Source organism: Danio rerio, chromosome 8, assembly GCF_052040795.2.
Source record: "Danio rerio strain M-AB ecotype USA chromosome 8, GRCz13ab, whole genome shotgun sequence".
In the NCBI taxonomy this organism is placed as follows: Eukaryota; Metazoa; Chordata; class Actinopteri; order Cypriniformes; family Danionidae; genus Danio; species Danio rerio.
Window position 1 is genome coordinate 449,712 of NC_141028.1, and position 72,089 is coordinate 521,800.

The 72,089-nt window shown below is 40.3% G+C and overlaps 3 protein-coding genes and 2 long non-coding RNA genes across 21 annotated transcripts in view; 4 read left to right on the forward strand and 1 right to left on the reverse strand.

The window, feature by feature from the left end:
* Positions 1-7,960, forward strand: part of lox (lysyl oxidase) — a 172,454-nt gene extending 164,494 nt beyond the window's left edge. Inside the window, exons 2-8 of one of the 2 annotated variants that reach the window (XM_087262690.1) lie at positions 215-2,798; positions 3,287-3,395; positions 4,322-4,453; positions 5,809-5,965; positions 6,290-6,385; positions 6,769-6,884; positions 6,978-7,928. In XM_087262690.1, the coding sequence (XP_087118816.1) occupies positions 2,390-2,798; positions 3,287-3,395; positions 4,322-4,453; positions 5,809-5,965; positions 6,290-6,385; positions 6,769-6,884; positions 6,978-6,984 (1,026 nt within the window). In that variant the 5' untranslated portion in view covers positions 215-2,389 and the 3' untranslated portion in view covers positions 6,985-7,928. Of the gene's footprint in view, positions 1-214; positions 2,799-3,286; positions 3,396-4,321; positions 4,454-5,808; positions 5,966-6,289; positions 6,386-6,768; positions 6,885-6,977 lie in introns of those variants that run through there. The other variant, NM_001386417.3, reaches the window with a different exon arrangement.
* Positions 7,961-11,451: 3,491 nt separating this feature from the next.
* On the forward strand, positions 11,452-43,327 carry sncaip (synuclein, alpha interacting protein). Of its 16 annotated transcripts, XR_015497340.1 has the most exons (14): positions 11,452-11,574; positions 18,886-18,956; positions 19,592-19,655; positions 21,902-22,132; positions 23,410-23,798; positions 26,536-26,715; positions 28,597-28,710; positions 29,194-29,319; positions 32,980-33,149; positions 33,240-33,326; positions 34,875-36,996; positions 37,238-37,577; positions 37,895-38,125; positions 39,308-40,103. XR_015497340.1 is itself a non-coding variant. In XM_087263993.1 (12 exons), exons 2-11 carry the CDS (start codon positions 18,900-18,902, stop codon positions 35,671-35,673), a joined length of 2,217 nt encoding a protein of 738 aa, XP_087120119.1. In that variant the 5' UTR covers positions 11,452-11,574; positions 18,886-18,899; the 3' UTR covers positions 35,674-35,707; positions 42,422-43,174. The 16 variants fall into 16 exon arrangements, 3 of the variants coding, with proteins under 3 accessions (XP_087120119.1, XP_087120117.1, NP_001107108.1); XR_015497343.1 differs by lacking the exons at positions 37,238-37,577; positions 37,895-38,125; positions 39,308-40,103 and adding exons at positions 40,344-40,872; positions 42,422-43,327 and having other exon boundaries at positions 34,875-35,707; XR_015497342.1 differs by lacking the exons at positions 37,238-37,577; positions 37,895-38,125; positions 39,308-40,103 and adding exons at positions 40,344-41,415; positions 42,422-43,177 and having other exon boundaries at positions 34,875-35,707.
* Positions 43,328-55,811: 12,484 nt separating this feature from the next.
* Positions 55,812-63,401, forward strand: LOC147835472 (uncharacterized). The gene is made up of 3 exons (XR_015497431.1): positions 55,812-57,217; positions 57,322-57,435; positions 63,094-63,401. It is a non-coding gene; the product is annotated as an uncharacterized LOC147835472 (long non-coding RNA).
* LOC141375560 (uncharacterized) overlaps positions 63,265-72,089 on the reverse strand; it is a 137,787-nt gene continuing 128,962 nt past the window's right edge. Inside the window, exon 2 of the long non-coding RNA XR_015497539.1 lies at positions 63,265-64,033. This is a non-coding gene — a long non-coding RNA (uncharacterized LOC141375560). The remainder of the gene's footprint in view (positions 64,034-72,089) is intronic.
* Positions 68,893-72,089, forward strand: part of snx2 (sorting nexin 2) — a gene marked incomplete at its 5' end in the record, with an annotated part of 45,324 nt that continues 42,127 nt past the window's right edge. Inside the window, 1 exon segment of the mRNA NM_001037698.1 lies at positions 68,893-69,054. Coding sequence (NP_001032787.1) covers positions 68,956-69,054 — 99 coding nt within the window.

Consider the following 72,089-nt stretch of genomic DNA (forward strand, 5'->3'; position numbering starts at 1 on the left):
AAGATGACTTTAGCCGGCACGGTGGCGCAATGGTTAACACTGTAGCCTTACAATAAGAAGGTCTCTGGTTCGAGTCCTGGCTGGGTCAGTTGGTGTTTGTGTGGAGTTTGCATGTTCTCCCCGTGTTGGCGTGGGTTTCCTCCGGGTGCTCCGGTTTCCCCCACAGTCCAAACACATGCGCTATAGGGGGACTGATCAACTACACTGACCTTAGTGTATGAGTGCATATGCTGGAATAGTTGGCGGTTCATTCCACTGTGGTGACCCCTGATGAATAAAGGGACTAAGAAGAAGGAAAATTAATGAATGATAGAATTCATAATTGATTGGGATCATAAAACCACAGCCACATCACCCTGCAGACCCACACCGGTCCCTCACTGACGCTAAGCAGGGCTGAGGCTGGTCAGTGTCTGGATGGGAGAGCACATGGGAACACTAGGCTGCTGTTGGCAGTGGTGTCAGAGAGGCCAGCAGGGGGCGCTCAACCTGCTTTCAGTGTGAGTCCTTATGCCCCAGTATAGTGAATTGGACTCTATACTGTCAGTGAGCGCCGTCTTTCAGATGAGATGTTAAACCGAGCTCCTGCCTCTCTGTGCTCATTAATAACCCCATGGCACTTCTGGTAAAGAGTAGGGGTGTAACCCCATCATGCCCTCCCAGTCATCCCCATCCACTGATTGGCTCCATCACCGTCTCTCCACTCCACCTATAGCTGCTGTGTGGTGAAGCTCTGGCGCTGCTGTCCTGTGGCTACCGGAGCATCATCAGGTGGTGTGTGGAGAGACCCCCCTCATGATGGTGAAGCTGCGCTGTATAAATACACATCACAATACAATAACACATTTAAAATAATCTCGTGAATCAGACGTTTTAACCCACACAATGCACTTTAGGCTGAATCCCCTCCACAATACCAATAACACACTAATGACCGGCTGAAGCAGGTGTAGCGTGACGGGTGTTTTATAGGACTCCACTGCGCAGAGGTCAGTGCTTATAAACACGAGTGCTCTGGTTTCACTGCTGTTCTGAGGTCAGCACAATCTGGACAAAAACACTCCAAGCCCAAACCACCGTTCCACAAATTCAATAAAAACACACAGACATCACATTCTGCTCCGAAAATACTGCGAGCAGAGGCTCGACAACAGCAACACCATACACTCACGCTCATTTGCTGGAGCTCTCTGAGGAAAAACACTCAGAAGTGTCAGAGTTGTGTCAAAACTGTGCAGATAAACAACTATGATTTCCTTTTGTTGACTCCTTAAAGCAAAATAAACGAGAATAAGACTAGTTGAAATTAGCATTTCAGTTCAAATTGTTATAATGTTGGCTGACATGGTCAGTGGTTAGCACTATGGTCTTATAGTAAGAAGGTCACAGGTTCAAGTCCCAACTGGGTCAGTGTGGAGTTTGCATGTTCTCCCCGTGTTGGCATGGGTTTCCTTTGGGTGCTCCGGTTTGGCCGTAGTGTATGAGTGTGTGTGTGTGTGTATGGGTGGTTGCCAGTACTGGGTTGCAGCTGGAAGGGCATCTGCTGCTAAAACATATGCTGTAATAGTTGGCAGTTCATTCCGCTGTGGCGACCCCTGATTAATAAAGGGAGTAAGCTGCAGGAAAGTGAATGAGCGTTATAATGTTGCTGTGATTCTGTCATTTGTTATATAATTTAGTTTTTCAGGATCTGCTGCTCCACATCCAGAGAAGTCAGCTGAGGTGGCTCGGGCGTCTGTTCGGATGCCTCCTGGACACCTACCTAGGGAGGTGTTCCAGGCATGTCCCACCAGGAGGGGGCATCGGGGAAGACCCAGGACACTCTGGAGGGACTATGTCTCTAGGCTGGCCTGGGAACACCTCGGGATCCCCCTGGAGGAGCTGGAGGAAGTGTCTGGGGAAGGGGGAAGTCTGGAGTTCTCTCCTAAGACTGCTGCCCCCGCGACCCGGCCCTGGAAAGGCGTCAGCTTTTATATGTAGCCTAGTTATTTTTCCACATGAAGTTAGACAAAATTAAAATGAAAACTGTTTGGCTGTAAGGGTCATCATCACTGTGAAGTGCCTTTGAGACCCACATTTGAAACATGAGAAAGTGCGTGTGTGTGTGTGAGAGAAAGTGTGTACGTGTGTGAGAGAGAGAGTGTGTGTGTGTGTGTGTGTGTGTGTGGTCAGCAGCTCCTCCTCCTCATCAGGTTTCTGTTCTCCTGTTCCCAGTGTATGATGGAAGGTCTCTGCATTCTTCCTTTGAGTGTGTGTGTGTGTGTGTGTGTGTGTGTGTGTGTGTGTGTGTGTGTGTGTGTGTGTGTGTGTGTGTGTGTGTGTGTGTGTGTGAGTGTGAAAGAAAGCTAGAGAGGCAGTGTGTGTGAAGCTTCAGGTCTGTTCTCAGTGTATGATGGAGCGTCCCGGTGTCCTCCCTCTGCTGCTGCTCTGTGTGTGTGTTCTCCTCCAGCCGGCTGCGTCTCAATCCTCCGCGGGCTCCAGAGCAGCAGCAGCAGCACAGCGCTCCCGCACCCGCTGGGTCACCAACGGCCGGGTGTTCCAGCTGCGCAGCCGCGGGCCACAGTATCAGCCGGCGGGCAGAGCAGAGGCAGCCCGACCAGAAGCTCCCGCAGCGGAGCAGAGGAACTCCAGCAGCAGATCTGAGGATGGCATGGTGTCCGATGACCCCTATGACCCCTACAAATCCATCAGGAACAACCCCTACAACCCATACTACAACTACTACGACTCCTACTACCGGCCCAGGCACCGCAGCACGCAGAGGCATCACGGATACGGGACCCGCTACTTCCAGAACGGTGAGAATGAAGATGATGCGTGATGTTAAAGACTACGACTTCATGATCAGCCTATATATTTATTTACATCATCCCCTGTGTGCTGTCGGGTCGCTTTCATCCACTCTGGGCTGATTTTGAGTCTTAATTTGGCCTCATCTTTCTCCTGGTTTCAGCAGATGTGATCATTTCTGCTGACTAATCTTACTTTGACTCATATTTTGGGGAAATGTTTTGGAATTGTTCAATACTCTGTTCAGACTGACTCCCCTTTGGTGATGTTAGTAGCTGTTTTCCCCATTGACCTCCATTATAATCACATTTATTGATTGTAAAGCCACGGCAGCAGATAATCCTGTGTTCTTCAGTGTTGCTGGTTTCTCTGTTGGGATGAAGAGTGTGTTATTTTAGTGCTGGAGGATATAACTCTTGAAAAGGATCTACTGTGTTGCCCTGATGAAGATGATGAGGAAGCACACATCTGTCCTGTGTTTGTGTGTGTGTGTCAGGTCTGCCGGATCTGGTGGTGGACCCTTACCTGATCCAGGTGTCCACGTATGTGCAGAGAGTGCCGATGTATAACCTGCGGTGCGCGGCGGAGGAGAATTGCCTGGCCAGGTCAGTATAGCAGCGGCGCAGCTCCTAACTTACAGCCCTGTGAGAGAATATTAGGGGTTTGGCCCCCTGCTAACATACACTAATCTATCCATTAACTGCATTATGGGATGTTGATCTCTGCTCTGTCCACTTCTGATGATGTAAACTCAGCTCTACAGTTTAACAAAGAGACTTTTACTGACATTTTAGAGGTTTGAGATGATATCAGAGACAATCTGTAGAGGAATAAGAGTGTAGAGTAAGAGTAAACGTGCTGCAGTTCATGACATGGAGTCTGTAGTGTAATATACAACACCAACACACACACAATACAGCACTGCACACTATTACACATGTGCTGAACACACACTTTTACACACTGATCAAGGTTAAAAGCTGCTGGAGGAAGATCAAGATCCCATAATGCAACTCACCAGCAGAAATCAACAGGAGAGAATAAAAACATGAATCACAAAATATGTGAAACTGCTATTTTATGGATATTTTAGTGCAGTAATATAGCAGATCGGTCATCATTTACTCCCCCTTCACTTGTTTCAAACCTTTATGAGTTTCTTTTTGGTGCTGAACTCAAATGAAGATATTGTGAAGAAAGCTGGAAGCCTGTAACCATTGACTTACCTTTGTTTTTCCTAGTATGGAAGTCAATGGTTACCAGTTTTCGGTATTCCTCAAAATATCTTCTAGAAAGAATTTATCTTCAGAAAGTGAACCCTGATAAAGAATAAGACGAAGGAGAGTAAATAAGTAAATGACAAGATCAAAAATATTTTACAGCATATTTGTGTTTGCTGTTATAACACATAACACTGGTGTGAAGAACTGATCATTAGTCTGTGTGTGTGTGTGTGTGTGTGTGTGTGTGTGTGTGTGTGTGTGTGTGTGTGTGTGTGTGTGTGTGTGTGTGTGTGTGTGTGTGTTTTTAGCTCAGCATCAGGAGCTGCAGACTACGACACACGGGTTCTGCTGAGGTTCCCTCAGCGCGTCAAGAACCAGGGAACAGCAGACTTCCTGCCCAGCAAACCCAGATACGCCTGGGAGTGGCACAGCTGTCACAAGTGCGCAGATCACACACACACACACACACACACACACACACCCACACAGTGCAATACTACACAAAAACACTGCATTACTGCTCACACAACACTGCAATACTACACACTGCACACAAACACCACACCACTGCACACACAACACTGCACACAAACACTGCACTACTGCACACACAAACACTGCACTACTGCACACACAAACACTGCAATATGCACACACAAACACTGCAATATGCACACAAACACTGCACTACTGCACACACAAACACTGCAATATGCACACAAACACTGCACACAAACACTGCACTACTGCACACACAAACACTGCAATATGCACACACAAACACTGCAATATGCACACACAAACACTGCAATATGCACACAAACACTGCACTACTGCACACACAAACACTGCAATATGCACACAAACACTGCACACAAACACTGCACTACTGCACACACAAACACTGCAATATGCACACACAAACACTGCAATATGCACACAAACACTGCACACAAACACTGCACTACTGCACACACAAACACTGCACACAAACACTGCACTACTGCACACACAAACACTGCACTACTGCACACACAAACACTGCACACAAACACTGCACTACTGCACACACAAACACTGCACTACTGCACACACAAACACTGCAATATGCACACAAACACTGCACTACTGCACACACAAACACTGCACTACTGCACACACAAACACTGCAATATGCACACACAAACACTGCACTACTGCACACACAAACACTGCACACAAACACTGCACTACTGCACACACAAACACTGCACTACTGCACAAACAAACACTGCAATATGCACACAAACACTGCACACAAACACTGCACTACTGCACACACAAACACTGCACACAAACACTGCACTACTGCACACAAACACTGCACACAAACACTGCACTACTGCACACAAACACTGCACACAAACACTGCACTACTGCACACAAACACTGCACTACTGCACACAAACACTGCACACAAACACTGCACTACTGCACACACAAACACTGCACTACTGCACACACAAACACTGCAATATGCAGACAAACACTGCACTACTGCACACACAAACACTGCACTACTGCACACACAAACACTGCACACAAACACTGCACTAATACACACAATACTGAAAAACTACAGATTCATAGTTTAACAGTTTAAAAACTGTATGACTATGGAAATCATACGCAATCACTCTTGATATCACTTGATATCAGAATTATTTATTATTTTGGTCTAGTCAAAAGACTTTAAGAGAGTAAATCATCATTGCAGTGTGTAGAGTCGTGATCCACCGTCCTCTGTGTGTTTCAGCCACTATCACAGCATGAACGAGTTCTGCCATTACGATCTGCTGGACTCCAGAACTCAACAGAGAGTGGCTGAAGGCCATAAAGCCAGTTTCTGTCTGGAGGACACGTCCTGCGACCCGGGATACCACCGGCGCTACGCCTGCACGTCCCACACACAGGTCATTACTTCAGTTCAAGTCCACTTTCATCAATTCATCAAGTTTCTGTAGCGCTTTCACAGATTAGATTGTGTCAAAGCAGCTTAACAGATGAAGTTTTCACAGTTTTCAGAGTTCAGCTCAGTTCAGTGTCATGTAAATGTGACTGCTGAAAGCCCAAACACTGAAGAGCAAATCCAGCCATGCACAAAACTACAGCACAACAATGCAAACGGCAGCCCTAATCACAGAGGACACCGAGATGATGAGCTGTAATCTACTGTGTGTGTGTGTGTGTGTGTGTGTGTGTGTGTGTGTGTGTGTGTGTGTGTGTGTGTACCACAGGGTTTGAGTCCTGGTTGTTACGACACGTACAGCGCTGACATCGACTGTCAGTGGATCGACATCACGGACGTCCAGCCTGGAAGATACATACTGAAGGTTACAATAAACATTCTGCTTATAAATAACAGTCCATCTCTGAACACACATCACATGACGAGAACTGTAGCTATTAACAGGGAGCTGATATGCAAAAATAACGTTTATAAGGTGTTTAAACACAGTTGTGTGTCAGCAGTGTGTGAATACATCCAGCCTCTAATGGTAAACAATAATAAATACTAGCATTTTTTTATTATTATTAAAATCTGCCATAGTAAACAACAACAAAACTTTCTGAAGAGGAAAAAATATTAATATTAAATTAATAATATATTAATAATAAATAGGAATTACTGTTGAAATTTCTGCACTCTGTTAAACATCACTTGCTAATTATTGTAAATCTACATGTACTTCTTCTGCTCTTTATATGATTCCAGGTGACAGTGAATCCAGGTTTCCAGGTGTCGGAGTCAGACTTCAGTAATAATATTGTCCGCTGTGATGTTCATTATACTGGAAACTACGCGCATGTGTCCGGCTGCACCGTGAGTCCGTAAGTGCTGCGCTTCATTGATCCTACAGGACCTGAGAGAAACACTCTCATGTGTCAGAATATGCTGAGCGTGTCCAATGTTTCTCTTCACAGACACTAGCAGCAGAGACATCCTCGACATCCCTGATCATCTGTTCACCAGGAGAAATAACGTCCATTTCTGAATACCTGTGAAAACAATACTGCAGCGCTGTTATTATTATTATGACAGAGGTACGAGCTCTCGGGATTTACAAATAAACTGCAAAACACTCATTTTCCTTAAATAAATAACCTAAATATCTGTTTGCCGTTTACTTGAGCATCCAAATGGTCAACTTTACTGAATACTGAAATTGTTTAAAGGGAATTATGTTTAAAACAAGAGCAGATATCTGCCTGTAAGGTCAGAAAAGCAGCATGCTTTCCTTTTGAGTTAATTTTAATTAGTGTATAATTTACACTCCCCGGCCACTTTATTAGGTACACCTCACTAGTACCGGGTTGTTCCCCCTTTTGCCTTCAGAACTGTCTTAATCCTTCATGTCAGAGATTCAGCAAGCTGCTGGAAATATTCCTCAGAGATTTTGCTCCATATTGTCATGATAGCATCACACAGTTGCTGCAGATTTGTCGGCTGCACATCCATGATGCCAATCTCCCATTCCACCACATCCCAAAGCTGCTCTATTGGATTGAGCTCTGGTGACTGTGGAGGCCATTTGAGTACAGTGAACTCATCGTCATGTTCAAGACACCAGTCTAAGCATTATCTTAGTGTAAAATAATGCGTCAGGTGTAGTAATCCTTATTATTTTGTAAGAGTCATCATAATTATATCTATATTAATGATGTTGTTTTACGTTTAGTTAATTATTGATGTAAACATGAGGATCATGGTGCTTTAGTATGTGTGCATGAAGGTTGTGTTCAGGTTTTTCTTTGATAATATCTCTGTATTTTCAGACATTATTATATTTTCCGCCTCTTAAAGGTGCTATTGACATTAACGTCACTTTAGTTTAGGAGGGAAAACTTAACTTGAATAAAAGCAATGAGAATATGTTTTTTAATTCTCATCTGTGTTCTTATTACTTGAAGATGAATCTGAGTGTGTGTGTGTGTGTGTTCGGTAAAGCTGCTGTGGTCACATTAGACATGATCAAGCCAAATTTCAGCAAAATAAATGAGGATGACTGCATTTTTGTAAAGTTTATTTATAAACTAATTTGGAGAGGATCACGAGCTTATGATTGTTCACAGCTGTTCCAGCATTAGCTCATAACCAATTATCCAATCAGACGATCCTTAACTCACTACAAATAACCATAGCTTTCTCATCTCAATATCTTGGTCTTGAAGAAACCCCCCCACCCAACCCTACTTTCCCTCCTTTCAACCGGGCGGCACGGTGGTCAGTGATTAGCGCTGTTGCCTCACTGTAAGAATGCCCCTGCTTTAATTCCCTTCCAAACCAGGCGGCATTTCTCTGCGGAGTTTTTCTCGTTCTCCCCTTGCTGGAGTGGGTGTTCCCCAGGTCCTCCGGTTTCCTCCCACAGTTCAAAAACAAACACCCTAAACAATTAATCCAAAATATTTCAGCCAAACTCTGAGTACCTCTTCTCAGCATCCATAACTGACACTTAGCTACAACAAGCAGGAGGGGGAGCCATCGAGATCAACCTGAGCTCAAACTCCCCTCTCTCCCTGCAATGGGAGGGAGCCCAGGGCTCGAGGATCTTATGAGCTCAGGGCTCTCTCCCGAGACAGCATGATGAACACGCTTTATATTCAATCATCAGCTGAGGGTGAACTGTAGAAAGTGTGTGTGTGTGTGTGTGTGTGTGTGTGTGTGTGTGTGTGTGTGTGTGTGTGTGTTTGTGTGTGTGTGCGCGCCGGTTATGGTTAATATTGTTAATATTAATATGGTTCCATATTTCTCAACCATTTTATCTAAAAGTAAGCAAAATGTAACACCCTCCTTTGTGCAATCCTAATATTCTAATTTAAAAATGAGTATAAAATGTAGTAATTAATAATTTTAGCAATTCTAAAACTTAAAAAGATTTTCTGTTAACATCTATTAGCTTTATTATTTTTCAACAGAAATTTGCTAGGTGTAGCGTTTATGATGAGTGTAAGATATTCCCTGTGCAGATATCACTGTTGTTAGTTGGTAACATTACATGTCATTTCTTATTTATCGTGACGCTCCTGATGATGGAACATTTGTGAAATTATGCAAAATACCAGATTGCATGGATGTAAATTAAAAAGGTAATGATTTTCACCAACACAACATTTTGTGACAGAACTGAGCTGAACGTAACGCATCCTCTATTTGGCAATTGTACTTATTTGTAGAATAAATGTAGTGTTTGCAGCTGAGATTCACGGGTAAAAGTTTTCCACTCATGTTAGTCACGTGAGCACAGCGCGGGACTTTTCCATCATGAGTGACTCTGCTCACCTGTACTGTAGTTTACACACCTGCACAGGCCTGGGAAACCAGCCTTATGGTATTAGAGCTAATTCAGGTGTCCATCGTTTAAATACAACTAACGTAAGGTAACCAGCAAACACTGGCCTACTATTATTGAACAGCTAGATAAGGAACACTACAGGTCAGGTGAGTCTGCGGAGTGTTCTCATGACGTTGGCACATTCACACAATCACCTTAATCAACGTTTCAGAAAAGTATTTGCAAATTCTGAATAATGGAATTATAGTAGCAGCCAATGTGTACAAATTACAACATCGTTCAGTCAAAAATGGTGCTAGTGTTGTTCTTCAGCATTAACAGCATTTTAGAGACACATTCAGACACACAAATTGAGGAAAACCTGAAAAATAAACTATTGTAAAAGTACGTAGAGTTTGTTTTACATAACGTTAATACAACAGTAATGTATAGCAAATGCTGTCGTGTTTTTGAACCATACTATAGTAAAGTACTTGAGTCGATCTGTTGTGACGATTCCAGAGACGATACAACTATAGTAATTGATCTGTTGTGGTGATTCTACAGTTGCTATGGTAACACAACAATCATAGTTTTGATCTGTTGTGGTGATTCTAAAGTTGCTATGGTAACACAACAACTATAGCAATTGATATGTTGTGGCTATTCCACAGTTGCTATGGTAACACAACAACTACAGTAATTGATCTGTTGTGGTGATTCCACAGTTGCTATGGTAACACAACAACTACAGTTATTGATCTGTTGTGGTGATTCTACAGTTGCTATGGTAACACAACAACTACAGTAATTGATCTGTTGTGGTGATTCTACAGTTGCTATGGTAACACAACAACTACAGTAATTGATCTGTTGTGGTAATTCTACAGTTGCTATGGTAACACAACAACTACAGTAATTGATCTGTTGTGGTGATTCTACAGTTGCTATGGTAACACAACAACTACAGTAATTGATCTGTTGTGGTGATTCCACAGTTGCTATGGTAACACAACAACTACAGTAATTGATCTGTTGTGGTGATTCTACAGTTGCTATGGTAACACAACAACTACAGCAATTGATCTGTTGTGGTGATTCTACAGTTGCTATGGTAACAAAACAACTACAGTAATTGATCTGTTGTGGTGATTCTACAGTTGCTATGGTAACACAACAACTACAGTAATTGATCTGTTGTGGTGATTTTACAGTTGCTATGGTAACACAACAACTACAGCAATTGATCTGTTGTGGTGATTCTACAGTTGCTATGGTAACAAAGCAACTACAGTAATTGATCTGTTGTGGTGATTCTACAGTTGCTATGGTAACACAATAGCTATAGCAATTGATCTGTTGTGTTGATTCTACAGTTGCTATGGTAACACAACAGCTATAGCAATTGATCTGTTGTGGTGATTCTGCAGTTGCTATGGTAACAAAACAACTACAGTAATTGATCTGTTGTGGTGATTCTACTGTTGCTATGGTAACACAATAGCTATAGCAATTGATCTGTTGTGTTGATTCTACAGTTGCTATGGTAACACAACAGCTATAGCAATTGATCTGTTGTGGTGATTCTGCAGTTGCTATGGTAGCACAACAACTACAGTAATTGATCTGTTGTGGTGATTCTACTGTTGCTATGGTAACACAACAACTATAGTAATATAAACAAATAGCCCAATATTGTAGTTTGTTTTTTTTACAATTATTGTGTGTATTAGGCTATAATACAGTCCACCTCAGCTTACTGTAGTAAAACTAAAGCATACTGCAGTATTTATTGCAGTTATTAGTTCACTATAGGTATTACAGTATACTGGAACATTCATTGCCAAAGGGAGCTGTACAAACTATAATATACAGTGTATAATACATTTCACTACAGTATGTTCAAAACACTAGTATTTATCATAAATGACTAAAGTATATTTTGTTAGTTTTTGGTTATTAGAAAATTAGAAAAGAGTCTTTGTAATGTATTCTCCTCAGCTGTGTGGTCGTGTGTATGAGTGCGCGCGTTTTGTGTATGTATTTTGTGTGTGCTTGTCTCCCTCTGCTGGCATGTGTGTGTAAGTGCGCGCGGCCTTTTCTCTGCGTGTGCACGTGGCCCTTTTGGGGTCGCGCGCGCTGAGGAGGCTGAAGGAGGCGCGCGCTCGTGTCACATTCTTCAGATGATCCGCTAATCAGCAGAAACACACACACACACACAGTCGGCGACAGACAGCAGTGGACACAAGGTACGACACACACACATTCACATACATTTACATGCACTCTCACACACGCACACCCGAATCAGCCGAGAGAAACAACGAGAGGATGGAGATCATCTGAGGGATGCTAAGGCTAAAGCTAATGCTAGAAACAAAAGGCAGAAACAGAACACACACACACACTTAAACAGAGAGAGATGGGACACACACACACACAGATGAGCAAACAAGACAGCCCCACCATCTTCAACATCCTCATCATCATCATCATCATTATTCTGTCTTGAATATTCATCAGTGTGTTTAATCATCAGTTATATCTGTGTGTGTGTGTGTGTGTGTGTGTGTGTGTGTGTGTGTGAGAGAGAGAGAGAGAGAGAGAGAGAGAGAGAGAAAATATGTATACTTGTCATATTTCTGCTTTTATTGTATTGGATTGATCAGTTTTTCTGAAGAATAAAGTTTTCATCAGTTATAAATCACTCAACCAACTCACCCACCAACCGCTAGTTAATGTTAATCAGTGCTTAAAATCAAATTAAAGTGAAAATATTATGCCACAAACACAGTACAATATGCAGTAAAATGATTATACAACCGCCTCTGACCTTACAAAAACTAAAATATCAGTAATAATCTAAATTATGGAGTACAATAAGAAGTAAAAACATATTTTAATTGTAGAAATATAAGTTACAGCTATAGAAGATGCGTACAAATATAAAACATTTAAAGCTTTATTCCGTTCAATTAATCTTCATTTCTCGAGCGCTTCTAACCAGTTCTCTCAAACCAACGCTGTAGGTTTGCACTTGACATTGATATATATATATATATATATATATATATATATATATATATATATATATATATTAGGGATGTAACGGTATTGTAAATACCGTCATACCGCAATATTAATTTTTTTCGATATTACCGAAGTCGCATGACTCGGTAAAACTATAGGTCTTCTGAGAAAATTTGCTCAGGCGAATGAAGCGAACAGGAGGTAGCGAAAACTACAATTGCCATCAGCCCATGCTTGACCATCATCCTTTGCGGTCTGTTGTCGCTACAGATCCAGTAATGCGGAAATGGAGTGTGCTGCTAGAAGCGGGGATGAAAAAGAGCTGGAAAACCCTAAAGCGGGTGTTGTCGCGCGCGTACTGAATAGCGGTGTTGTCGCGCGCGTTCTAATCAGCTGTGTTGTCGCGCGCGTACTGAATAGCGGTGTTGTCGCACGAGTTCATATCAGCTGTGTTGTCGCGCGTGTACTGTAAAGCGGGGACGGGGGGTATGTCGCGTCGCGGGGGCACTTTTGATCATTTTGGAAGGGAACTTTCTATCCAAGACTAAAAAGGGCATGTGCACTGCACAGGTTGAGCCCTATGTGTGCACGTGCCTGCAAGTTGGGGAATACGACTAAAAATCAGTCATGGAGACTGCAGAAACACAGCACACTGTTCAGATTGATGCAGACATGAGATCTATCTCACTCATGGTTTATCCTCTCAAGTGGGGGAAAGACAATGCACAACGTTACCCACTGCTGTCAACCTGGGCCAAGTCATATCTCTCTTGTCCCAGAAACCTCAGTCCCAAATGAGAGGGGATTTTCTGTTGCAGGGGACATTGTAAATACCCAGAGATACCAGCTTTTACCAGATTATATTTATATGATAATTTTTCTTAAAACCCATCTCTATCTGAGTGAGTGTGTGATTAAATGTTGAATGTGATGAGTTTTCAACAATACTAAATTGAAACTTTATTTTTTTTACATGGTTTAATATTTTTTTGTTATTAAAATTGAAGTTAGTGTTTCAAAGCTTACAGATAGATGACTAATTTGTATGTCATTGACACTTTTGGCACTTTTTTGGAGTATTTTCATAAGTTTTGTTTTTTCCTGTAAATGATTCAACAAATACCGTACCGTGACATTCATACCGAGGTATTACCGTACCGTGAAATTCTGATACCGTTACATCCCTAATATATATATATACATGTGTATATATATATATATATATATATATATATATATATATATATATATATATATATATATATATATAAAATTTATATATATAAAATTTATATATATAATTTATACAACAGTTCTGTCTAGTTCCCGTACAGCCTCTTTACCCTTTGTGTATTACTCCGCCTACATACAGCCAGCAGAAAGCAGACACTACAGATCTACAGTGTAAAAGATGCACGCTCAACTGTGTAACTGTCAGCTTATGATTTGAATCCAACGCGGAAGAAAGTAGTTCCTCATACAAAAGGGTTTTTAAGACTCTCCATGTTTGATTTTGTTTTTATATACACGATTATGGCATCAAACGGTTGTATAAACGCAATATCACACGTAGCAGGACTCCCACCAGTGCCGATATACAGCCATATCGCACTGCTAAGAGTGTGTTATTGCTTATATATATATATATATATATATATATATATATATATATATATATATATATATATATATATATATATAAATATATATTTATATATATTTATTATTATTATTATTATTTCATTAATTTATTATATTATTATTTAATCCTCTCTTCATACAATTTATTAGGTTAAATTAACTAGTCAGGCCTGTAGCCAAGGGGGGTTCGGGTTGGATTATTATTATTTTGGTACCCTTTCTCCTGTTTGGTAGCCTTTCGAAAGGATGCAGAAATAGTGATACTGTACGGTTTGGTTCGGTCACTTTTTGACAGTAGAAACGGGCCATAACCGAACGTGTGTGTTGATTTAACTGTTAATGTTATAATAATTTAGGTGATTGACTGCTGGCATAACGATGTGCATGATGTAACGTTACCGTCAGTAGCTATAGGCAGTCAAAAACTTTTCATTGCGGTTAAAGACACTTTCACTGAGCCAGATTGCTCTCGTTTCCGCTTATACAAAACAACTTGTTGCGTTTGTTCCAACGGGCATTGTCGCTGTCCATGCAACCCGTTTGGTTCACTCCGCAAGCTTACGAGCTGTGTGAGGGCGCGTCTGTGTGACATGCTGGCCGGAAACACGAGCATTTCTCATGTGAGATTGCCAACTGTGCAGACGAGGTTGGTCAGTTAAATAATGCTACTGTAGGTAATGTTTATTCAGCAACAGTTCTCCAGTACCGATAGCAGAACCGGTAATGTCAGAGCTTATTGATACTTCGGTCTTTCATAATAAAAATCACTGAGACGGATAAAGTACATAGTTTCGGTACCCATGCCTAATGCTGAAGTCAGATATTCTGCTTTGAAAATGTGCATTACGTGCCGGAACGTCTCTTTAACCCGCCCAATGCCAGTTTAGCCAATTATATTTCAGCACCCGGGTTGCCAGATTGTGGAAAACAGCGTATTTCATTCATTCAGTCAGTCAGGAAGTCTCTTAAAGCATGCGTCAGTGACTGAAATGTGACCTCTGGTGGACAGTAGCAGACTCTGAAATGAGACGCAGATTCAGAGTTCCACATGAGGTTATTAATTACCAAATAATATAAATATTACAAGTGTAAACGTTAGGTGAGCAGGTCACATTGTAACCTCGTGTCTTATCAACACGCTACACGACGAGATGCACCGTGATGAGCAGTTTGCAGTCATTCATGAGCACAGAATAGAGCACTCACTGCACTCCAGCGCAATGGTCAGGTTTATAACCTAATGAACACATATTAACCCTCTTTAACATGATTAAATGTAGATGCTGAATCACTGATATGTGTTGGTTTGCACCGAGTCTCAGTTCTGAAGATCAGTTTCAGATACTTTATTCTATTCTCCAGATCTGAGCTGAACTATCTGCTGCGGGTTTCAGTATATGGCAATAAATGTCATGTCAAACTCACATTATTAGCATTTAACACTGAATAAAGCAGGTTTCAGAATAGCGGATCTGAGTTAGGTCAATCAACTTTGAGTAGACCAACTCCGAGTTAAGCGTGCACACTGCAACTATAAAAAGGCATTATCAATGGAGGGCAGATATTACGAGTGACCATGGCAACATCTTCAAAAAAGAGATCAGCATTTCTTTCTCCAGCTGAACTTGATGTGATCATGCAAAGTTATAGCAAATATGAGCGTATACAGTATATTTAAAAGAAACAACCATCAGTGAAACAGAGACAGTCTGGAGTTGCTCAAGTTAATGCGTAGTTTTACATTTAAAGTATTTAAACATTAAAGTAAATTAAAATAAGTAATGTAATGTGTGACGTTTATACATTTTTCTAAACTTTTATACACGTTTAGCAGTTTTAATAGATTTAACAGGGCACTTGTGTGTCTGCCTTTTTTATTGATCAAGTGATAGAGGTTTATTTAACATTTAGAAGGTAAGCAGTGCTAAAAATACTCTTTAGAAAGAATAATAATCCCATTAATCTACAACAGTACACGTCGAAGGTCAATGAATTCAAGCTAATTATTTATTAAAAAAGACAAGCCATTCTCGTACGTGACTGTGTTCTGTGTGTGACTAAAATGTAGGAAATATCTTTGTTTCCAGCCAAATAAATTACATTAATTTATGTGCAAAACTGGAATAAAAGATGAAAAATAAAGTTTAAAAAATAATAAAAATAAAGTTTCCATCCAACGAGTCAAAAAAAAAAACCTCACTTCCTGATTAAACGGGCACCAAATATCTAGAGTAAAAACAGAATTTACTGAGGAAGAAGAATCTGCGTCAATTATTTCTTTATTTAATAAATGTACTCGCGCCTCAGAAGACAATGCTGACATACAATGAACACGTGGGGGCGTTTAAAGCCATGAAACGCGGAGATCTTGACACGCTCCAGACGCTCGGAGGTAATTAATAATATACACTAATACGCAAACAGTTGAGGCATTTTAGAATGACTAAAACAACATTTCAGACGTGTTACAGTGTGCTCAGCCTGCTGGTTTGTCCATTCACACACATTTCCATCATCATTTGATGACCTTTTTTATGCACATACTGTAATTTGTTCAGTAAAAGTGTTTCCGTCGTAGTTTATGCGCATATTTTCTAGTGAATAAAAGTTTATCCTCTCAGTTATGCGCATGTTTTTAATGCATATTTTCAAAAGTTAAGTGCATCATGACGTTTCCATTAATCCTTTTTATGCACGTATCCAAAATGAGCATTAAAATAGGTGTCTGGAGACGTAAGGCTAAGGCCAGAAATACAGCTTCATCTTTAAAGGGCACCTGTGGTAAAAAAATCTACTTTTCAAGCTATTTGGACAAACATATGTGTATATATAGTGTATAGCCCATCATATTGGGGTGATATAAACACACTCAGTCCTTTTTTTTCAATTTAACAACATAAAAATGGTGGACCAATTAGAGCGGTTTTAAACCCACCGCAACTTTATGTAGGAGTGCGATCCCCCCGCCCACCGAAGTGATTGACAGCTGCGCGCATTAACATGTTCCGGTAGTCGCGTGTATATGTCAACAAGACCAGACAGACATACGCAAAGCAACCGGGAATAAAAGGTCTGTTCTGGCCGCTAGGATCAGCGATCATCATCAAATGTGATTAAGAGTAAGTTTCACATGTTTAAAGTGTTTTAAAACAGAGTATGTGTGTAATTAATTACAGCGTTTTACTTCAGCTTTACTGCATCAGCACAGCCGCGTGTCAGAACAATTATAAAAGAAGAAGCTTCAATCCCGGTTTGTGGAAGTTAAATCAGGTTTATTTTGTACATTAGCATAACAGATATCCACACAGTACTGGAGGTTAGCCTGTATCCTGACACACTTGAGTGCATAAACAGTGCTAAGAGCGCTCTATCTGCCTGCCTGCCTGCGTGTGTGTGTGTGTGTGTCAGCTGCGGTGTGCGTGTGTATCTCTGTGTGTGTGTGTGTGCGCGCATGAACTTTGTAATGATATTGTGTGTGACTCATCAATGCAACTTCACAACAAATTCTGATTAGTAAGGGTTAGTTCTTACTGTAGTATCTCACAAACGCTTCGTGAGACCTGCTTCCTTTAAGTCTGTCTGTTGTCTGACGCAGCCGAGGGAGGAGATTAAAGCATGTGGGAAGGCACGTAGAAACAGTAGGCGGGCAGAACTCGGCTTAAAGGCGCAGTACAACAAAACCACCCCCTGCTGGAAATGTGTATAAAACAGCATCTTGTAAAAGGTATAATGAAAAATCTGATGGGTATTTTGAGCTGAAACTTTATATACACATTCTAGAGACGCAAAAGACTTATATTAAATCTGAAAAAAGGGGAGGAGACCGACAGAAACTCTGAGTTTAGAGAATAAAACCTGCTCCTGACCAGGTTAGATTCACATTGTAAGTGACCACAGTAACTGACTCTGAGTTGAAGTTACCTTTCTTTCAGAAACAGGCTTGACTTACCCTGCATTCTCCAGTTTAACAAACCTGCCACTCTGAAACGGAAAACCCAGAGTTTCTCTCATTTCAGGGTTAAAATACTCGGAGTTTTCACTTAACCTCCTTTCTGAAACAGGCCCCTGGAATCCAGCTTAAGACCTTTGGTGTAGATTGTGTCAGCAGCTGAACACAGAAGATTATAGTAAACTCAAACAGTGTTCAGAGTTAAAGTTCAGTGTGGTTTAATCCTCACTGCTGAGAGTCCAAACTGAAGATCAAATCCATCCATGCACAGCTCCACAAGACCCAAACCAAGCAGGAGGAGTGGAGGAACACACTTCACCAACTGACCAAAGTGAAGGAGAGAAACTTTGAGAGAAACCAGGCTCAGTTGGGCACGACCATTTCTCCTCTGGCCAGACTTCTTGTGCAGAGCTGCAGTCTAGGCGCCGGAGGCTGGAGAGCGCTGGACATCCATCGTGGAGAAGCTGCAGGTGGGAGAGGTCACCGGCTAGTGTTCAGGCCGGCCCTTCAGGATCAATGCGGACACTCGTCTGTCACTGAGGTCTTTCAGGAATCAGTCTCATGCTCTCCACTCCTCCATGACCACCACAGCAGCAGCTCAGGATACGGCCTGGTCCAGGATTATGGAGACCTCTAGAAGTGCTCTGTGGTTGGCATCATCACTTGATGAAGATGAACTTTAAATCTGAAGCATTTAGCTGTAGCAAAACATACTAAATTTACTCTATACCAACATCATGTTTTTATTTCAATAAGTTTATATAGTCTTTTGTAACCACGCCCACTTTCACGTCCACTGTCCAATCCGATGTGGGTTGAGCTGAAGCCCCGCCGCATGGCTCAGAATGATGTCACACTGATGCAGCAGTTGCAGTTTGTGTAATGATAAAGTGTGGATCAGTTATTGATTGTCGATTGGTAATAATCTGGTGTTTTTCAGCATGCTGACTGAAGATGGACGTTCCTGAATATCTGGATCTGGATGAGATTGACTTCACTGATGATTTACCTGTGAGTACTTATGAAATATGCAGATTATATTTAAAAATGGCAGATGCACAGTTGAGTAGATTTGCATCCCATAATCCAAATCATGTTCATTATACTGTAACTGCTAATTATTATTATCAGGTTATTATTATTATTATTATAAAGCAGATTTCATGTACTCGTGGTTATTTACATGGTCAGCGATTATTTACTATTTTCCATCAGCAGCTGTTTTAAAAATCGAAAATACTTTAATGCTTTTAGTCACATCATTATATTTACATATTCATGATTATCTGTTAAAGCTCAACAAAAACATATATTTAATATTTGGGTTAGTGTTTTTGCTTTGATTTTGCTTATTTCATATTGGATTGAATACATATTAGGACGTTTTATTTATCGTAAATTTAGAGTTTTCATTTTTAGTATATATTTTATTTTGATTATTTCAAGCTATTATTGTTTACTATTATATAATTAAAGTTTTATCAATAAATTATTAGCTTTCCGTCAATCCCTGAAACCCTGATCTAGATAAACTGCTTTGTTTGACTTGTTAAAGTGTACTGTAAATGTTTACATGTGCAGTGCTGAAGTTAAACTGATAGCAGTGTTTCCTAATGTGTGTGTGTGTGTGTGTGTGTGTTGTACAGTACTCATCTAAGAGCATTCCTGAACTGTGCCGGAGACATGATGGACAGAACGACGAGAGACAAGGTACTGCGCTCATTCACACACTTGTTTATAGTTTCACCAGCAGATGGCGCTCTGCTTTACAGACAGCCCTATTAAAGGGCCATGAAACCCTCTTGTTTCAGCAGGGTGTTTTCACACCTCTACTTTGGAAAAAGTCAGAAAAGTGGGCGTGTCCAGCTCTGTTTAGGGGGGAGTGTCGGAGGAAGAAAAGAGGCTTGGTGTGGGAGTGTCTATTTGGGCACGCGCAAGTTTCAGAGTCAAAACACACACCCAACAGGGGAGAAAGGGACTGTTTACATGGACGTCTGTAGTCGAATTATTTGACAAATGATTAAATGGTGGACTTTAACTGCAGTTTGGCTCTTTCATTCAGGGAATTCATTCATGCCCCTCGCGACAAACGAGATATTTGATTCGAGGAGCTGCTCTAAGCGTGTATTTTCAGGCAATGTTTGATACCACACGGCGAATGACAGAAAAAAACCTTCAGCATTTCCCGGAAACTTAAATGCACTCGGCAGGTAGTGTCAGAAAGCCGCGTGTGTTATTCCGGTCACTAAATCCTACATGAGGTTATAGTTTGGTTGTAAAGCTAACTTGTTTACACTCGGTGCAATAGTTTGTTCGATATGAATAAAATACGAAATGAATAAACAAAGAGCACTGGTCGCTCACTTACCAAATCTGTAGAGACAGGACAATCACCAGCAACTAGAGCCGCGTCTTTATTAAGAGGAGACTACAAGCGAATCCGGATCTCAGCATTTGCAGATCAGAACAGCTCTCAGGTAAACAATAATCCTCCTTAGACACGTAAGTTATTGTTGTCGAGCGTCGCGTACACTGTTAATCCACACGTGACTCCAGCTGCGCTCTCACAGAGAGAAAATGAAAACAAAACTTCACTGCAGCAAACTATAAAAGCAACACTTCACGCTTGTTTTGCCAACACAACGTGGCGTCTCTGTCGTCTGTGACAGTAATGAATATTAATGAAGCTGCACAATAGAGCGCGCTGATTGGTTTGAACCAAGCTTTACTCATGCATTAATGCAGCACACTGTAAGACGTAATAAGACACACTCTGGCACAGACGTCCAGTCTGCACGCTGGAATACACGCTATTATGTCATGACCGTGATGCAGCTTCAAAAATTAGTTTCAAACAGGAAGTACGAATTTGCTTAAAATAACGCAAAAACATCCAATTTACACTTTTTAGTGAGATATAGGTGTCCTAATAGTGTTTTTAGCAGTGTGGGACACATATACCACTGTCAACAGCTTAAACACATGTGTTTTGGTGTTTCGTGACCCTTTAAAAACTAGCCTTGAGCGCTATCTGCTGTTTAAAACTAGCTTACAGCACTATTAAAAACTAGCCTTGCGCTTCATCTGCTGCCCCCTATCTTCTGAGGTGGTAATAAATATATAAATGTTGCGCACACGGCAATAGACCTATATAAATATGAGCGTAATGACAACACAAATAAGTGCAACACAGTCTAACAACCATATAATTTCAATGTCATTTATTAATTTGATTTATTATTAACTTCACCTAAGGAGACTAGTGGGTAGAGGTCTGCATTCTTCTCTACTAGTGACTAGAGGTACAGCAGCTGCAAGTCGGCAGCTGTCCCATATAAGACTCTGGACAGTGTTCGTGTTTCTGCTGTGCCACAGAGCACCATATGTTACATATTAGATAACGTGAATGTGCACACGGGAGCAGGACTGAAAAATCAGCCCCGTGCAGACCTCTGCTAGTGGGAACAATGTTTTCAGCACACGTCTGTTCTTGGTTTATTTTAAAGACCGCCACTCGATGATCATCCTCAATGTTCAGTTGTGGCCTGTATTTATTTGTATGTATTTGATTTGCCATCAAGCTGTCAGAAAGTTTAACCTGCTGCTATAAAATCAACATGCTGCAGCTGACGCTATTGCTGAGTTATTAATCTGACGTGTAAACACTAATCCTATGAAATGTACAGGCTGATGGCTTTTTATTTGCGTGTTGTTGTTTTTTTTATATGTAACTATTAACAACTGTTGTTATCTTCTGTTTGTTTTGGATAAAATATAGTCATTCGAATAGTTTCATAAAATTTATTTAACTTTTGGAAATCCCCAAGCAACCCCCTGTCGTTGTCTCGTGACCCTCACTTTGGTAATCACTGGCCTAGAGTGCCTTCTGATGTTAAAAACTAGCCAAGAAAACCCTCTAATCCATTCTTGATTTTCTCTGTTCTGTGTGTTTTCAGCTCTGGCCATTAACTGGCCTCGTAGTGCGGCGTCTCACAGCGGTGCAGGACTCAAACCCACCGGTATCGCAGACGTCTACAGTAAATTCCGTCCTGTTAAACGCGTCTCTCCACTCAAACACCAGCCGGAGGAGACGCAGACACAGACGGAGACTGAAGGGAAGAGCTCAGAGACGGACACACCAAGCGGGAAAGAGGAGCCCAGCAAGAGCAGAGGCCTCATCAACCAGGGTCAGCAGTCAGCTTTATTTCAATATTAGTATTATTATTATTTAGATAATAATCATATAAATAATAATGACAATATAATACTACTACTAATAATAATAATATAAATAATATTGAATTATGACAATATAATAATAATAATAATAAAATAAAATAATAATATTAAGTTATGACAATATAATAATAATAATATGATTAATATTATTTATGGCATGACAATATAATAATAATAATAATAATAATAAAATAATATTATTAATGGTATGACAATATAATAATAATATAATAATAATATTTATGTAATGACAATATAATAATAATAATAATATAAATAATATTGAGTTATGACAATATAATAATAATAATAATATTAAAATAATAATATTAAGTTTTGACAATATAATAATAATATTATTATTTATGTAATGACAATATAATAATAATAATATAAATAATATTAAGTTATGACAATATAATAATAATAATAAAAATAATAATATAAATAATATTATTTATGGTATGACAATATAATAATAATAATAATAATAATAATAATGGTATGACAATATAATAATAATATAATAATAATATTTTTGTAATGACAATATAATAATAATAATAATAATACAAATAATATTATTTGAGTTATGACAATATAATAATATAAATAATATTATTTATGGAATGACAATATAATAATAATATTATTTAACTTATGACAAAATAATAATAATTATACTAATAATAATAATATAATAATAATATTTATGTAATGACAATATAATAATAGTAATAATAATAATAATAAAATAATAATTTTAAGTTATGACAATGTAATAATAATAATATAAATAATATTATTTAAGTTATGACAATATAATAATTATAATAATAATAATAATATAAATAATATTATTCATGGAATGACAATATAATAATATAAATAATATTATTTAAGTTATGAAAATATAATAATAATAATATTATTATTATTTAAGTTATGACAATATAATAATAATATAAATAATAATATTATTTATGTTATGACAATATAATAATAATAATATAAATAATAAAATTATTTGTTATAACAATATATTAATAATATAATATTATTAACCATATTATTATTTTGTTATAATATAAATATTATTATAATTTATATTGTTATTGTAATAAATAATAATAAGTAACATATTATTTTTCTTCAGTTGATGATAAAGTTTGACCAATAGTCAGTTGTTTTTACGTCTTCTGAAATCTCCCTGTGGTGAACGCAGCCCTGTTTGGGGAACTAGAGCACTACGACCTGGACATGGACGAGATCCTGGACGTGCCCTACATCAAGTGCACTCAGCAGGCGGCGACGCTGCCTCGAGCGCCCTCTGCAGGGAACACACACACACTGGTGCACTCTGAGAGCCTGAGCAGCGGGACGCAGTTCTGTGTGCTGTCGCCCGTCATGAGGAAGTCGAAATCTGCAGATCTCCGAGCGCAGAGTCTCGGGTTCGAGAACACACACGAGCAGATCCCGGACAGCAAAACCGGAGCTGACGGCGGACACGCATCCAGAAAACAAGCCAGAGGAGTGTCTCGAGAAGTGGACGAGGAGGCCAAGAAGAGCCAAAACATCCTGAATATCGTGAGAGATGGACAGATCTCTCTGCTGGTGAGAGATTTCACTGATGAAAGGATTTGAGTTTGACTAATAATCATGTGGTTTTGTTTTCAGAACTAGTAAGTCTGCATTAAAGGGGAGATGTTATACGAATACTAGATAGTAAAGTTTGAGGACAATGTTTATGGTGGCTTGAGGAAGCAGTTTGTTCAGTTTGAAAAAGTTTCAAGTTGCCTAAAAGAATGTTTAAGATCCCTGCAGTCAACAATGCAACCACTTAAAGACTGAAGCAAGCCAGTGAAAAGATTTAAAGTTGATTACTGTGTCTGACGGTGGTAATAGCATGAGTCAGCATGATTCTAGCATGAATTGGCATGATTCTAAGTAATTAGCATGTTATTAGCATATTTCTAAAATAAATTAGCATGCTGCTAGCATGTTTCTAGCATGAATTAGCATGTTATTAGCATGATTTTAGCATGAATTGGCATGTTGTTAGCAAGATTTTAGCATGAATTAGCATGTTAACATGATTCCACCATAAATTAATGTGTTGTTAGCATGATTCCAACATGAATTAGCATGTTGTTAGCATGATTTTAGCATGTTGTTAACATGATTCCAACATGAATTAGTATGTTGTTAGCACGATTCGAGCACAAATTAGCATGTTCTTAACATGTTTCTAGCATGAATTTGCATGTTGTTAGCATGATTTTAGCATGAATTAGCATGTTGTTAACATAATTCCAACATGAATTAAAGTGTTGTTAGCATGATTCCAACATAAATTAGCATATTGTAAGCTTGATTTTAGCATGAATTGGCATGTTTCTAGCATGAATTAGCATATTGTTAGCATGTTTCTAGCATGAATTAGTGTAACGGAGGCCAGCTAGTGAGTGCTGTGCAGGTAAACCTCACTCCTCTGACCTCTAAAGGTGCTCTAGTGACAAACACTAGAGGCCATGGTCTTTAGCCTCCTTGGTAGAGCAACCAACTTCCATGCGGAAGGTCGCCGGTTCAAAACCAGCTCGGAGCGGGTTGGGTGGCATAGGACCGACGGGGTTACATTAGCATGTTGTCAGAATAATTCTAGCTTGAATTAGCATATTGTTGGCGTTATTCCAACATGAATTAGCATGTTTCTATCATGAATTAGCATGTTGTTAGGATGATTTTAGCATGAATTAGCATGATTTTAGAATGAATTAGCAAGTTGTTAACATGATTCCAACATGAATAAACGTGTTGCCAGCATGATTTAAACATGAATTAGCATGTTGTTAGGATGATTTTAGCATGAATTAGATTGTTGTTAACATGATTCCAACCTGAATTAGTATGTTGTTAGCACGATTCGAGCAAGAATTAGCATGTTGTTAACATGATTCTAGAATGAATTAGCATGTAACTAGCCTGATTCTAACTCGAACTTGCATGATTTTAACATGAATTAGCATATAACTAGCCTGATTCCAGCTTGAATTAGCATGTTGTTAACATGATTCCAACATGAATTAGCATGTGCTAGCATGACTAGCATGTCACTAGCATATTTCTAGCACGATTAGCATGTCAGTAGAATGTTAGAATTATTAGCATGCGTTAGAATAGCTAGTCACAGTCTATGAGACAGTTTCTAGGGTGCTGATATTGGTTGCTAGGGAGTGGCTAGTAAGTTCAAAGGTCGTCAGTTGGAGTTGAATGAGGCCAGAAGTCAATGGGACTCTTGGGAAATTTCTAGGTTGTTTTTCGGAAAACTTAAAGTCGGATCTGTTAGAAAAGACATAGCAACCCGAGTCAGACCAGTATGAAGGTTTGACGAAAGTTTGAAGGATATAGCTTGAAAGGTTTAGGAGGAGAAGCACTTTAAAATCAGCCTCAATATGATGCACAAGCTCTGCACACCTGTCTTTGGGAATTTCTGCCCATTCCTCTTTGCAGCACCTCTCAAGCTCTATCAGGTTGAATAGGAAGCGATAGTGTGCAGCCATTTTCAGATCTCTCCAGAGATGCTCAATAGGATTTAGGTCTGGGCTCTGGCTGGGCCACTCAAGGACATTCACAGAGTTGTTGTGCTACTCCATTGATATGTTGGCGGTGTGCTTTGGGTCACTGTCCTGCTGGAAGATGAATCGTATGGTATGTTAGTATGCCTATTGGGATGCAGCCACAGGTGTCTGTAGCTCCGCCCTCTTCAGAAAAGAGCTCAATCTCATTTGCATTTAAAGTGACAGTCACCAAAACGCCACAATCAGGATCAAAGGCTGAAAGGGTCAGTGTCAGAGAGCTGGAGAACATCATCTGTGTGCTGTTCTCAGCTCAAACTCAAACACACGCTCTCTAGAAACAGCAGAGACGCATGTACAGCTTGTCAGTACCTCTAGGATTATGCAAAAAAAAATCTGATCTGAATGCTTGATTATGTGGTGAGTTTTTGTGTCAAATTTTGCAGCATTTCTTTTATTGTTTTACTGTGAAAATAGACACAGATGTACACATCTGATCATGCTTTTAAATGTAAAACTATGCAGATGGTGCTCTGTGGCACAGCAGGAATTTAAACAGTGTCTCAACCATGCAAAATATGCAGGAAATTTACAAAAATGCAAACTTCACACAGTATTTTCCAACATTTGCTGGACTTTGCGGTAAATTAAGTGATGGCAGAAAAGTGAAATGCTGAAAACTCTGTAAAATGCGTCCATTTTGAATCAAATGATGTGCTTTGATGTGTTGTTTTCAATATTGCTCAGGAATGAGAATTGTCATGTGTGTTGCACAGCCTCACTTTGCGGCGGAGAATCTGGAGCTGATCAGAGACGAGGACGGGAATAATCTTCTGCACGTGTCTGCGGCTCAGGGACACACAGACTGTCTGCAGCACCTGACGTCTCTCATGGGTGAAGACTGCCTGAACGAACGCAATAAACAGCAGCTCACGCCTGCAGGACTCAGCGTACGGGTGTGTGTCACATCACACACACACACAGTCACAGTACAGCTGCACACTATAAATAAACAATAAACTAAATATATTTAATAAACTAAATGAATCGCATGCATTGGGTGTTTAGGCAAATCTGACCAATCAGAGGTGTTTACCAAGTTTAACCCCGCCTCTCCAGTAGCTGAAAATCAACACTTAGGGCTCGTTCACACCAAGCACGAAAACTATGAGGTAGTGCTGGACACACATTAATCACAGTAAATCACATCCACAATAAAAGTTTTTGACATTATAAAAGTGTGTGCGCTGTGCATATTTATTATTAATATATAGATATCGAATGCATGCATTTCTATGAACAAATGTTTATTTATGTTCATTATAATATAATATATATGATACAAATTATATTTAAATAACTATGTAGTCAAATTGTTTTGTATAGTTTTGTTTCTATGTATGTGTATAACATACACTCACTGGCCACTTTATTAGGCACACCTTTCTAGTACCGGGTTGGACCCCTTTTGCCTTCAGAGCTGTCTTAATCCTTGTCAGAGATTCAGCAAGCTGCTGGAAATATTCCTCAGAGATTTTGCTCCATATTGTCATGATAGCATCACACAGTTGCTGCAGATTTGTCGGCTGCACATCCATGATGCCAATCTCCCGTTCCATCACATCCCAAAGCTGCTCTATTGGATTGAGCTCTGGTGACTGTGGAGGCCATTTGAGTACAGTGAACTCATCGTCATGTTCAAGAAACCAGTCTGAGATGATTGAGCTTTATGACATGCTGCGTTATCCTGCTGGAAGTAGCATCAGAAGATGGAGACACTGTGCTCATAAAGGGATGGACATGGTCAGCAGCAATACTCAGGTAGGCTGTGGCGTTGATGCTCAATTGGTACTAATGGACCCAAAGAAAATCTCCCCCACACCATTACACCACCACCACCAGCCTGAACCGCTGATACAAGGCAGGATGATCCATGCTTTCATGTTGTCTGAGCCGAGCATCCGAATGTGTCAGCAGAAATGGAGACTCATCAGAGCAGCAACGTTTCTCCAATCTTCTATTGTCCAGTTTTGGTGAGTCTGTGTGAATTGTAGCCTCAGTTTCCTGTTCTTAGCTGACAGGAGCGGCACCCGGTGTGCTCTTCTGCTGCTGTAGCCCATCCGCCTCAAGGTTGGCCGTGTTGTGTGTTCAGAGATGCTCTTCTGCAGAGCTCGGTTGTAACGAGTGCTTATTTGAGTTACTGTTGCCTTTCTATCAGCTGGAACCAGTCTGGCCATTCTCCTCTGACCTCTGACCTCATCCACAAGGCATTTGCGTCCACAGAACTGCCGCTCACTGGATATTTCCTCTTTGTCGGAGCATTCTCTGTAAACCCTGCATGGTTGTGCGTGAAAATCCCAGTAGATCAGCAGTTTCTGAAATACTCAGAGCAGTCCGTCTGGCAGCAACAACCATGCCACGTTCAAAGTCTCTTAAATCCCCTTTCTTCCCCATTCTGATGCTCACTCTGACCTGCAGCAGATCCTCTTCACCATGTCTACATGCCTAAATGCAGTGAGCTGCTGCAATGTGATTGGCTGATTAGACATCTGCGTTAACTAACAGCTGGACAGGTGTGCCTAATAAAGTGGCCGGTGAGTGTATTATGTCAAAACAAACTTTAATTTGAATGTGTTTAATTTTAATTAATGTCCGCCCAGCTCTAACTTTAATGGAAGCTGTTTAGCTGATGTAGAAAACAGACCACACTCACTGATTACATCATCCTGCACTCATGGGCGTGTACTGACGTTTGTCCAATCAGATGATCTAGAGTGAGCACTAGATCAAGAGTGGCAGCTGTGATATCATGTCATGTGATGTGTTTGTGTGTATAGAACGGTCATCTGGAGTGTGTTCGCTGGATGGTGAGCGAGACGGAGGCCATCGCGGAGCTCAGCTGTACTAGAGAACACCCGAGCCTCATTCATTACGCTGCTCGATACGGTCAGGTGAGCGACTGGAGTAAACAAACACACACTCACTATGAAAAATATCCATGAATGAGCAGTTTTCAGTATTTAATGATTCATGTTTTATTTAGTTAATGTTGATTTCTGCAGGTGAGTTGCATTATGGGATCTTGATCTCTCTTCCAGCAGCTTTTAACCTTGATCAGTGTGTAAAAGTGTGTGTTCTGCACATGTGTAATAGTGTGCAGTGCTGTATTGTGTGTGTGTTGGTGTTGCATATTAGCTTGCAATAAACTGCAGCACATTTACTTTTACTCTGCACTCTTATTCCTCTACAGATCATCTCTGATATTATTTTAAACCACTAAAATGTCAATAAAGGCTCTTTGTTAAGCTGCAGAGTTGAATTATCAACATCAGCAGTCGACAGAGCAGAGATCAACATCCCATAAATAAACTCTCTCTCTTTCTATGTGTGTGTGTGTATGCGCATGCATGTACGTGTGTGTGTGTGTGTTGCAGGAGCGTGTGCTGCTGTGGCTGCTGCAGTTTATGCAGGAGCAGGCCATCTCTCTGGACGAGCAGGATCAGAACGGGAACTCTGCGGTTCACGTCGCCGCTCAGTTTGGTCATCTGGGCTGCCTTCAGGTGCGACACACTCAGACAGGAAGCGGCTCTCCCTCACGCTTCCTGCTGCACTTCCTGCAGACTGGAAGAAAAACACTGGCTCTCCCTCACACTGATCAATCTGCGAGCAGTTTCACGATCAAAACTGTTCAGAAAGAGTGAAGATGCTGGATGGCATTATACATTACGGTTCTGTTAGTGTTAGTAAATCTATTTCATCAATGAGCAGTACATTTATACACTGTACATCTGTAAAACATTAGCTAATGATTGTAGATTAGTCTTTGTTAGCTGGTTAACTCGCAGTGCGTGAACTATTCCTAACTAGCAAACTTCTGCTTTTAGTAATGCATTAGTGAATGTTGACTTAATCACGGTGTGATGAGACGCTTGCGCCATCTAAAGTGCTATTCCCTCGCCAGGGTTGCGCTAGTTACAGAAAAAAAGTACCTATATACTAGAGAGGGGGGACTCGAGTCACATGACTTGACTCGAGTCAGACTTAAGTCACAAAATGTAGGACTTGAGACTTGCTTGACAAATATCCAAAAAAGACTCGACTTGACTTGGACTTGACTGTCAGGACTTGAGGCTTGACTTGGACTTGAGTTAAATGACTTGAAAAAGGACTTGTCTTTGTTAAATACACAACGTTTGTTTTATATTCAGCATTTAAAAACAAAACCAGAAGTTACGCATGCGCAGTATTAGCAGCTCATCGCTTCTCAGATCGGTCTGAAAGAATCGGTTGAATTTGCTGGACTGGATCATTCGGTTCATTAAGAAGAACCGCTTTAAATGATTCATTAGATTCATTTGAACAATTCATTTGCTATTCGGCCATCAGATAATGCTGTGATGAAAAATGTAAGGCGCTCCGCCAAAGATAGCCTATTGTACGGGTTTAAAGTTTACAAACAAGACAGCTAATCAAAACTTATACTTTTATATATGACTCAGTGCTTGTGTATATTTAGTGACAGTCATTATCATTCTTCTACACTGTTTTGTATCCGCCTAATTTAACCAAACTTGATGATGTCATCAGGCTAATACACAGGCTATTTTATATACACTTCTATAATGCTTTGGCATTTAGGTTTGCTTTGAACTTGAAAGAGGGATGCAGTTTTGACCTGTGAGCGGTGCTCATGGCTCCTGAATAAGAGAAAGTGGATGTTTTTTTTTTTTAACAGTTTTTTTTTTTTACTTTAACCCATTGACAGTAAACGGTGTATAACACTGTCATAATAAAATAAATTATTGTACAAACATTACTACAAACAATTTACCGGTGGAAAAAAATGAAGAATTAAGTTAGGCAAAACAAGAAACCATTTCAGACCATGGATCTCAAAACATCTGTATGTGTGGAATGGGCTATATATATATATATATATATATATATATTATTTGGAATCTGAAGGTTCAAAATGACATTTAGGGTGCTTTCACACCTGTGAATCGATTCAGTTGTTCCGAAACAGAGATTAAAATTGTTACGTTGTTGCTCTTTGCTCTTGGAGCGGTTCGCTTTCACACTGCAAAGTTTCTAATCGGACCAAAAGAGCTAAAGCAAGTCACGTGCGAGTAAACTCTCCTCACATTGGTCAGAGTGTCAGGGTTTATTTTGCAGCGTCCCACTCAGCTGTCAGGAGAGGTGGTGGTTTGGTGGTGATTGACAGGGTGCGCACGCGTGACGTGTCTGAGGAGAGACACGGTGGGGAGGGGTGAGAAGGGTGCGCGACGATGCCTATTTGAGGACCGGGAGAGAGACGCGAGATTACCGAGAGATCATCACTTGTTTGCGGGCATCCGGAGACTCACGAAACTTCCTGCCATACTCATAATTCTCTCTTCATATAGCCGTAAGCCTATTACATATCCATAAAACACTGTGATATAACCGCGCTCGGATCTGATCACTTTCTCACTGCAATCGAACCGCTCCAGGGTTCGTTTCAATCGAGCCGAGACCACCTCATTCAAGCGATCTCGGAGCAATTACTTTGGCGCGGAACAGAGCGCGATTGCCCTGTTCACACATGCCAATCGAACCGCGCTAACTGGGCAAACGAGATACGTTCCGAAACAAAAGTGTAGGTGTGAAAGCACCCTTAGAGTTCATTCTTAGCCATTCATATCACTAATCAACACATTTGTTTTATTGGAGTTATTGAAATGTACAAAATGTCTTCGAGGAAGATGATCTTTACTTTAAACACAATAATGTTTTTTGTAATAAAAGAAAAACTTATCGTTTTGATTCAATCCCCCCCCCCTCCCCCAAAAATGTACCTGCGTACTTTAGGATTGGTTTTGTCATTAAGGGTCTTGTTTATTAATAGTGTAATATTTTAATGACTTTGAAGTAAGCACACTCATTCCCCTAAGCAGAAAGCCATCTGATTCTGATATATATATATCTATATATATATATACACAACAGTTCTGTCTGGTTCTCAAATCTGATTGGCTGATAGCCGTGTGATATTCTGCAATATCATAACTCCTACTGCCTCTTTACCCTTTGTGTATTACTCCGCCCACATACAGCCAGCAGAAAGCAGACACTACAGATCTAAAGTTTAAAAGATGCACGCTCAGCTGTTTAACTGTCAGCTTATGATTTGAATCCAATGTGGAAGAATGTAGTTCCTCATACAAAAGGGGTTTTAAAACTTTCCGTGTTTGATTTTGTTTTATATACACAATTATGCCGTCAAACTGTTGTATAAACGCAATATCACACGAGTAGCAGTGCAATATGGCTGTATATTGGCCATCACACGCCTCCCACCAGTGCCGATATACAGCCATATCGCACTGCTACTCGTGTGATATTGCTCATATATATATATATATATATATATATCATTAGATTGACTTGAAAGTGACTTGCTAGACCAGGCTACGACCTAACGTGACTTGAAATAAGCAGTGACTTGACTTGAGTCTGACAAAAAATGACTTGACTTGCTTAAGACTTATGACTTGAGACTTGCTTGTTACTTGCACATGTGTGACTTACTCCCACCTCTGATAAGTACAGTTACTAGTTACTTAACTCAAAAAAGAACTCAATTACTTGATCGATTACTTACACCAAAAAGTAATGCAATACTGTTAAGAGTAAAGGACATTTTAATGCTCCCATTAATGCCTTAAACAACACTTCAGTGCTGCATGGAGAATACTCTGCAGATCGGCCTCTCAGTTTAATTAATCTGCATTCTCACAACTAAAACGCAAGACTTGAACAGAAAGTCATTTTAAACACTCATTTATTTAAGTGAGACCAGCAGCACAAAAACAATATCACAAGATGATAAACAAGCTGAATCATATATTCAGAAACAAAAAGCAAAAACTAAAGTTTGTTCAGCGTCTGAAAACTATTTATATTTAACCCTTAAACTTGTTCCTTCACAGCTTGAGTATGAAAATAGCGACAATATACAACAAACACCTTTATAAAGTAATCTGAATTATCATTCACAATCAATTTCTGTCTCTCTGTGTGTGTGTGTGTGTGTGTGTGTGTGTGTGTGTGTGTGTGTGTGTGTGTGTGTGTGTGTGTGTGTGTGTGTGTGTGTGTGTGTGTGTGTGTGTGTGTGTGTGTGTGTGTGTGTGTGTGTGTGTGTGTGTGTGTGTGTGTGTGTGTGTGTGTGTGTTTCTCAGACTCTGGTGGAGTACGGCTCTAATGTGACGGTGCAGAATCAGCAGTGTGAGCGCGCGTCTCAGTGTGCGGAGCGTCAGGGTCACACCACCTGCTCCAGGTACCTGGTGGTGGTGGAGACCTGCATGTCTCTGGCCTCGCAGGTGGTCAAACTCACCAAACAGCTGCACGAGTAAGAGATGCACTCACTCATGTGTCTGACCGACCGCTGCTGAAGGTGTGGAGTGTGTGATGCCGGTGTGTGTGTGTGTGTTTCTGACAGGCAGACCACGGCGCGGGTGGCTCTACAGAATCAGCTTCAGCTTCTGTTGCAGACACAAGAGCCTAACGGCAGACCACCATCTCCCAGGTCTGACAACACACACACACACACACACACACACACACACACATGTATAATGTACAGCAACCGGCCCATTTTTAGATGCATTTCATATCAACTGGCCCATTTATAGATGTATTTCCTAGCAACCAGCCAGTTTTTAGATGTCTTTCATTGAAAACGGCCCATTATTAGATGCATTCCATAGCAACCGGCCCATTTTTAGATGTATTTCATTGCAACCAACTTATTTTTAGATGTATTTCATAGCAACAGGCACATTTTTAGATGTATTTCATAGCAACAGACTTATTTTTAGATGTTTTTCTTAGCAACCGGCCCTTTTTTAGAAGCATTCCATAGCAACCGGCCCATTTTTAGATGTATTTCATAGCAACCGGCCCATTTTTAGATGTATTTCATAGCAACCGGCCCATTTTTAGATGTATTTCATAGCAACCGGCCCATTTTTAGATGTATTTCATAGGAACCGGCCCATTTTGTAAATGCTTTTTTGAGCAACCGGCTTATTTAAAGATGTATTTCATAGTAACTGGCCCATTTTTAGATATGTTTTCTAGCAACCGGCCCATTTTTAGATGCTTTCCATAGCAACCGGCCCATTTTTAGAAGCATTCCATAGCAACCGGCCCATTTTTAGAAGCATTCCATAGCAACCGGCCCATTTTTAGATGTATTTCATAGCAACCAACTTATTTTTAGATGTATTTCATAGCAACAGGCACATTTTAGATGTATTTCATAGCAACAGACTTATTTTTAGATGTTTTTCTTAGCAACCGGCCCTTTTTTAGAAGCATTCCATAGCAACCGGCCCATTTTTAGATGTATTTCACAGCAACCGGCCCATTTTTAGATGTATTTCATAGCAACCGGCCCATTTTTAGATGTATTTCATAGCAACCGGCCCATTTTTAGATGTATTTCATAGCAACTGGCCCATTTTTAGATATATTTTCTAGCAACCGGCCCATTTTTAGATGCTTTCCATAGCAACCGGCCCATTTTTAGATGTATTTCATTGCAAATGGCCCTTTTTTAGATGCATTCCATAGCAACCGGCCCATTTTTAGAAGCATTCCATAGCAACCGGCCCATTTTTAGATGTATTTCATAAGAACCGGCGCATTTTTAGATGTATTTCGTAGGAACCGGCCCATTTTTACATGCTTTTTTGAGCAACTGGCCCATTTTTAGATATATTTCCTAGCAACCGGCCCATTTTTAGAAGCATTCCATAGCAACCGGCCCATTTTTAGATGTATTTCATTGCAAATGGCCCATTTTTAGATACATTTCCTAGCAACCGGCGCATTTTTAGATATATTTCCTAGCAACCGGCCCATTTTTAGATGTATTTCATAGGAACCGGCGCATTTTTAGATGTATTTCATAGGAACCGGCGCATTTTTAGATGTATTTCGTAGGAACCGGCCCATTTTTAGATGCTTTCCATAGCAACCAGCCCATTTTTAGATGTATTTCATAACCAGCAGATTTCCAGATGTTCTTGTATCTTGTGTTGTCTGACAGATGTTCTCTGTCTCTGTTCAGCTGTCGTGTTCCTCCGTCAGACTCGTGGCCTGAAATGACCCTAACAGCAGAAGTGGCTCCTGAAAACGGCCAGTGGGTCCTGAAGCAGAAACACACGGAGACGGACGGAGTCATGCGGAAACTGCTGACGAAAGATGCAGCAGAGCGAACCCATCCCAGAGACACCCACGATGCAGGGGCGGAGTCAGGGGCGGGGCCAGGGGCTGGACCAATGAAACGGCTGGGAGTGGGGGAGAGGCGGGAACTTAAGCTGGCGCGTCTGAAGCAGATCATGCAGCGTTCGCTCAGTGAGTCTGACGGAGACGTCTATCCTCCAGACGAGACCAAACACATGTCCAGACCCACACAACTGCCCATCCCCGAGGCTGAGGAGCCCAAAAACACACACTCCTCCAGCGAACGCAAGCTCTCCTTCACACACAGGACTTCCAAATCTGTGGACGCCTGTAACCCGTCTCCATCATCAGACCAGAGCGATCCTGAAACCAGAACAGAAGCGGGAGATAAAGTCACCACCAGTCCTAAAAGTGCGCTCAAATCTCCGTCCTCCCGCAGGAAAACCTCGCAGAATCTGAAGCTGAGAGTCACGTTTGATGAGCCGCCGCGGAAAGACGGAGCCGCCGGCGACACTAAAGCCCCGTCCACTAAAGAAAAGAGACCCTTCGGTGCGTTTCGCTCTATAATGGAGACGCTGAGCGGAAACCAGAACAACAACAACAGCAACAGCAGCAGCAGCAATGCTCAGAGTCCTGGAAAACACACCGGGAAGAAGAGCAAGAGCAAGACGAGCGCTGTGTAGAGCAGCCGATGACTGTCAGAGCCCTGGGTTAAGGGTTAGTTCACACTAAAATGACAATATCCTGCTCATTTCCTCCCCCACAGCTCATCAGAGATGCACACTGTAGGTAATGAACAGCTTCTGTGTTTATTAGCGGTGGTGAACTGCATTATGGGATGTTGATCTCTGCTCTGTCCACTTCTGATGTTGAATATTAAACTCTACAGTTTAATAAAGAGACTTTTACTGACATTTTAGTGGTTTGAGATGATATCAGAGACAATCTGTAGAGGAATAAGAGTGTAGAGTAAGAGTAAACGTGCTGCAGTTCATGACACGGAGTCTGTAGTGTAATATACAACACCAACACACACACTATACAGCACTGCACACTATTACACACGTGCAGAACACACACTTTTACACACTGATCAAGCAGAGGTGGGGATCCACACGCTGGTTTATTAGAATGGACAGTCAAGCAGTGGTCAATACAGGGGCAAACTGATGTATGAGGGCAATCCAGAGTCGACATCAAATTAACAGGCAGATGGTCAAAAGGCAGGCAGCAAACAGGACGAAACACATAAACAAGGCAAAGGATCAAACACACGGCAAAGGCAGACCAAGGAAACGCGTTGTAGTGTCACTATAGCAGATAACAAGACTCAGCAAAGAGTATTTGTGTTTGAGCAGTACTTCTACACCATGAATCAGGCCGGTGTAATCAGTCAGGATCTAGAACATGTGTGAATGGAGGGCATGTATGAAGTTGTAGTCCATGAATTAGCGCAGGGGTGTCAAACTCAATTCCTGGAGGGCCGAAGCCCTGCACAGTTTAGTTCCAGCCCTGCTCCAACACACTTACCTGTAGGTTTCAAACAAGCCTGAAGGACTCAATTAGTTTGATGAGGTGTGTTTAATTAGGGTTGGAAGTAAACTATGCAGAGCTGCGGCCCTCCAGGAACTGAGTTTGACACCTGTGACCTAGCGAATTTGTAGTTTGTGCGAGTGTGAATGTTTTCCAGCGACCTCTGGTGGTTAGAGATCGCTGGTGATCATGACATTTACACACTTGAGTAGGTTAAAAGCTGCTAGAGGAAAGGTCAACATCCCATAATGCAGTTCACCAGCAGAAATAAACAGGGAAATATTAAACGTGAATCGCAGAATCCAGAAAACTGCTGATGTGTGTGACTTTAGAGCATCACAGCAGGCTTTGAGCTGACTCTGTGGGGTTTGGGGCTTCATATAATGGCAGTGAATGGTGACCGATTTATAAATAAACACATACAGATGAGTCCAAATCTATAGCCGTGGCTCCTGATCACACACTGAGCTCATGTAAAGCTCCCGGTAAAAAATTCAACATTATTTACAATATTATAGCTTTAATCCAGTGAAGCGGGGGTGTCCAAACTCAGTCCTGGAGGGCCGGGCTCCTGCATACTTTAGTTCCAACCCCAATTAAACACACCTGAGGCAGCTGATCAAGCTCTTTCTTGGTTAATCATAAACTTCCAGGCAGGTTTGTTGAAGGATGTTGGAGCTAAACTATGCAGGACAGCGGCCCTCCAGGACTGAGTTGGACACCCCTGCAGTAAAGCAGTCACGTGTGCTGATACCTGTTTGACTTCATGCTGTAAGTGATGTTCAGTTTCCTGTAGGGAGTGATGATTTCTGTTTACAAGATCTCATTATTTTTAATCTACTTAACATGTCAGTGTTGTCTGCCGTTATATGAAGCGCTGAGAACCACAGATTCAGCTCCCAATCTCCATTAATGTAATAAAAAGCTCATCTGGGATGAGCTGTGGGCGACTACATGAACAGGAAGCTTTCATATTTGGGTGATCTGTGCCTTTAAGGGTTAGTTCACACAGAAATTAAACATGTTATTAATCACCACCATGCTGAAAAATCCAGCTTAAACCAGCCTAGGATGGTTGGCTGGTTTTAGCTGGTCGACCAGGCTGGTTTTAGAGTGGTTTTGGCCATTTCCAGGCTGGTCTTAGCTGGTCACGGTGGAAAATGACCAGCTAAATCCAACTAAAACCAGCGTGACCAGCCTGGTTTAAGCTGGACATAGCTGGTTTTGGCTGTGCTTCCAGCCTGACTAGGCTGGTCAAGCTGGTTTTAGATGGTCATCTCCCAGCCTGACCAGCTAAGACCAGGCTGAAAATGGCCAAAACCCCTCTAAAACCAGGCTGGTCGACCAGCTAAAACCAGCCAACCATCCTAGGCTGGTTTAAGCAGTTTTTTCAGCAGCTCTCTCAGGAGGATTAAATCAAATTTAGTGTTTATTTAAAACAAAGGAAGCTGATCTGCCAGTGGGTGAGGAACACCTGGTTTTCTGAGTGAAATGACCAGATTATTCCCCTCACTGGCAGATTATTCAGTAACACACTATAATAACTGCACACTATGAGTCATTTATGAATTATTGGCATCTAGTGAATTCATGATCAGTTCAGCATGACCGCTGCATTAATAAACGTTAGTAAACAGTTTATAACTGCAGATACAAATGCTCTATTACTGACTTATAAACACATGTATAATGTGCTTAATAACTGCACTTTCATACTTTGTTTTAATTTTTCACTAAATTAACTATTGCATTAATAACACACCAGTTGTATTTAAGAGTAGTTGGAGGTTTTTAAGATGATTCAGAATGAGTTAGTAAATGATTAATAAACTATTGAAATTAACGTTTATAACTCGTATTATTCAGGCGTATAGTAATTGTTGATTTGTATGTTAATGATTTATTTTTAACTCTGCTTCATCCAGTTCTGTGACCTAATCTAAAGTGAGGACTATTGATGCTTTATAAATCTCTTATAAATGCCAATTAAATGCTTGGTATCAAATGCACAATAATCTTTGCAATCGTATCTAAAAAGTAAAATGACTTGGATAATTAGATAAAACAACAATATAATAATTAATCAATATAAGAAGATGCACTGTTTAAACTGTAGTCTTTTTATTGTAGATACGGTTCCAAAGATTTTATTTTATTTGTTGCAGGTTAATTTGTGTATCTTCAAATGAATAGAATTAATAATGTTGTTAATGTTCTTTTATTCCTGTTTAGAATATAACTGAGCCTTTAATAGTCATTTATGCAGGATTCAATAGTCCTCACTTTAGATTAGCTCACAGAACTGGATGAAGATGAGTTAATAAAGCATTTATCAACATACAAATGAACTATTAGTATACGCCTGAATAATAAGAGATATAAATGTTGATTTTTATTATTTTTTAAGATATATTTTTGGCCTTTTTGCCTTTATTAAGTGGACAGGACAGTATTATAGACAGGAAGTGAAGTGGGAGAGAGCTGGGGTAGAGACGGGAGATGTCCTCGAGCCGGGATTCGAACTTGGGACGCCCTGAAGTGCTCCTGCACCATTTGTCAGCACACTAACCACTAGGCTATTGCACCGACATAAATGTTGATTTCAATAGTTTATTAATCATTTACTAACTCGTTCTGAATCATCTTAAAAAGCAACTAACGATGCTTAAATAACTGATTTGTAAATAATGCAATACTTAATTTAGTAATAAAAATAAATCATTAACAAAGTATGAAAGTGCAATGATTAAGCACATTATACATGTGTTTATAAGTCAGTAATAGAGCATTTGTATCTGCAGTTATAAACTGTTTATTAATGTAGAGTAATGCTGAACTGATGATGAATTCACTATTTGCTAATGCTTAATAAATGGTTCATAGTGTGTAGATATTATAATGTTACAGATTATTCATCTTATTTGAAGGAAAACACTACAAACCTTCACTTATTATTTCTGAAAGGAAGTAAAGCTTCTTGATGTGAGCATGTTTAGATATTTGGACTTGAACACTCTTGAAAAGCCTGTTTTGCAGTGTAGTGAACACACGGTTTGATCTGATACTGAAAACATTGGTGGACAGAGTAGTGTTGCAGGTATTTTGGAGCTTTGGTGGTTTAAGGATGTGTTTCTGGACCTGCGTCTCGGGACCCTTGCTGTTTATGGAGGATGAAGAGCTGCAGGATTTCATCTAAAATATCTTCATTTGTGTGATGAATGATGAACGAAGCGCTCAGAGGATTATAAACCACATGGGGAATCTTGATTTCTGTGTGAACTGACCCTTTAAATCACGCGTTACGTACATGAGAACACTTTCTTACTCACCAGTTTAGAGTTTTGTACAGACTCGATAATAATGAACCTGAACGAACACACAGACGAATGAAGGAATCGCTCTTTACTTGTGATTCTGTTTGTTTAATAACTCTAATATGTTTCTATATAATCTGTGTTGTTTTGCGGTAATGTATGATTCATAATTTATCTGTTATTACGTTTGAATGCAAGAAACGGTCTGCTATTGGAAAGCATTGTATAACGCCGATTAAAATAAAGAGGTTTTCAGCTGTTTACTATACGAGGAGAGGTTACTCGCACAGAGCTCGTTTCAATAGTGAGGATGTCTGAGGAGAATCACGAGTGTGTGAAGTTAAAGATGGAGATGTGTGATGATAAACTGACTGGGCATCTTAAAGACGCTAATAATATTGACCTTAATTAAAATAATATGGACCTTAATATTGTTATTTAATCATTTTAAAAACTACTTTTATTACATCCAAACTAAAATATATGTGTGTGTGTGTGTTTGTCAGAGATTCAGCAAGCTGCTGGAAATATTCCTCAGAGATTTTGCTCCATGTTGTCATGATAGCATCACACAGTTGCTGCAGATTTGTCGGCTGCACATCCATGATGCCAATCTCCCGTTCCACCACATCCCAAAGCTGCTCTATTGGATTGAGCTCTGGTGACTGTGGAGGCCATTTGAGTACAGTGAACTCATCGTCATGTTCAGCAGTCTGAGATGATTGAGCTTTATGACATGCTGCGTTATCCTGCTGGAAGTAGCATCAGAAGATGGAGACACTGTGCTCATAAAGGGATGGACATGGTCAGCAGCAATACTCAGGTAGGCTGTGGCGTTGATGCTCAATTGGTACTAATGGACCCAAAGAAAATCTCCCCCACACCATTACACCACCACCACCAGCCTGAACCGCTGATACAAGGCAGGATGATCCATGCTTTCATGTTGTCTGACCCGAGCATCCGAATGTGTCAGCAGAAATGGAGACTCATCAGAGCAGCAACGTTTCTCCAATCTTCTATTGTCCAGTTTTGGTGAGTCTGTGTGAATTGTAGCCTCAGTTTCCTGTTCTTAGCTGACAGGAGCGGCACCCGGTGTGCTCTTCTGCTGCTGTAGCCCATCCGCCTCAAGGTTGGCCGTGTTGTGTGTTCAGAGATGCTCTTCTGCAGAGCTCGGTTGTAGCGAGTGCTTATTTGAGTTACTGTTGCCTTTCTATCAGCTGGAACCAGTCTGGCCATTCTCCTCTGACCTCTGACCTCATCAACAAGGCATTTGACCCACAGAACTGCCGCTCACTGGATATTTCCTCTTTGTCGGAGCATTCTCTGTAAACCCTAGAGATGGTTGTGTGTGAAAATCCCAGTAGATCAGCAGTTTCTGAAATGCACCAACAACCATGCCACATTCAAAGTCTCTTACATCCCCTTTCTTCCCCATTCTGATGCTCAGTCTGAACTGCAGCAGATCCTCTTGACCATGTTTACATGACTAAATGCAGTGAGCTGCTGCCATGTGATTGGCTGATTAGACATTTGTGGTAATGAGCAGTTGGACAGGTGTACCTAATAAAGTGGCCGGTGAGTATATATATATAAATAGGTCATATTTTCTAGCACATTTAAACAAAATAGATTATTTTCACAGATATGTTTATTAAGATAATTGTAAAGTCTCTAAATGTCTTTAGAAATGGAAAGATAATGCATTTAAATTCATGCAAAATATTGCAAACTACACAACATTTTGTTTTTAGCGCTTCGAGTCTGAGAAAAGCGCACTATAAATAAAATTAATATTATTATTTAGATTTTTGCTTTTGAATATTTTTCTCTAATATAGATTTGAGCTACTAATTTTTAAAAATCATTATCTGCAGTTATTTAGTTAGATCAGCTCCAGATTTGGCTTCAGGACTGACTGATGTATTGCACAATTATACATAATATTGTAAGGATCCTGTTGAAAATAATAATGTCAATGAAAGATTTGTGAGCACTTTGTGAGGCTTATTTAAATTAAATGAGAGAGAGAGACAGATTGAGAGAGAATAAGTGTTTGTTCATATTATTATTATTAAATCTATATGTATGTTTTGTTCTGACAACATTGTGCTTTATTTCAGTCATGCCAATAAAGCTCTTTGAATATGAATTTGAATAAGACAGAGAGAAAGTATAACAGAGAGAGAGAGAGACAGATTGAGAGACGGGCAGACAGAGAGACACACAGATACAGGCTGAGAGCGAGAGACAGGCAGGCAGGCGCTGGTGTTCGGCTGTTGTGCAGCATGAAAATGGAGCAGACGAGCGCTTGATTTGACAGCAGTCGAGTCGTCTATAGATTTTTGTGTCCATTGTTTGGGCTTATTTGTGTGCTGCTTTACTCAGTCAATCAAATATAATTGACACCGCTGGGCTGCTGTTGTTTCTGGATGACAGCGGTTAATGCCGCTGGAAAACAGCTGCGGGAAACTCGCTCTGCTGAACGATGGGGAAAGGTTTCAGTCTCTCTCAGCCGTCAAGCGCATTAATTGATGATCTTATAATAATGTGATCAACCTTTAATTCTGCTTCTGTTCACCAGAAACACACACGCAGTTCTGCCATCATGGCTGAATATTCATGATCGGAGAAATCCAGAAGAGGGAAGCAGAGCCGTGCAGAACATTCAGCATGATCATCATGAGTATACAGCAGCACACACATCTCTCCCATTTAAATGAGATAATGCACATGTGTGATGCTGATATTCTAAATACAGTCAACAATTATTCAACTCAAGTTTATTTCTATGCCACTTTTGCACAATTATTTCTGTTCCAAAGCAAGAAAATTATGGTTTCAAACACAAATCAAGTTTTATTTAAACTCTTAGAGTGTGTTTTTGTTAATATTCAGATTGTTGTATTGGTGTTTGTTCATCACAGTGTGCTTTAATACATAATAAGCTATTTATTTTCCAGCAATACCTTTTTTTACATGTTAATCAGGCCCACATGCAGGAGACATTGACTGATACTCTGAATATTTATAGGTCTGTTGTTCATTAATACTGTATAATATGCCTCCATTTATTTACATTAATTAAGCTTGCAGTGAAAACTACTAAATCTTTAGAGTTTGAAAAGCATTTATTGATCTTAGCTGATGTTATTTTCTTAGTTAATGCTTAATAACTTTATTAAGAGTTGATAAAGCAATGTAGAGAAATTTAAGGCCCTTGATAAGTATAAAAAGTCTTTAATGCTAGTTTGTAAGGTATTAAATTTGACATCATTTTTGATTATGCAGTGTATATTTGTATGCTAAAGATGCCTGAATTAAATCTGGGAATATCAGGATGCTGTGTAGTAAATGAAATCAACAGAATCCGGCTAGATTTGACATCATGCTGCTTTGTTTACTGCTGTAATCAAGGCAACACCATCATTTCTGCAGTTCTACAGGCGCCAACCTGCTCAATTAGCAAGATTTACTAGAGATTTATTCAGTATATGTCTAATGTTTCAATAGTGTCTGGATGCAGCCTTTATGATGCAGGCTGAGATTGCATCACTCAGCGATGCAGGGTCAGACACAATGCAGTCAATGGAGTGAGTGACGTCACTGTGATGGGTAGGGTTAGGGGTGGGGTTAGGTGAGCGCATTAAAAAGCATTGGATGCAGCTCAGAATGCACTGCACCAGGTCTGCAGCCAGACTCCTCTCTAATGTTTTAGTTTTGGATTTGTTTCTTACATTAATATTGGTCACATTTTTGATGGTCTGCTTGCTGAATTAAGTTGCACTGCATCTACATGCCAACTAGTTCTCATTAGATTCTCAGTAGACTGTTAGGTTGGGGTTAGTGTATAAGTTGACATGAACATGAAAAGTTTACTATAGTCAGTTAAATGTCTATTAACGGAGCAGCATCAGCATATTAAGCAGACAGACTACTAATACTCAAATGCACCTTCAAAATAAAGTGTTACCATAATATTTAGTAAATATATACCCGGGTAAAGTCTCACCAGTGTTTCTGGTTGAATCCTAAAGTGGTTATAAGGTCTTTAAAAGGTCTTAAAGGTATTAAATTTCACTCTCTGATTCCTCTATATACTCTGAACCTTCACAATAAGTTCACAAAAGACTAGATGGAGTTTAGGAAAATTCCAATAGTCTCATGATGATGCATCTCTCAGTGATGCAATGTCAGACACAATGCACTCAATGGAGCTAGTGAAGTCACTGTGAGGGGTGAGCGCATTAAAAAGCATTGCATGCAGCTCAGATTGCATGTGCAGCAGGTCTGCATCCAAATTCAGGCGATTTCTTTTCTTAAACCGTCAATAACTACTGTAATTAATGTTTATGTTGTTCTAAACTAATGCAAACGTATTGTTTTTGCACTTTATAATTATGTTACACCTAATAAGTTAACTATACAGTAACAGTACATGAATAATGATGCATTAATATGTAAACTAAACATTACTTTATTATGAACTAATGATTTGAGTGAATGCATGTGCCAATCATGAACTTCAACTTCACGAGAGGTCGTGCACTGAAAAAAGATTCAAAGATGATTCCTTAGATTTACTCATTTTTTTAAAGTTGAGTGTTGTAAATAATTTATTTGAGCTGAATTTAAACAAACAAGATAAGTTGAACATTGCTAAATTTAATTTGTTTGTTTATATATAACATAAATTGTTTGCAACAAATTTGCAGACATTATTTTTTCCAGTGTGTGTGAATGACGACTACCTTTATCACCTGTTAGTGCATGGTGTTAAATTAACATTAAAGTTTAAGCTTAATGTAACCAACATGACCTCATAAGCTGTTAATGTATAATTATGTCATGACTTTACTTGGAGGGGCACATCACCCTTAACTCGTCCCTAACTACTCATCGACTCCTGTGTTTAAACTGTTGATGTTGCCTGAACATTCTTCTATTGTTATTCAGTGTAAACATTCTTCTATTGTTATTCAGTGACGTCACTCACTCCACTGAGTGCATTGTGTCTGACACTGCATTGCTGAGTAATGCAATCTCAGTTTGCATCATAAAGGCAGCATCCAGATACTATTGGATTAGCTAGCCTTGGTGTGTCTGGTTAGGGTTGGAACTAAGCTGTGGAGGACACCGGCACTCCAGGACCGAGTTTGGACATGCCTGCACTAGACGAATGTGCATAAGGAGTTGATGAGTACTTAAGGATGGGTTAATGGTGATCTGTCTCTCCAAGTAGTCAAGATATAACTAAACATTAACATGTCAGGAGTTCATGATGGTTAAATTAAGCATAAACAAATGTGGTAACTAACACATTAATTAACAACATGTACTACCAAGTAATAAGGGTAGCCGTTATTTACATATTAACTCTTGTGACTCATGTTGTAAAGTTAGTTAAAGATTAGCGCATGCATTCACCCATCATTAGTTCATAATAAAGTAATGTTTGTTATGGTGGCTTGAAAAGCCAACATACTGTTATCTCACTTAAACTTCTTCTTCTTCCGTCTTCCGAGTCTAATTTTAAAGTGTATCTCCTCCTAACCTCTTCAAGCTACATACTTCAAACTTTCGTCAAACCTTCAAACTGGTCTGACTCGGGTTGCTATGTCTTTTCTAACTGATCCGACTTTCGGTTTTCCGAAAAACGACCTGGGAAATTCCCAAAATTCCCATTGACTTAACATTGGGTCAAACTTTGTGACCTCATAACTCTGCATCAGACTGTCCTACAAACTTAAGAATGGCCTCATCTAACTCAGACTAGCCAGCAGCCAATCACCGATGACCTTTAAACTTACTAGCAACCACTTATGCCACCCTAGCAACTGTCCACAGACTTCCATTGTAAAAGACTGCCATTGACTTAACATTGAGTCAACCTTTGTGAGCCCATAACTCTGCATCAGGCTGTCCTACAGACTAGAGTCAGGCCTCATTCAACTCAGTCTAGCCATCAGCCAATCACTGATGACCTTTAGACTTACTAACCACTCCCTAGCAACCAATTTCAGCACCCTAGCAACTGTTCTATAGACTATGACTAGCTATTCTAACACATTGTAATAGTTTTAACATGCTACTGACATGCTAATGTTGCTAGAAACATGCTAGTCATGCTAACATCATGCTAATTCATGCTAACAACAAGCTGATTCATGCTAGAAACATGCTAACAACATGCTAATTCATGGTAGAATCATGCTAGTAACATGCTAATTCATGCTAGAATTATGCTAATAACATGTTAATTCATGCTAGTAACATGCCAATTCAAGATAGAATCATACTAACATGCTATTTACACTTTAAAACCACTTAAAACATTCAGACTCTGCTTTTTAAGCCACCATAAAGTTTGTTCTTAAACTTTAATATCTAGTTTTACATATTAACACATCATTATTCATGTACTGCTATTGTAAAGTGTTACCCGCATTTATAAGCTGGAATAATGAGTCAAAATTTAATGTGTTTTCATAAGACAAGCAAAATAATCTGCCACTGGTGTAAGAGAAATAAATATAACTTTATAACTGACAACAAGATTGCTTACTTCCCCCATTTTCTGATAATGTTTTAATGAAAAACTCACTTCATTTGAACTTATTTAAAAATGCTTTGTCTAGAAAATGCTTATTATTTGAGATCTTTTAGATATTTGGACTAGAAACAAGACAAAAACTTGACAAAAACTAAGAAAGAGAAGCACTTATTTGCAGTGCAGTGTTGTAATAACACTGTATATCAGGATTAAAGCTTCACTTAATCACAATAATACAATAACCATGACCTAAATACCCCTAAACTCGTCCTGCTTCCAGTGATGTGTTGGAGATCTTGTGATTTTCCTCTTTGTTTGATATCCTGTAGGCGCCGCACAATGAAGAAAAGGCCAGATGAACTGCTTTGGACGTGAGAGGAGGAGTTTGGGCCGGACCGAGCCGCAGGATCAGGTCAGTGTGTTGAACATCATTACTCAGAAACAGTCAGATTTCAGAGAACATCATCATCATCCATGCAGCTCTTCACTTGATGGAGCTTTCATATTCATGAGCGATCGGCTTGCTCACACACACGCTGTTTAATCACACAACACACTCATGCTGGAAACACCGCCGGCCCTCCAGATCAAATATTTGGATATTGAAATAAAGTCTGGAGGAATGTCTTCTTTGCCTCCCGGTGTTTTTCTGCTGACGGGAATATCTGCTGTGGTCTGAAGACGTTTAACCCTCTGCTGCTGCTCAAACACATCTATGCACTGCATTTCACTACACTCATTACACTGAGTTATACTTAAAGAGACGCTATTATGGAAAACTCACTGTTTATGTGGGGTTTAAACACAGATGTGTGTGTGTGTGTGTGTGTGTGTGAATATCTCCAGCCTCTAATGCTCAACATTAATTAATTGTATTTTTAATAATCACACTAGGGTGACAGTGGCGCAGTAGGTAGTGCTGTCGCCTCACAGCAAGAAGGTTGTTGGTTCGAGCCTCGGCTCAGTCGTTTCTGTGTGGAGTTTGCATGTTCTCCTTGCGTTCGCGTTGGTTTCCTCCAGGTGCTCCGGTTTCCCCCACAGTCCAAAGACATGCAGTACAGGTGAATTGGGTAAATTATCCATAGTGTATGTGTGTGTGTGTGTGGATGTTTTCCAGAGATGGGTTGCGGCTGGAAGGGCATCCGCTGCGTAAAAACTTGCTGGATAAGTTGGCGGTTCATTCCGCTGTGGCGACCCCGGATTAATAAAAGGACTAAGCTGACAAGAAAATGAATGAATGAATGATTAATCACACTTGCGACGTGTTGGCTCAGTGGTCAGCTCTGTGGCCTCACAGCAAGAAGGTCCCTGGTTCGAGCCTTGGCTGGGTTGGTGTTTCTGTGTGGAGTTTGCATGTTCTCCCTGTGTTGGCTTGGGTTCCCTCACAGTCCAAACACATGCGCTATAGAGGAATTGATTAACTAAATTGGCTGTAGTGTATGAGTGTGTGTGTATGGATGTTGACCATTACTGGGTTGCAGCTGGAAGGGCATTCACTTTGTAAAACATATGTTGGAATAGTTGGCGGTTCATTTCGCTGTGGCAACCCCTGATTAATAAAGGGACTAAGCTGAATGAGAATGAATGAATGAATACAGGAATATTTTCAATGCCAGAATCCATTTATTCACCTAAAAATGTAAATATTGAGAAAGTATTTGAACTGTTTTTGGGTCGTGTAATATTTACTTTAGAATTACTGGGGAAGTATGTAAAACAGACACGGTGGTGCAGTGGGTGGCACGTTTGCCTCACAGTAAGAAGGTCGCTGGTTCGAGTCCTGGCTGGGTCAGTTGGTGTTTCTGTGTGGAGTTTGCATGTTCTCCCTGTGTTGGCGTGGGTTTCCTCCGGGTGCTCCGGTTTCCCCCACAAGTCGAAAGACATGCGCTATAGGGGAATTGGGTATGCAAAAATTGTCTGTAGTTTATGAGTGTGAATGAGTGTGTATGGATGTTTCCCAGTGATGGGTTGCGGCTGGAAGGGCATCCGCTGCATAAAACATATGCTGGATAAGTTGGCAGTTCATTCCGCTGTGGCGACCCTGGATTAATAAAGGGACTAAGCTGAAGGAATATGACTGAATAAATATGTAAAACCCAATGAATGAAGGCAGATTAGTGCCATCTGCTGGAGGTAAAAATTAGCTGCAATTATTGTAGCATTAACTCTTTAACTACCCCACTAAGAAAGAAATGTTTGGACTGCATTTCTAAACACACCCAATGCATTTTTTTTTTCAACACAATTTCTAAAATTTCAGCCTCTATCAAATGGTTGATATGTCCGTTTATGCTAAAAGTACCGAATTTAATACATATACTGTGAAAATATGAAGTGTAAGAGCAATTAATTTAAAATATAGTCAAAATAAAACATTTTTGAATACTAAATCACCTTTTCTTTAATGTATACTATTAAATATTTCAGATTCCCATTGTTTTATATATTTTTTTCTTCAATAAAGCCAAAATCAAGTGTAGTAGTGCAACAGAATTATGTATGTCTGATTTTTTTTTGTAATCCAACAATGCTGTGTGTAGACTATTATTATTTAAAACTTTAGTCCCTTGATCAACCTGGGGTTGCCACAGCGGAATGAGCCACCAACTTATCCAGCATATGTTTTACGCAGCGGATGCCCTTCCAGCTGCAACCCAGTACTGGGAAACTCCCATACACACACTCATACAATACAGACAATTTAGCCTACCCAATTCCCCTATAGCGCATGTGTTTGGACTATGGGGAAAACCGGAGCACCAACACGGGGAGAACATGCAAACTCCACACAGAAACACCAACTGACCCAGCCAAGGCTCGAATCAGCAACCTTCTTGCTGTGAGGCGAACGTGCTGCCCACTGAGCCACCGCGTCACCCCTTTACATGACTTTACCAGTCAGTGTTCAAAACAGTGGTCAACCGTAGAGGGGCAGTCAAAGGGTTAATAAAGATTCATACTAAACCTCTCGCAGGACAACTAGTCTCTCGAGTCATAACTAGTCTCTCACAGGACATAACTAGATTTAAATCAGGTTTAGTTCAGGACTCTGGGCGGGCCGAAATTCAGTCTTCCAGTCTGTTTGCTTCAGAATATTTACAACTCCTGAAATTTGCCTAGCAACATCTTTTATTCCAGTTCATTCATTCATTTTCATTCGGCTTAGTCCCTAATCTATCAGGGGTCGCCATGGTGGAATGAAACGCCAACTATTCCAGCTTATGTTTTACACAGCGGATGCCCTTCCAGCTGCAACCCAGTACTGGGAAACACCCATACGCACTCATTCACACACACTCATACACTATGGACAATTTAGCTCACCCAATTCACCTGTACCGCATGTGTTTGGACCCATGCCAACACGAGGAGAACATGCAAACTCCACATAGAAACACAGCCGGGACTCAAACCAGAGACCTTCTTATTATGAGACCATGGTGCTACCACTACTCCAGTTCAGACAGCTTCAAAAAGTCAAAACCGTGTTGTTGAAGTTGAGAGAGTAGAGTTTAACCCTTTCGTCGCCGTATATCTGCACAGATTTCAGCTTCCCTCCTCCCTAAACATGTTCCCTTTATATCAATTTGTGTCCTTTTTCTGTCATCTTAAAGTCATGTAGCATGTCGTAAAGCAAAGTCACGAGATACAGCGAGTTTTGTAGCACTCTTGTAGTGAATTATAAAAGTTTAAACCCCGAGCATCTGTCAGTGTCTGTGATAACAGGACAGGGTTAAACACACAGTGCGATGAGTACATAAATGAGCATGATCTGTGGAGGTGTGTGTTGTTGAGCGGCGGTAAATGAGGCTCTCTGTCTGTCAGAGATCTGCCTCTTCATATTTATCAAGCATCGATCGGCCGCTACACGACGCCTCCTCGTCCTCCTGCTGGTCTGGAGTCAGTCTTCTGCCAGTTATTCACTGGACTGCGATGCTTGCTTTAACCTGCTTTATTGATCTGCAGATGCTCCATTACAGCGCGCGGGGTTCTCTGCTACGGTGGCCCGGAGAGCTCTTAAAGGGAAACATCACCTTTATAAAAGGTTTAAACATGTTAACATGCAGTCATTTAGCAGATGCTTTACTCTGAAGCTGCTTACAACTGAGGAGACATTCAACAAGAAGAGGCAACGCACACAGCAATAGCTGATTATACAGAGGAACTGTGTGTGCTCAGAGGATTCAGTGCTAGATTTAATGAGAGGGGGAGTGCTTGCTTATTAATATAGAGGGAAGTGTTTCTACTGGTGGTTTATCAACCCCACTCACCTGTGTGAACACACTTCACAGATGCACAATGTGTTTTGTTTGTTTGATGTGGAGTGTTTTTATGAACGTGTCTGGTGCAAATGTGCAAAACTAGATCAAGTGCCCTTTAATGTGTCAGAGAGTGTGTCATCAGTGTGTCAATAGACCTTTTTCTTGGCTGCTGCATGGAGGGCGACAAAGCGACCAGCGTCTGCCGGTAGAATGTTTAGTACTTACGTTTACAACTGGTAATTTACGATCTGAAAATGGGTTTCACTAGCGTTTTGAGTGGATTATGGAGTGTTTTTGTGACACACAACTGTGAAAGGTGTGTGTTAAAGCCGCTATAATCTGTCGCGAGAGAAAAACTTTCTTTTAGTTCACGTGTCTGCCGCCAGAATTACAGTGTGTGCGTGTGTTTCCAACTTGTCGGCTGCAAGGTTATTATAGTTAACGAAAGCAAATGAGAAAACAAAAACTAAAATATTACATAATTGTCGTTAACTGAAAATACAAATTAAAACGAGAGTTTTTTTTTAAAACTAGAACTAACTGAAACTGTATTGTGTACATACAAAACTGAATCTAGCCAAAATTATAGCAAAAACCTCCTTCGTTTTCCAGCCTGATCTCACAAGGAAACGCAAATATTTTACGTTTTGCCAGTTTAGTGGCTAATGTCGTACGAGTTCAGTTGTACGAAAATATACGATTTTGAAAAGGAGGTGAGGCACCCAAACCCCACCCCTAACCCCAACCGTCATTGGTTGACGATCAAATTGTACTAAATTGTACGAATAAGATTGTACGAATTCATACGAATTAGCCACAAAATCAAAAAGTTACGAATTGCCGTGAGATTGCATTGTTGTTTTCGTATTTGTGAATGTATTTAATACATAATCTTACTGTAAACTGTTTAGAAGTAAATCTAATTCGCGCTGCAGGTGTTTGACCCGTACGGCACCTCAGAGTCTGTAGTGAAGTGAACATGACAGCAGCACGGTGACAGCAGAAATACAGACACTTTAAACTATTACTTAAACACATTTGTGCTTAATAATGGGTTTTATTTTTGTATCGCGGATGAATCTTTTTAACCGGATCTTCTAAGTGAACCGGTTGAGCTAGTTCACCAAAACAAACTGAATCATTTGAAATGATTCACATCTCCAGTGAGCACTTATCCACAAACTACTTAATTTTTAACAAGCCTAATACCCCCTCTGACTCTAAATAATCCAAAATATTCTCTCATTCAGTTATTAGATCAGCAACATAACACTGAGATTAAACTTGAGAAGCGGTGAACCGATAATACTTTGCATGTGTGATTCAGTGAACCAAACACAAACAGCACATGACAGCCTGATGAGACTGAACTAAACTTGAACAACTGCAGCGCGGGTAAACCGAGGGCTTAAATGAGAGGATCTGGAGAAAACGTAAGTTTATTTCATAACAGACAATCGTAATGGAGTTTAAATAAGTGAATCATGATTCAGTTAGGCTGCAGAACTTTACTGTAAGACATTTTTCAGATCATGGTGATGTTTTAACTGACTGATTATTGACTCTGACTATTGCAGACTACACAATGTTGGTATGTTGAGTCCAAACATCCGCATTAAAGATCTGAACTTCCCATCACTACTGTGTATTTACCCTCAGAGCAGCCTTGCACACATATTGCACTGAAGGCTACTCTCACTCCTCTGACCTCTAAAACGTGCTCTAGCGACAGAAGCTAGAGGCTATGGTCTTTAGCCTCCTTGTTAGAGCAACCGACTTCCATGCGGAAGGTTGCCGGTTTGATCCCAGCTTGGAGCGGGTTGGAAGATGTAGGATTAGTGGGGGTTACACATGTATCCTCCAAATACAGGTTTCAAAACATGTATGTCTGAGTTTTTATTATACAATATTTATTCCATTGACTTAGAATCTTGCACCTAACAAATATCCTTATTTAGAAAAATAAACTAAAACTAATACTGAAACTAATAAAGACTAAACTAAAACTAAAGTCATTTCACAATATAGGAACTAATAAAAACTAGTATATCTGCCTCTTAAACTAATAAAACTGACTGAATTTGAAAACAAAAAGTCAAAACGAAATAGAAACTAAAACTAATTAAAATTCAAAACTATTATAACCTTGGTCAGCTGTTAGCTCAGCGGCTCTTCAATGCCCGCGCGCACACGCACACACACACACACACACACGCAATACTTCACTGCATCAATAGAGCAAACCAGATTACTGGCATGAAACTTAACAGGCATGTAAGTCATGCAATTTACGAAAATGACCAATAAAAGTGCGTGACTGATACTCTGCTGCTGATTTGCATGTTGACTCTAATTCGTGAGCCGCTTATGTTAATGTCAGTGGGACAGTACAGTAGGCTACATGTGTGTGTCAAACATTATGGTGAACTACATTCGTTTGGGCTGGTTATATATTTAAAAGAAAGAGAAAATGTTGACTTTAGCGATGACGAGGCGTCATTTAAACAGCTCCAGATGCCGTCTGACAACGAGGGGAAAATGCCTCACAGAAGTCGTTTTCCATCCCATTAGATCCCATTTTTAATGATCAGTCCAGGAGGTGGCGCTGATCAACAGTCGTATTAGTTCGAAGATGTTAAAAGCAAATAAAATAGATTAAAAAGCCGTCCGAATGTGACTGTTTATTAGGACCTAATTAATAATGCTGGACTCTGCAGTTCTCCTTTGGGATGGTGCTATCTATCGCAAATGGAGCTGTCAGATGAACGCCGCTCACTTTAACGTTAATTTAGCTGAATAACTGTGTTTATCTCTGGGTGACGAGCAGTTATAATACGCTGAAAGCATTATGTAGATAATATATATGTATATATAATATGTCATCAATATAACTTATCTCAAATACAACAACAAACTCTGTACCGCATCAGATGTCATTCCCTCGGTGTAAATGTTAGCACTTCCGTTTTTTTTTTCTGCAACCCCGCTGCGCGTGCATTCTGAATATTTACAAACTGGTAATTCGTCTATTATGCTGATGGATAGCATTTAGGCAGATCACCTATTGCACCTTTAATTCCCCGTTTGGTGTGAATCCAGCATAAAAGTCCAGGCATGATCGCCCCCTGTTGGGTTGACGTGCTCTTAACATGCATTACCGTGTGTTTATGCGTGCTCATGTGGAGAGAGATTTAAAAATAAATAAATAAATGTAGAAATACCTGTGTGTGTGTGTGTGTGTGTGTGTAGACATGGCCTGAGTTGCAGCATGTTGAGTTGTGTCGGCCACCATCCTCTGCACCTGATCTGCTGTAGGAGTGCCTCATTACACACATGCAGCATCCGTCACGCTCCAGTGCCGCCGCAGGTTGTTTGTAAAGCGCTTGTTTTGCAGTTAAAGCGTCCCTGGAGCTCAGACGGATGAGAGTCTGAGTTTCTGCTCTGACAGACTGGACTTTACCGAGCTGGAGCTTCATCTGTCTTATAAAAAGAGTCATTTCCACAGGAAAACACTAAAACTGAGCTGCCGAGGCCGTGCTGATGCTCAGACGGGTTTGTTGGTTTTACACACCGCGCTTCATTCACGCCAGACTGACAGCAGAATACTGCGCTGGAAATATCTCACACTCCACACATCATTCTGTCCGAAAGTTTGCTTTAAAAGTTTCTGTCATGATCAGGGAATGTTCTGGAGAAGCTCCCGCATGAACACACACACACACACACACACACACACACACACGCACAGATCTGTTTATTATCAGAGTGATCTCGTCTTTAATAATGTTCTCAAAACACACCGGCGCAGGAGGTTATTCATACGCTAGTCAGGAATGCATTTCTCAAACATTTTAGTTGGATGTTAGTGGATGTTATTGCAATCATACGTAACATTCTCAAAACAGTCAAATACTCAGAGAAATACAAGTTGCTGCAGACTTTTATTTCAGTATAATGACCTAATCCAGCTGAATTAAGGGTCTGTCTGCAGACTGCAGTTAAGGGGTGGAGTGTGAGTGCAAAACTGAAGACGAGACATGACTTTTAAGGGACTGTTTGATAATAATCATTCTTACTGTTCAATAAACGCAAACTGTTGTAGATTGTTGTGAAATGCTTGTAGTTTCTGCCAACCCGACTCTACATCATAACTTTTCAATCCAGATGGACGGGGCAACCATTACTGCATCCAAAATGGTGAAAAGCCTTGGAGTAACGATTGATGACCAACTAAACTTCTCTGACCACATCTCTAGAACTGCTCGATCGTGCAGATTCGCACTCTATAACATCAGAAAGGTCCGACTCTTCTTATCTGAACATGCAGCTCAACTCCTTGTTCAAGCTCTTGTTCTTTCCAGACTGGACTACTGCAACTCTCTACTACCCGGGCTTCAGCTAACTCTATCAAGCCTCTTCAGCTGCTTCAGAACGCAGCAGCACGAGTGGTCTTCAATGAACCTAAAAGAGCACATGTCACTCCGCTGCTCATCCGTTTGCACTGGCTGCCAGTTGCTGCTCGCATCAAAATCAAAGCTCTGATGTTTGCCTACAAAGCGACTTCTGGCTTTGCTCCTTCTTATCTGCTCTCACTTCTGCAGATGTATGTGTCCTCCAGAAACTTGCGTTCTGTGAATGAACGTCGCCTCGTGGTTCCATCCCAAAGAGGGAAGAAATCACTTTCCCGAACTCTCGCATTCAATCTGCCCAGTTGGTGGAATGAACTCCCTAACTGCATCAGAACAGCAGAGTCACTCGCTGTCTTCAAGAAACCACTAAAAACTCAACTATTTAGTCTCCACTTCCCTTCCTCATCTGCAATTGCCTCTCTGGCTCCACCGCTAACTGTACTACAGAAAAAATATAAATAAAAAATGACTAATGTTTTGCTTCTTCCACTTTACACATCTGAAACTCGCCTACAGTACTTCTTCACTGTTGCTCTTATAGTTGTGTAAATTTCTTCCTTGTCCTCATTTGTAAGTCGCTTTGGATAAAAGCATCTGCTAAATGACTAAATGTAAATGTAAAGACACAAACCCCTCACTGCACAACAGCTGCAGCTTCAGCAGACCTCCTCATTCCTACAGCACGAGGACTTTATGATTGTTTATGAGCGTCAAAAGTGGCGGATCTGTTCTGCGAAATATTTGACTGCGTGTGTGACCGGTCCTCGCTTTACTCTGCGTTGTGTTGTGATTAGGCGAAAGGAACCAGTCATATGGGAATTAACAGGCTTTTATTCTGCATGAATAAAGCAAACAAATGGCAAAGCTGAGTATGTGCCTTCCTTAGGAGCTCACCAACCTCTCCTCAATCGCGTTTGCCGCGAACTCACATAAATAAAGTTGAAGTGTGTAACATACACCAAAAAAAAGAAACATTATACATAAATTCAAAAACATAATAGAAGCATAAACACATATGTAAACACATACCTGTATGAATAAAGCAAACAAATGGAAAAGCTGAGTATGTGCCTTCCTTAGGAGCTCACCAACCTATTAGTGAAAGGGATAATTCTCACTACAAAGCGTGCACATTCATGCTTATAAACTTTACCCACAATACATGCCTCATATACATTCAACCTCTCATACATGTTTAAATATCAATGTAATGCAATTTAGAACACCATTACATGTGTTATTATGATAAACAACACTTATATGCTATATTTTAACCGGAGCTTCAGTAAAACTCACCTCTCCTCAATCACGTTTGCCGCGAACTGAGTGAGAGCAGGCGGAACCGGAAAACGACACTTAAAGGGGCCACGCGCAATTTTCCAAAATACACCAACACATCGAAAACAAACACCACTATGATTTCATTAACTCTGAAATATAAGATATATAAAGAACAACTTTGAAAATACACAATTAAATAAAAATAATTGATGAATAACAAGGAGAATTTTGAGTGAAATTAATAAAAATAATATAACACCTGTTACATTCACCTCCCCTAATTTCATCAAAATTTCTGCACATCTATGAAGAGGAGTTTTCAAAAAATCCCATTACATGAACATCATAATTACAGCACTGAAAGCTATCTGTCCTGACAGATACAGAGGAATTTGAGGTTGATCAGGCCTCAAAACCTCTTAGTAAAGTATGTTGCCAAATACACCATACCACATGTAATCATTTGTGTGAAATCCTCACTCACATAAAGTGTCTTATATGCAATTTAACAGCATCGATTATCTGCCAAAATGACCAAAAAAAAAAAGTAGACTTGTCAAAATATAGTGTCATCAAAACAAACTTAAAACTGACTGAGACTTTTTTAGAAAACTGTTCGACAAGTTTGGCATTTTGAATGGCTTTTGGGCCATGGTCTCTATAAGACGGTTGACTCTCTTTACGACTCTACCAGCTCGTGTTGTAATTTTGCCTTGTTCGTGATCTGACGACAACACATCTACAATCACTGAATCACCAACGTCTGGATTGGACATAACAGAATTCGCAGATGGACTGTCACTGTTAGAATCACATGGACCTGAAGCCTCATCAGAAAGGATTTGGATTTGACTCCCTGAATTGGAATCACCATGGTAAGTGTCACTACTATCAACATCTTGTTGTATTGGTTCGTCAACAAACAGTGAATTTGGTGAATGTTCTCTGTTTAATGCCCCTGAATATGTTTTGTTCCTAGAAGTCTCATACTCCAGACAATCAGTGGAATTCGATAATAGGCTCTCACACTCTGAGTCATCTGAGCACTCCTCAGTTGCTGATTCGTCTGATGTCTCCTCTGGAAGTGTTACTGGTAAGAAACTAATATCCAAGAGCATGTTCCGATGAACCACTTTGGTTAGTCCTTTATCATCCTCCACCTTGTATATGTGTGTTTTAGGGTCACTATCCACGATGGTATATACGGTAGGTTCCCATTTATCTGCTAACTTCCGTTTGCCTCTTTCGCTTTTGTTGGCAATCAGCACTCTGTCTCCACAGTGTAGATGTACCCCTTTTATCCTGCGGTTATACGTCTCTGCCTGTTTGTTTTGTTCTTGTGTGGCATGTTTTTGGGCAATTTCAGCTGCTTCTGAAAGGTGAGACATCAATGCAGCAGCATAGTTGCTATAATCAACAGTTACAGGATCATTCAAAACTTGTTTAAACATTACATCCACAGGCAACCGTGGTATGCGCCCAAACATAAGCTGAAAAGGGGCATAACCAGTTGTTTCATGTACTGTTGAATTATAGGCGAACGTCAGAGTCTGTATCTGTTGTGGCCACTTGTCCTTAGATCTCAAGGGCAATGAACGTATCATGGTCCCCAATGTTCGGTTAAACCGTTCTGTGATGCCATTGCCCATAGGATGATAGGCAGTCGTGCGAGATTTGGAGACACCAGAAAGCGCCAGAAGTTCAGCGATAAGCTCGCTCTCGAAATTTGTGCCTTGATCTGTATCGATTCGCTCAGGGAAACCATAGACACAGAACACATGATCCCATAACTTCCGAGCGACTTGCTTAGCTGTTTGGTTAATGCAAGGAAAAGCATGTGCGAGCTTAGTGAAATGATCTGTCAAGACCAACACATCCACTGAACGTTGCTTATTATCCTCTGCACTCCAAAAGTCAAGACAAACCAACTCCATTGGCGCAGAAGTTTTTATGCTTTCCAGTGGGGCTCTAGCAGCTGGCTCAGGTGTTTTAGCCAGAATACACCTCCTGCAACACTTGACATACTCCTTAATCTCATGGTCCATCTTGGGCCAGAAAAATCGCTGTCTTGCTAAATGAATTGTTCTAGCCTGTCCTTGGTGACCAGCAAGATCATGGAGACCACTCAAAGCTTTTTCCTGCATACATTGAGGGAGAACATACTGGTGGCGTTTCTGTCTGCTTACTGGGTCCTTTGTCACTCTATACAAGATCCCGTCCTGGATTTTCAGACGATCCCACTGCTTTATGAGTGTTAGAGCTCTGATATCCAACTGGTCTCTTTCTCGTCGAGAAGGGCGTCTTTTCCGAATTACTAAAGGGAGAACTTTCGAAATAGTACTGTCAAGCTCTTGACTCCTTTGCAACTCATCATGAGAAAATCCAAGTAAAGAGATTTGGTTAGCAGCTGCAACCTGACAGACAGATTGTGCCAACTGGACTGCACGAGTAAATGTAGCAGTTTCCCACTCATCATGGACTTGGCAAAGTAACTTGATGACTACTGAGTCACATGGTTGCTCATATCTGGATAGACATTCCACACGATCATTACACTTGTGGCACTCAACCTTTAACCGAAACGCATCTTGTATACCATCTTCCTTAATGGCATCAGCTTCAGTCAGGAGATGGTTGTAGCTCTCATTCATGAGTCTGTGACTAACTGTTCTCGCAAACGGGTCTCTACTTAAAGTGTCAGCCACCACATTCTTTGTTCCTGCGATATGCTTAATGTCAAAAGAGTAAGGGGCTAGTTTTGAGACCCACCTTTGTTCACAGGCATCAAGTTTTGGCTTTGACATTATGTAAGTAAGCGGATTGTTGTCAGTCCAAACTGTAAAGGTGTGCCCTTTGAGCCAATGGCTGAACTTTTCGCACACGCTCCACTTCAAAGCCAAAAACTCAAGCCTGTGAGCAGGATACTTTTTCTGTGACACACTCAAGGTCTTGCTGGCGAAAGCAATAGGTCTGGCTATTTCTTCCCCTGCTGGAACTTGGGAAAGCACGGCGCCAAGCCCATCCAAAGATGCATCGATAGAGAGAATGAGTGGTTTTGAGAAATCAGGGTGTGCTAGAACAGCACATTTCAACAACTTCTCCTTAAGCATGCTGAAAGCAACATCGCACTCATCTACCCAGTCACTGGGATTCAGCTTCCGAAATGTGCCAACATGCTTCCCAGATCTCCCTTTACCTCGTCTCTTTTGACCTGCAGTTAGAGCAAAGAGGGGCTTAGCAATCGCAGAACAATTAGGAATGAAATGTTGATAGTAAAAAATCATTCCTAAAAACGACTTAATTCTTTTTGGTGATGGAGTGCAACCATCCTCCTCCATGAGCTGTGACTTGGACATTTTAGATATAACATCTACCTTAGCAGAATCCACAGAAATGCCACTTCCAGAAATAATATGGCCTAAAAATTTTACTGAATCACGCAAGAACTGGCACTTCTTGGGACTCAACTTTAGGCGATGCATCCTAAGCCGGTGGAAAACTATTTCCAGCCTGTTCAAAGCTTCTTCCTCAGTAGATGCAAATACAAGTAAATCATCCAAGTAGCAGAGTAAGCTGCTAAAGTTCATGTCTCCAAAAATGCTAAGCATCATCCGCATGAATGAAGCTGGGCTGTTGCACAAACCCTGGGGCATGCGGTTGTACTCATGTAGCCCCATAGGAGTAACGAAAGCGGTGTACTTCTTGTCCTGTTCCCTCATAGGCAAATTATAAAATCCTGAGGTTAGGTCCATCGTACTGAAGTAATTATTACCTCCTAAAGCAGCCAAGCAGTCCGACTGATGGGGGAGTGGGTGAGCATCTTTGAGCGTTCTTGCATTAAGCCACCGAAAGTCTGTACAAATGCGAAGACTTCCATCTTTTTTCCATACAAGCACTAACGGTGATGCATATTCGCTGACAGATTTTCTAATAATCCCTTGCTCCTCCATTTCAGTTAGCGCTTGCCGCAGTTCTTGGTAATGGGCAGGAGGAATCCGACGATATGGTAATCGGAAAGGCCTCTCATCTGTAAGTCGTATACAGTGTTCAAATTCCTTGGCTTCGCCACAATCTAACGAATGTTTAGAAAAGACATCATTGTACTTGATCAATAACTGAACAAGTTTCTCCTTAGATGCATCCGTGACTTTGCAGAGATCGATGTCAATTTCATCCAATCCAACATCATTTAGTTTTGAATTTGAAGTACAACTTGTATTCGCTTGTGTCTCTGAATTAACCATCTGTATCTTTCCAGTGCCCTGCAAGATGGGGAAATCCTCGACAGCCAGACAAGGTGAAACATCTGCCAGTCTACGATTTTTTCTCAGTGTGACAGGTAGGTCAGATAAGTTGGTTATTTTCATAGGAACCCACCTATCACCCCACATAGATGTTATCACCCGTGCAACCATGATGTTTCTTGGCATAGTCTTGGAAGTTGTTGGTTCAACCAAAATAGTGCTCCCTAGGGACAATGGAGTCTTACTAGGCAGTCGACCCCACACTAAATGTTCTTGTCTAGCAGCAAGAGTAACAGCACGCTGGAGTTTTACTGTTCCAATCTTGTGAGGGATCTCATCATGTCGCCAGCGTGTGATATTTGACATCACATCCAAAAAGTGTTCCCCTTCCTGTGATAGCTGTGTGGGACTCTGTGATATGAAATCCCAGTACTCATCAGTGTTCTTCATTTTGCTCACGATGTGTTTTATCAAGTTAGTACCAAGAATCAAATCATCGTGCTGACCTGGGACCACAAGAATTGGAACTCGACAGCAAATGCCATAAACTTTCATGTTAACTTCGTACAAACATTTTGGTTGCGCCGTCCTACCTCCAACACCCACAAGAACAATATTCTCCGGGAGTGCTCTCTTATCCAAAACAGCGTTTTCAGACAGCAACTTTTGTTCGGCTGCTTCACTTAGTGTACAGGACATAGAGCCGGTGTCAAGCATTCCGTTCAAGTGGAAGTGATCATTCACAATCACAGAGGTATAGAATAAATCGTCAAAAGGCCTTATTTTCTGTATATTTTGTGTGTATATAACATGAGTACCATCAGAAACTGCATTACATGCATTCTCATACTGTCGTTCCAGATCCATTATGAGGGTTTCATCATCACCCACACATCCCCTCACCGAATGTGGGTCTAATGGTTTAACGGACCAGTTCCTTGTGAGGAGTAGTTTACGTCTGGACTGTGTCGACTACTCCAGTTCGGGCACTCTCTCTTTCTGTGTCCATATTCAAAGCAAGACAGGCACAAACCTTCTCTTCTGCAATGCGCTACTGTAGAATGATTAGTAGCTCTGCACACTTTGCAAAACATCCGTCTCGCATTCGCATGTCTATAATCCTCAGGTACAGATGGAGTCTGTGCATTTTGTTTCAGCACACGATCAAGCAGATTGATTAGAGACTGTGTGCAACTGTCGCTTGACTGAACTGATGGTGGTAACGGTGACACATTTTGACCTGCTGATACATCTGGTTCATTCCCAGACAATTCAACATCCAAAGTCGGTGCTTGAGCATAAGTGGCAACAGGCTTCATAAAGGCAGAACGATTAGACTGTGCCTTCATCTGCGCTCTTTTCTCAGCTTGAAATTCATCAAGGCGTTCTTGTATTTCAGCTGCAGTCCATTTATTAGCAGTCTTAAATTTTAAGATGGCAGAAAGAGAATGATCAGGGCAGTATTTAACAAACATCATCGTCACTTCACGGTTGGGATCTTCAATACTTCGTCCCTGTCTCCTCAAACACTCATCTGCTATATCAACAGCTTTATTAAGCCGAATCCAGTACTCCATAGCAGTTTCTCCTGGAACAGGTAAGGTACCATAAAAATTAGCTAGCGGCATCGAAGAATATGTCAAGTCACTGAAATGTTGCTTTAGTATGTCTGTGACAACTCTTGGGTCTTTTTGTGGCTGCAATAATGGGTTGCTACGAAGAGTAATCTTTATTATATCTTTGGCTCTGCCTGTTAAGTTCGACATAATTTCATCAGCTTGTTCAGGTAGAGGGATGCCTTTCTTTCTCAGATAAACGTTCATGAGTTCTTCCCACTCATGTACTGTCAATTTGTCAGATCCATCCCCTCTGAAGCAGGGGGGTGCCTTAACATCAGGCTTCATAACCAGCTTCATACCAGTTAAATTGAGAGACGGTGACTCAGTGAGAACCTGGCTTGTTCTTATGCTCTGTGGTTGATTATCAATAGTTTCATTCTTTTCGCTACCTTTTTTCAGCTGATCAGATATTGACTGACCTATTTGTTGAGCCAGCTGTGTGATCAAATTACTCAGGTCAGTGTTACTGCACTTATTATCATGTGACTCAGCATTTACACACTGTTCAGTATTGTGCACCCTATCAGAAGTACGGGTAGAGCAAAAATTGGGACTACCAAAATTAACAGCTCTTCTTAGTGGGGTATGTTCAAGTTCACCAAAGATACGCCCCCTAGCAAAACCCAATTCAAACCCATTACTAGCTGAAAGATCTGTCTTCTCACCCTCTTGTGACATCTTAATTAATAATGATCACCAAAAATAAACAGTTGATAAAACAAAAAAAATAGATCATTAACGTAAAATTAATTCACAAGTAATTATTTTTCTTTTTTTTTTGTCCTTTATATTTTTTCTACTGTCTTTGGTAAGATTAATTTCAAACTTTCAGCTTCTTTTTTTTCTGTATGCACGGGTTAATGTCCAACCTCTTCCCTTTTGACACAGATACCAGCAGAAATCAGATGTCCAACGATGCAGTACACCCCGGCGACCAAACTGGCGTTGATCAAGCAGAATCCATGATGACACATCAGTTGAAAGTCACGGCACCAATGTGACCGGTCCTCGCTTTACTCTGCGTTGTGTTGTGATTAGGCGAAAGGAACCAGTCATATGGGAATTAACAGGCTTTTATTCTGCATGAATAAAGCAAACAAATGGCAAAGCTGAGTATGTGCCTTCCTTAGGAGCTCACCAACCTCTCCTCAATCGCGTTTGCCGCGAACTCACATAAATAAAGTTGAAGTGTGTAACATACACCAAAAAAAAGAAACATTATACATAAATTCAAAAACATAATAGAAGCATAAACACATATGTAAACACATACCTGTATGAATAAAGCAAACAAATGGAAAAGCTGAGTATGTGCCTTCCTTAGGAGCTCACCAACCTATTAGTGAAAGGGATAATTCTCACTACAAAGCGTGCACATTCATGCTTATAAACTTTACCCACAATACATGCCTCATATACATTCAACCTCTCATACATGTTTAAATATCAATGTAATGCAATTTAGAACACCATTACATGTGTTATTATGATAAACAACACTTATATGCTATATTTTAACCGGAGCTTCAGTAAAACTCACCTCTCCTCAATCGCGTTTGCCGCGAACTGAGTGAGAGCAGGCGGAACCGGAAAACGACACTTAAAGGGGCCACGCGCAATTTTCCAAAATACACCAACACATCGAAAACAAACACCACTATGATTTCATTAACTCTGAAATATAAGATATATAAAGAACAACTTTGAAAATACACAATTAAATAAAAATAATTGATGAATAACAAGGAGAATTTTGAGTGAAATTAATAAAAATAATATAACACCTGTTACACGTGTCACTGCATGCCAAACCACTAAACCGATATAACTAAAGAAATATGAAGGTAATTCAGTTGCGAAACTCGAGAGCTTGCAAATGTAAATGTGAGCACTTGTGATAATAATATTTGTATGTGTAGGTTGAAATGTACACTTACAGCTCTGATGTGAACAGCTGAAATCCTCGATTTGCGCACACACACAACAATCCACACACTTGTGTTTTGAATTGGAAGTTGCAGATTAATAGTTGTGTATTTGTAAAATGTCATTCACAAATACAAAGTGACAGACACACGTGTGCACGGCAAATTTGACTGCATCTCCATTCTACAACCACAGGTCGGCACTTACAACCTCTCAGATTCGTCAGTACAACTACAAATCTCCCGCGCTCTGACTTTTGCTACACATCTCCCGCGATCTCTGTAGCAGAACTCATCTGTGCACTCGCAGATGCAGAGGCGTGAGCAGCGCGGGCCGGGGGAGGGGCGGGGCTGGTGTAAAGCTGTTTGATTGGCTGAAGCCTGACCAATGAACAATGCCAGCAGCCAACAGGACTGAGGTGCAAAATAATCATTTGCCACGATTATTTTATTATTTAGGGTTTATTTAAACTATTTTCTGAAAAGATTTTTGTTAAATATCATTAATTCTACTGTAATGTACATACCAGTAAAAGAGCAGCAAAGCCAGTTTATTGGCTACAGCCAGCCAAAGAGATGGGGCGTTTCTGTTTGTCAGCACACAGGGCAGCTCACGTTGTTGGAGGCCTCGAGCAATCAGAGGGTAAGTTATGATTTTTTAATAATTATCTATATGTTCAATACTGTTCGCTAAGCTAAGGACTGTGCTGGGTGCTTCTCTAGTTTGTTTTTTATATAAGAAACAGTTATGAGTTATCTAGGAGCTGCTTTCAATCATGTTATATGGTTCTAAAGATACGATTCAACCCACATGAAATAAGTTGTAATAGCATTTATAGTAAACAATATTACGTTTTTGAACCATACTAACTATAATAAACTGTATTATACTGTATATATTGCAGTATCTACAACTTTGTTAATGAATGCAACAGCACACTGTAGTATTAACTAGCATGAAAGTATATTTACACACACACACACACACACACACACACACACACACACACACACACACACACACACATTAATAGCAATTAAAAATAACACTAGGCGTTTCAGTTTCTTACAGATCATACCGGTTTTGGTTATTATAACCTGCATCATGTCTATCTATCCATCTATCTATTTACAAGTTTGTGTACAGTGTGTCCTTTATAACACTTTTTTAATTATGAACGTTACTAACTATAGGTTATTTCTCAGTTTCCTGTAAGGATGGAGTGACAAGAGAGATCAGCGTGTTTCAAGTCAATGAGGGGCTCAGAGAAGCTGCATAGCTTGAATAGGATGTTATTTATGCTAAAGATGACATGATAATCCAGCTCATCTACAAACACTTCAAAATGATTCAGATCATTCAAGAGGAAGCCGACTTTATTTTCTCTTTTTACCTGCCAAGATGACTACAGATTTGAACAAAACACACACTCACCCACACACACAACTTTTATTTTGATAATTGTTTAATGTAGTATTTTTACACTTTACTGTAAGGCAGGGGTGTCAAACTCAGTTCCTGAAGGCCCGTAACCCTGCACGTTTTTAGTTGCAACCCTGCTTCAACACACTTAAGTGAAAGTTTCAAACAAACCTGAAGGACTCAATTAGTTTGATCAGGTGTGTTTAATTAGGGTTAGAACTAAACTTTGCAAAGCTGCAGCCCTCCAGGAACTGAGTTTGACACCTGTTCTGTAAGGGAATGTAAATAAAAATAAATAATTGTCAAATAAAATTTACAGTCCAAATAAGTGCAGTGCAAATGTCTAGTTACTTGTATTGAAATATTTCAGGGTTTTTCCTTGTTCATAATGAGATGGAGGTGGTAAATCCAACTTCATCATTACCCATCAAATGTTATCTCCTCTTTAATACTTTGCTCAAGCCTTTACTAATGGTCAGAAAGCAGGCCGTTGTGTAAAGCTGGTTGATGCTCGCTGTAATAGAGAGAGATGATGACTGTTCAGCTTATGTTGCTTAACCCTGCAGATGAGATGCTCAAAGTGGACCCTCAGCCGAGCGATGGACACTGTCTCCCTCACCTAGTTGCTCTTCCTTTGAACACACATATCATGTTGAAGGATGCAAGTTGTGGACCTAAATCAGATGTAATGCATGTAGATGTATAAATTAGAAAGAAATGAAACTGCTTTAAAATGTATTAGGTTTTACATATAAATGCGTGTTCTTAACAGATTTGTTTCAACTTGGTATTTGCATAATAAATGGCATTAGAATGTTTAGTTTTAAACAGATAGCTATATTTCAATTTTTTCAAATTTATATATTTATATATAATATATATATATACATATAAGTGTACTTCAATTTATTAAAGTTCATGCTAGTTAATACTACAGTGTGCTGTTGCATTCATTAACAAAGTTGTAGATACTGCAATATATACAGTATAATACAGTTTATTATAGTTAGTATGGTTCAAAAACGTAATATTGTTTACTATAAATACTATTACAACTTCTTATTTCATGTGGGTTGAATCGTATCTTTAGAACCATATAACATGATTGAAAGCAGCTCCTAGATAACTCATAACTGTTTCTTATATAAAAAACAAACTAGAGAAGCACCCAGCACAGTCCTTAGCTTAGCGAACAGTATTGAACATATAGATAATTATTAAAAAATCATAACTTAACCTCTGATTGCTCGAGGCCTCCAACAACGTGAGCTGCCCTGTGTGCTGACAAACAGAAACGCCCCATCTCTTTGGCTGGCTGTAGCCAATAAACTGGCTTTGCTGCTCTTTTACTGGTATGTACATTACAGTAGAATTAATGATATTTAACAAAAATCTTTTCAGAAAATAGTTTAAATAAACCCTAAATAATAAAATAATCGTGGCAAATGATTATTTTGCACCTCAGTCCTGTTGGCTGCTGGCATTGTTCATTGGTCAGGCTTCAGCCAATCAAACAGCTTTACACCAGCCCCGCCCCTCCCCCGGCCCGCGCTGCTCACGCCTCTGCATCTGCGAGTGCACAGATGAGTTCTGCTACAGAGATCGCGGGAGATGTGTAGCAAAAGTCAGAGCGCGGGAGATTTGTAGTTGTACTGACGAATCTGAGAGGTTGTAAGTGCCGACCTGTGGTTGTAGAATGGAGATGCAGTCAAATTTGCCGTGCACACGTGTGTCTGTCACTTTGTATTTGTGAATGACATTTTACAAATACACAACTATTAATCTGCAACTTCCAATTCAAAACACAAGTGTGTGGATTGTTGTGTGTGTGCGCAAATCGAGGATTTCAGCTGTTCACATCAGAGCTGTAAGTGTACATTTCAACCTACACATACAAATATTATTATCACAAGTGCTCACATTTACATTTGCAAGCTCTCGAGTATTGCTACTAATTTACTTTCATAAAGAAATGTCCACTGTGCTGAGCGAAAGTGCTTCTTTACAGAACAGCGCTGCATTGATGACGCAAACGTGCCCAGGCCAGAATGCAATGTGAGTGCGGCCATCCAAGGAGACGGGAGGGAGGACAAGCGTGCAAAAAAAGGATCCAATAGGCACAACAGAGTTATCATCGGCAACTATATAAGGTACACCTGTCCAACTGCTTGTTAGCACAAATTTCTAATCAGCCAATTACACCGGGTGCCGCTCCTGTCAGCTAAGAACAGGAAACTGAGGCTACAATTCACACAGACTCACCAAAACTGGACAATAGAAGATTGGAGAAACGTTGCTGCTCTGATGAGTCTCCATTTCTGCTGACACATTCAGATGCTCGGCTCAACAACATGAAAGCATGGATCATCCTGCCTTGTATCAGCGGTTCAGGCTGGTGGTGGTGGTGGTGTAATGGTGTGGGGGAGATTTTCTTTGGGTCCATTAGTACCAATTGAGCATCAACGCCACAGCCTACCTGAGTATTGCTGCTGACCATGTCCATCCCTTTATGAGCACAGTGTCTCCATCTTCTGATGGCTACTTCCAGCAGGATAACGCAGCATGTCATAAAGCTCAATCATCTCAGACTGGTGTCTTGAACATGACGATGAGTTCACTGTACTCAAATGGCCTCCACAGTCACCAGAGCTCAATCCAATAGAGCAGCTTTGGGATGTGGTGGAACGGGAGATTGGCATCATGGATGTGCAGCCGACAAATCTGCAGCAACTGTGTGATGCTATCATGACAACATGGAGCAAAATCTCTGAGGAATATTTCCAGTAGCTTGATGAATCTCTGACATGAAGGATTAAATAAATTCTGAAGGCAAAAGGGGGAACAACCTGGTACTAGTCAGGTGTACCTAATAAAGTGGAGTGGGTAAAGCAAAAATAATAAATAAACCACGTGACCAGACGTTCTGCGGCTGCGCGTCACTGTTTAGATGGAATACAGCTGCGGATACTCTCATTAAGATAGCATGTTTGTGGCTCTGTACAACAATAGTTTTGCCCCCACCATGGTTTGGTGGGGGCAGGCGCTTATTAAATACAATGTAATAGGTATTTTAATAAGCAATATGAATATTACTCGGTATAATTACTGTTTTTACATTACTGGGATTGTTGGGTTAAGGGTTAGGGTACGAGTTTACGTTAATGAAATACAACCAATGGGTATTTAATAAATATAGTATATAAATAATTCTCGTTAACTTCCGGCCGCAGCTGTATCCCTTTCAGCAGCAACCGCTGTGTTCTGCGGGCAGTGATGAGTCTGCGCAGTGAGGGCGGAGCGTGAGCCGCATGAAGCGCTTCTGTCATGAGACTCAGTCACATGATAATCTTGATCTCTGTCTGTTTCTCCGCCTGAGACTTTATTCATCTGCTGTTGTTGAAGATGTCGGAGGACCGAGAGCCTCCACCGGTGACCGGGCAGCAAAACGCGGAGCAGGAGGACTCTGAGGCCGCGGAGGAGCTGTTCGTCAGCGTGATGGAGGTGAGCTGAAACTGCTGACCGACACGCGCTCCTCCTGCTCGGAGAACACAGACACACGTTGATATTCATAATCAGTCAAACGTCAGTCATTTATGTCACACAATTCTGACAGATTTCATTCAATTTCTGGAGTGTAGAGAAGATGCGGAGAGCGCATGCGCAGGCTGCTGTGGCACATCAACACTGCGCAGCATCAGCGCAGAAACTCCTCATTCATTCAGTAAACAAATGTAGAATATCGCTGTCAGGTCAACATCACACGCGTTTATGAAACTATTATTGAGGTAAAGTTGGCTTTTTATTCTCACATTCGTTCAGTGACTACTCGTGACCTGGTCCCTATATTGTTTATCACGCTACTATGAATATTAGGTCTAAAATCGACTTCAAAACAACGTTTTAATTGAATAAAACCTATTATAATCATTGACAGAGCAGTGCTGTGATTTAATAGACACTGCCTGATTATATGATTCACTACCTAGAGTTTGCACTAAGGAATACTTATTGAAATGTTATAATTAAGTCCGAATGTGTGATAATAAAACTAACTTAGCCTCAATGAAACTAATTAAGATAATTAATAACATTAACAAGCAAAACCAAGAGGAAGACTAGCGACAGAATGGCTGCAATACTGAATAGCGCAGTAAGTGTAGTCTGGTCATGTGTTCAGTCACGTGTTTGACTCTAAACACCGTCAGGATGAGCAGAGAAAAAAAAATCTAATATTTGATTAAGAATTAAATATTCAGGCACTTTATTCCTCACAATAGCTGTGTAACGGATCACAAATCTCATTGTTCAGATCACATTATGGCTTTTTAGTGACGGATTGCACCATTTTTCGGATCAACCAAAAAGGGGAGGAGATAAATGTCATTTCCGTTCCATTTATGGACCCTTTGTATTAAGCCCGGTTTATACTTCTGCGTCAAGTGACCGGCGTAACCCACGGCGCATGCAACGCACGTAGCTGTGCATTTATACTTCTGCTGCTGTCTCTGTTGGTCTGCATTAACACTTCCGAAACGCTAGTTGGCAGTGAGGTGTAAATGTTCCTCTGTGTCGAGTTTCTTCGCTGCTGTTTTGTTTTTTTCTGAACACTTCCGGGATGTACAAGTGACTCAAACTCGCTCATTTTGAGGCAGGAACCGGCGGACGTGCAACAACTTTAACTATGAGGTAAACACAAAACAAAACTTTCCATCCGGCGCTCCTTCACGGAACTCCACACTTGTAAACAATCGCTACATCGGGCGTGGCTCTCGGCCCCACCCAGACTCGTCAGCGCTACCAAGCCGACCAATCACAGAGCTTGCGCTAAACTTCGTTGTGACGTGTAGTTAAATTTTTTTAGAGGTGCACGTCAGTGGCTGCGCCGTAACATACGCGTGCGTTTTACGCAGAAGTATAAATCAGCCTTAAGCCTGTTATGTCATCATAATCTTAAATCCGTGAAAGTTTTTAATATTTTGATTTTAAAAAAGTATAAACATTTAAATGCACTTATGCATGTAGTATATCATCGCGTCAAATTACAAAAAAACAAAAAAACTAAACGAATGACTGCTTGTGCGAGGTGTTTCTAATGCAGCGTATAGAGTAAATCTGACGTTGTTCTCTCCTCTGGCTGCCGTTTTCAGTCTCACACATTTTTTTTTCCTCCTTCTGAAAGTCTTGATAACACCATCATGACATTTTTCTTTGATTATTTCAGCAAATAAGATTGTAAAAAATTATCTGTGGTTTTCTCCCATTCGCTGCACTCTGAGTTTGCTATGATGCCCTCTGCTACTGAGAAACCTGGAAATGTGTAAAGGGTCTTTTACAGAAACAGCACTGCAAGAAACCTTTGGTTTTCAAACAGAACTTGGAACCTGTAATTTAATTAAAAATAAAATGCAGAAATAATCAGCTGAATAAGAATAAACTGTAAAATATTCAATACTAAAATAAAAAAAACCACTGTAAAGTATTCAATACTGTGAAAGACTCGCTGTTACGACTATTGTTGCTGATAATGCTAAATGTAGAAATCTAACATTATCATAGTACAACCCATATTTATTCATATAAATGATTCAGTTATTCACTCATTAAGCTTCATTGCTAGACGATCATTTCTGAAGAATTATTCAGTGGCTGATTTTTAAGACGCAGTGGCGCAGTAGGTAGGGCTGTTGCCTTACAGCAAGAAGGTTGCTAGTTCGAGCCTCGGCTGGGTTATTTGTCATTTCTGTGTGGAGTTTGCATGTTCTCTCTGCGTTTGCATGGGTTTCCTCCGGGTGCTCCGGTTTCCAGTCCAAACACATTCGCTATAGGGGAATTGGGTAGGCTAAATTGTCTATTGTGAGTCAGTGTGTGTGGATGTTTCCCAGAGATGGGTTGCGGCTGGAAGGGCATCCGCTGCGTAAAAATGTACTGGATAAGTTGGCGGTTCATTCTGCTGTGGTGACCCTGGATTAATAAAGGGACTAAGCTGACAAGAAGATGAATAAATGAATTAATGGTTCCCACCACATACTGGTTAAATAATACAGTTGTTGACTACAGCTTTAACTTTTAAGCAGATGACAATACATTAAATCTCTTAATCCTCAGTGTTATTTGACCGTTTCTAACTTCATAAGTAACTCAAAATACTAAAAACGGAATGTCTTTAATAAACATGTGCAAATCACCATCATTTATAATTTAAGTTGCGTGGGTGTTGAGATCCTGATCTTGTAATGATTACTGGTGCAGCCTACACTGAATGCATTAATGCAGGCTAAACAAGCAGTGACAGAAAACACCTTTAATGAAACCCACCACGTCCCCAATAACCCACCACAACTTCCTCCGTCATCATTATATTTTAAGCCTAAATGCTTTTATACTTGTGATTTGAATGATGCGAGAGGCGATGCTTCTGCGATCGTTGCAAATTTAGGATTAATCTACCAGTGAAAAGTGTTTATTAATCCACAGGTCACATGTGTTCCAAACAGTTGTGATCCGTATGAATCACAGATCAGCCGTGATCCGTTACA

Bases quoted from the DNA above. Each gene is read 5' to 3' on its own strand.
- sncaip (XM_087263993.1), top strand. From the start codon at position 18,900: ATGGACGTTCCTGAATATCTGGATCTGGATGAGATTGACTTCACTGAT. The intron at 22,133-23,409 runs GTCAGCAGTCAG...TGGTGAACGCAG, and splicing joins CAGAGGCCTCATCAACCAGG to CCCTGTTTGGGGAACTAGAG. The intron at 29,320-32,979 runs GTGCGACACACT...TGTGTTTCTCAG, and splicing joins GTCATCTGGGCTGCCTTCAG to ACTCTGGTGGAGTACGGCTC.